The 61,974-nt window shown below is 42.2% G+C and overlaps 1 protein-coding gene across 1 annotated transcript; it reads left to right on the plus strand.

Moving 5' to 3' along the window:
• Window positions 1–1,516: 1,516 nt before the first annotated feature.
• Window positions 1,517–30,319, plus strand: Nop60B (dyskerin pseudouridine synthase 1 Nop60B). Its single transcript, XM_076196775.1, has 11 exons — window positions 1,517–1,672; window positions 8,767–8,924; window positions 12,328–12,544; window positions 13,650–13,774; window positions 17,407–17,533; window positions 19,748–19,861; window positions 20,183–20,464; window positions 20,576–20,694; window positions 21,367–21,570; window positions 22,152–22,319; window positions 28,915–30,319. The coding sequence occupies exons 1-11, from the start codon at window positions 1,660–1,662 to the stop codon at window positions 28,978–28,980; spliced, it is 1,593 nt and encodes a 530-aa protein (XP_076052890.1). The 5' UTR covers window positions 1,517–1,659; the 3' UTR covers window positions 28,981–30,319.
• Window positions 30,320–61,974: the final 31,655 nt, after the last annotated feature.

A 61,974-nucleotide genomic window follows, 5' to 3' on the forward strand; every position in this document is an offset into this window, starting at 1 on the left:
TCCTAAACATTGCATTTGCTATCATCAACTCTCTTTCAAGACACATCTACACCATCAATTCTCCACTACGATTTTTACCTGGAACTCCATACTTTCCAATCACTCCGTCTATTGGTTCCTTTCCTACCCTAGCATTAAGGTCTCCAAATACAACTACATTGACATTTCTCCCAAATCTCTCTATGCATTCCTTTATATCTAAAAAAAAAAAAAAAAAAAAAACTCCCTTTCTTCTACGCTCTTCTCACTACCAGTTCCATACGCACTTACAAAAACCCACATCTCCTTTCCCAGCTTCACCTTCATCCACATCAACCTTGATGAAACCTCCTTCCACTCCACTACCCACTTACTTATCTCTTCACTTACTAGTATAGCCACCCCTTCTCTCCCTCGTCCCCTCTTCACTCCTGAGTACCTCCCAACTACACTCCCAAACACACAGTTGCCCTTTCCTTTCATTTTAGTTTCACCCAAAGCCAGCACATCCACCTTTCTTCTCACAAACATACTACCTATCTCTTCCGTTTTACTCTCATCTGTACCACGTCCACGCGCATTAAAAGACCCAAACCTTAGAGTACTTGTTGGAAAACTCCCAGACCCTCTTATGCCTTTACTTTTTTTTTTAGGAATGTCCCCTTTTGGGGCCACAGGTAGTAGGACTCCTAATCCCACACCCCGTCCCGTTTTTTTTGTCGCCTTTTACGACTCAAGTGGAAAGACTTGGTGGTAGCATTTTCTTCCCCCACCACAGGGTCGGGGAAAAAAGGAAATGAATAATCAGAGAAATGGTACAGGACAGTAACAAGGGGTTGGGGGACAGCATAACGGAGGGACAGTCGTAGTATAAAAGTGTCATAATTTCTCTATGAACAGAGTTTTCCTCTATCATAGACAAAATGATGTGTGGCTCTGGTCCGTAGGGGCGCCCCATATAGACCCTAAAGTATCAACTGCATGCTACTTTGCCACAATAACATGCAGCCAATGCCCCAGACGGGGTTATTATTATCAATTATTATAATAATTATTATTATAAGCCGTTTCGCGTGCCGAACACAATTTTTGGCGTGCCACAAGTACCACATGTGCAAAATGATGCTCACACATGTTGTAGGCTAACGGTTTCTTTTATCTTCTCTGTGATCTCTGCATTCACATGCGCTGGGACAAGTACACAGAGGTGATTCAATCATGATATTTCTAAATAGACCATTGTGTTAATTGATGTTGGAATATTAGTGTCGCAAACAAGTACGCACTTCTGAATTTTGTAAAGAAATATGAGCACCTGTTCCTGAAGAAAAGTTGCTGTGCATTATTTCATGTTCTGCCTAGGTCAACCATAATTGGTGAAATAGTACAGATTAGACAGCCTCTTCTACATATATTTTTCTTGAATGAAATAATGATGAATATAAAATAAAAAATAAAGATGAATAGCAATCAAAGTAAATCACGATCGATGACAGAAACATAATTCATAAATTTGTATTATCACAATGCACACAAATATCGTAATATTATAGTATTGTTTCTAGGATAAAAAATAACAGAAAAAATATTTGCTCTATTGTATCAAGTTTGAAAATAAAATTATTGGAAAATATTTACCAGTATGTTCCTAGCTTCAGTTGCACGTGTTTAACAATAAACATGGCTGAGAACGGTGAGGATTGGCGGTTATTTATTACTATGTTTTAGACGAGACTAAGAATTTTGTTTTATTTTTACAATGCTATTGTATTTGATATAACATATTCTTAATAGTTAGAAGTGATTTTATTCAATTTACAATGTAAATTTTGAAAGTGCTTCAAAATCGTAAGCGTCGTTTGTATTTTCCAGTTGTGTGTGATTACAGTATTTTACATGTATACTTCGTTAAGGATTAATTTTGTGATGATATTTTTATTATATGCTGAATCTATATACATTATATAGTATTGCTCGTATTACACCAGAAGGAGGCATGTCTGAATATAGGAGAGCTTTTCAGATGTTAGCTGAGGATCCCAGTCGTATAGGTAACCTGTCTCGAATGCATTGCTGAAGTGGCATTAAGATTAAAAACGTCTTTTTATTGCACAGGTTATTTGCTTGAACTATTATTGTCGCACTATTTAATCAGGAAATTGACAATAAATGATAATTGTTAGGCATATTATTGTTGGAAGAAATCGTGTTCAGGTACCGGTAGGGGGTAAGGTCTAAGCCTAAGGACAGAGATGTTTTGATGAATTTATCCAAAGCCCGTGTGTCTTGTTGCTATTATTTTTATCATAATTATTTATTTTTTATTGCATTTCACATATCGTTTTAAAAAGTTGAAATCTATAAATTGTTTTCTAAACTAAGTGATAATAGTGATATAACTTAGTAGTAGGTAGGTTTTTACTTATAACATGAAGGACATATATATGATATTGATATTCCATGATTACCTCAAAGTCAAACAAATGAAACCTCTACATATGACTGTGTAGGGATACTGTGTGTCAGGAAGGTGTGGATGCCATGGTTGTCGTCCATGGAGTATGCATGCATTAGTTAGTGGTTCTTTCTGTTCACTAATGAAATGTGATCCCAAGTACTTTTCATGCTAAATAGAGGAAAAGAAAGATTTGATTTACCTTGGGTTGAATACATTAGGGATTGTAGGTAATGATTTTGTTGTGTTTAACATGGGAGGATTGGTGGAGCTGTCCAGCAATGTGATTTGCTCCTTCCCATGCCAAACAACGGTAGATAAACACAAGTATACCCATCATCCTTTGGGGGGAAGTTTGTTTTCCCACAGGTTTTTTGAGATGATTTGGAATGAAACCAATACACATTCGTATTGGAAATTGTTCTTTTTCATATTTGCACCCTTCATACTGTACTCTAGGAATTGGGTGAAATATTTGGAAATTAAGGTGTAGGTTGAGTGATAATGGCAAAAATGAGTGATTTCTGATATGAACAAACAATAGATTCTTGTTAATGATCCAACCTAACTAAGCCCAACCAGACTGGTATGTTCTTTTACCATCCTCAACTGCTGATCAATGATGAATTTGTTATCACTTAGGTTCCTGATCCTTTCATCATATGTTTACTCTCAACAAACCTCATATATTATTGTCAATTCTGTATTTATATATTGTCACTGACATTCCTGATCAAATTACTGGACAACATCCCAGATGAGCCTCCAATCCCACATGGCCCAACCTTATGAGAAGTAGCAATAAACTCGATTGCAGACCAGTTCAAATACTTGAGGCTTGGGCAGAGATGTGGGAGCGGTGTGTCCCTAAACTGGCCATGGTGTTAACATCAAAATCTACCTACAAGCCCATATATTTATCACTGAGACATCACATATATACTTACATATACCAAAGGCTTTTTCCCCCTTACAAGGGAGGTAGCCAAACAACAAAGGCATAGAAACCATTCCCACCCATTCCATCCCCTACATACTCCACTCCCCTCTTCCCTCCCATCTTGGCACCTCCTGGATGATGGGTCATCCCTGCATCTTGTCTACTACCCTGGGTCAGAACCAGTGCTGCAAGACACAGCACATCCAAGGCAAGGCCGCTTCATTAAATCGGCGACCCCCCCCTCTCCATCCCCTTATGTAGTAAAGGAGAAGACGGGGAGAAATCCCTTTGGTTGCATCAATTTATTTCTCATACATACTACCTCACCCTCCATCCCCTACCCACTCCCCCTCATGCATCACAGCATCATCTATAACAACCATTCTCCATTCACCCCTATCTTCTGTCCTCTCCTGTCCTTCCTAAACAGACATTCCCCTCTTTCCCAATACCCCTTTTACCCCATCCATTCATCTCATCCTAGGTCAACCCCTCATGTTCACTCCTTCCACCTCTACCTTCCACACCTTTTACTAATCTTTCTTCACTTATTCTTTCCATGTGTCCAAACCATCCCAATACTTTTTCATTCACCCTATCTCCATATCTCCCCTATCTCCCAAAACCCTTTCCACCTGTTCTCCTCCTCACCTCATTTCTCACTCAATGCAGCCTAGTAACCCCTATCATACTTCTCCCTAAAATAATCTGCCTACCTTCCTCTCACTGCCCTTCCATTATCATTTATTCATTTGCACCTTTTATCTTTTCTCCTGTACTTGATTCACCTCTTTCTTTCATAATTTCTTTCCAATTTTTTTTTTTTTATTTCAATATTTTCTGTCATACTCTTACCCCATTTCACATCTGTTCTCCTCGTTGCCTCCTTTATCTTATGTTTTACTTCTCTTTACTTTGTACCTCTCATAAGATTCCCTCATCCTAATTTGTAACCAATCTATGAAAGCCTGCTTCTTCTCTTCTACACCCTTCTTTGCTTCCTCATTCCACCTCTCACTACCCTTCCTTCTATATCCTCCTTGTTCCGCACACCATCTTAGTACACCTTATGGCTCCCTCCTTGAACCATCCCCATTCCTCCTCCACCCCTATTTCTACTCTATCCTTCACTCCCTCCCACTCTTCTCTCAGCTTCTTCTATTCCTTTACAAATGATTACAAAGGCGGAGCATGCCGACAGGAGACCTTTTGGTCCATATCTAGGTTGGATGAAAAAAAAATCATAATGATAAATAAATTAATAAATTAATAAAAACTTTAATAATGTAAATAATAAATAAATGCATAGGTATAGTTCAATGATAAACAAACAGGTAAATAGTACATACATATATCAAAGGCTTTTTCCCCCTTACAAAGGAGGTAGCCAAAAAACAAAGGCATAAAAACCATCCCCACTCATTCCATCCCTAATACACTCCACTCCCCACCTCCCTCATATCTTTGCACCTCCTGGATGACGGGTCATCCCTGCATCTTGTCCACTGCGCTGTGTCAGAAGCAGTGTTGCAAGACACAGCACATCCATAGCAAGGCCACTTCATTAAATTGGAGATGACTGGGAGAGATCCCTTCGGGCTGTCAAATTTTTCTCACACATACTACCTCACCCCCCATCCCCCCATCCATTCCATCTCATGCATCACAACATCATCCATATACTACCATTTTCCATTCACCCCTGTCTTCTGCCCTCTTCCATCCTTCCTCAACAGACATTCCCCTCTCCTCCAAAGCCCCTTTCACCCCATCCATCCATCTCATCCTAGGTCGCTCCCTCATGTTCACTCCCTCCACATCTGCCTTCCATACCTCTTTTACTAGTCTTTCTTCACTCATTCTTTCCATGATGATGTTAAATGATAAACAAACAAGTAAATACTAAATAACAATAAATGGACATAACTAATAATAAATGAGAATAAAACAAATTATAATAGGCAAAGGGACAAATGATAACAAAAATAAAAAAATTATATAGAATAAATGATAGTCATTACAGCATCTTGCTTAGGTGCTTATCTAAATGATTCTTAAAGCTTTGCACTGAATTACATTGCACTTCCTCTACGGGAAGTTTATTCCATTCTTTAACTACATGGTTGGCAAAGTTGTCTCTACCCACTTCCAAATAAAATCCATTTCCAGACAGTTTGAGACCATTGTTTCTTGTCTGATTCTCGTGTGAAAATTTTTGTCACTTTTGATGTCAATTCCCTTTAGAATCTTAAAGACCTGTATCAAGGCTCCTTGAGTCTACGCTTTTTTAGGGAAAACAGATACATTTGTTTTAGTCGATTTTCATATGATTTATTTTTGGTATTTGGAATCAGTTTTGTGGCTCACTGTTGGACTTTTTCCAATGTGTCAATGTCTTTAATGAGATTTGATGAACATAGAGAAACACCATATTCCTTCTCCTTTTTCTCCTTTAAGCAGTGTGTATGAGCTTGGTAGTGAGAAGAGCGTAGAGGAAAGGGAGGCTTTTTGGGTAGATACAAATGAGTGCATAGAGGGATTAGGGAGAAATGTCAATGTAGTTGTATTGGGAGACCTTAATGCTAGGGTAGGAAAGGAACCAATAGACGGAGTGATTGGGAAGTATGGAGTTCCAGGTAAAAATTGTAGTGGAGAATTGATGGTGGAGATGTGTCCTGAAAGAGAGTTGATGATAGCAAATACAGTGTTTAGGAAGAAAGTCAAACATAAGTACACATGGGAGAGGGTGGTGGATGGAAGGGTGGCAGATAGAGCATTAATGGACTATAAAGTGGTGACCAGGAGAGAGTGGGGGAATATCAGATCATTATCTGATGGAAGGTAAGTTGAGAGTGGAGAAAGAGGAAAAGGGCAGAAGGTAGGGAAGTACTTATAGTGAACTGCGTAAATGAGAAAAAAAGGAGAATGAGTATAAGAAGCTGAGAGAGGAGTGGGAGGGAGTGAAGGTTAGAGTAGAACTAGGAGTGGAGGAATGGGGATGGTTCAAGGAGGGAGTCACAAGGTGTGCAAAGATGGTGTGTGGAACAAGGAGGGCGGGAGGAAATAGAAAGGAAGGGTAGTGAGTGGTGGGATGAGGAAGCAAAGATTGGTGTAGAAGGGAAGAAACAGGCATTCATAGATTGGCTACAAATTAGGACAAGGGAATCTTATGAGAGGTACAAAGTAAAGAGAAGGGAAGTTAAGTATAAGATAAAGGAAGCAAAGAGGAGAGTAGATGTGAAATGGGGTAAGAGTATGACAAAATTTTTAAAGTAATAAAAAGATGTTTTGGAAAGAAATTAAAAGAGGAAGAGGAGACGAATCAAGTAGAGAAGAAAAGGTAATAGGTGCAGATGAGAGATGATAATGGAAGAGAAGGCAGTGAGAGGAAGGTGGGCAGATTATTTTAGGGAGTTGCTAAATGTGAAGGAGGAAAGGGAGGGAAAGGTAGTTGCAGTGGGAAGCACTAAGAAAATGAGTGAGGAAAATGGAGGAGAAATAGGGAAAGATGAAGTGAAAGCAGCTGTTAAGATGAGGAGAGCAGGTAAGGCACCTGGTCTGGATGGATGCCATACAGAATGTCTGAAGAAAGGAGGTACAGTTATGGTGGACTGGCTGGTGAGGTTATTTAATGTTTGTTTAAGAGAGGGTAGAGTGCTGGAGGACTGGAGAAGTGCCTGTATAGTTCCGCTTTAAAAGGGAAAGAGGTACAAGTGAGTGTAGTTTCAGAGGGATCAGCTTGTTGAGTGTAGTTGGGAAGGCTTATGGGAGGATCTTGATTGATAGGATTAGGAGAGGAATAGAGGGAGTAATCGATGAGGAACAGTGTGGTTTTAGGACAGGTAGGGGATATGTAGATCAGATTTTTGTGGTAAGACAGATATGTGAGAAAGCTATAGGAAAAGGTAAGTGTTTTTTGGGCTTTCATGGAACAGGAAAAGGCTTACGACAGGGTAGACAGGAAGGCACTGTGGGAGGTATTGCAGATATACGGGATAGGAGGAAAGCTGTTAAGAGCAGTCAAGAGTTTTTATGAAAGTAGAGCTTGTGTTAGGATTAGAAATGGAGAGAGTGAATGGTTTGAAGTAAAGGTGGGACTTCATCAGGGATGTGTTATGTCGCCCTGGCTGTTCAATTTATACATGGATGGGGTGGTACGAGAGGTGAATGCAAGGGTAGTGAGGAGAACGGGTGGAAAGGGAGCTGGGAGATAGGGTTGATGAAAGAGTATTAGGATGGTTTGGACACATGGAAAGAATAAGTGAAGAGAGACTAGTAAAAGAGGTGTGGAAGGAGTGAATATGAGGGGGGTGTCCTAGGATGAGATGGATGGATGGAGTGAAAGGGACATTACAAAAGAGAGGAATGTCTGTTGAGGAAGGACGGGAGAGGACAGAAGATAGGGGTGAATGGAGAGGGTTTGTGTATAGATGATGCTGTGATGCATGAGGGGGTGTGGGTGGGGGGGGGTGAGGAAGTATGCATGAGAAAAAATTTGATGCAGCCCGAAGGGATTTCTCCCTGTCTTCTCCTTTTCTGCATGAGGGGACGGACGGAGGGGTGGGTTGCCGAATTTATGAAGCGGCCTTGCTGTGTCTTGTGACACTGCTTCTGACCCAGGGCAGTGGACAGGATGCAGGGATGACCTGTCATCCAGGTGCCAAGAAAAGAGGGAAGGTGGATGGGAGTGGTTTCTATGCCTTTTTCTTTTTGGCTACCCCCTGTGTAAGGGGGAAAAGGCCTTTGGTATATGTATGTATGTTCTAAGACATTTGGGAACATACACCTGGATATACGTATATAACTCCATACATATTCTCATACATTCTATAATTATAATGTGAATAGAAGTGTTTTACATTGTACAGTCTCATAGAGAAAATGATAATTTTTTATATACAATATAAATAAGTTTATGATATTCACACTAGGGCATTATGGGGGCTGTGGGTTTTCTGCTGTTAAATTCAAGGCAGCAATTGATTCATCAACCCAGCCAAAAAAAATTCTATTATGAAAACCACATATTTGTGGAAGGATTTTATTTAAAAATGTGTGTAATTAGTGAGGTGAATTGATCTAGAATAATAAAAATGATGAAGCATGTGGTAAACTTCTGCTGAAATACTACTTTCACACTACTGATGTATAGTAGTAATTTAAAATGTTTGTAAATGGATATGTACCATCATATCTGCATAGAGCCCCAGAAACTAGTGGTTTATGTAGGAGTGTCATATTGGACAATGTGTTGGAAAAAAGTGACATACAACTATTATATGTTTGTCCAGTTTACCATGTGGTACCATTTGAGGTGATTGTAAGTGATGTAAAGATCTGTGTGTACCACAAGAGTAGAGGAAGCCATCATCACAAAATACTTTATTTACAGGAGGGGAAGTAGACACCATGGAGGTGAAGAAGTTGAAGAAGAAATCCAAAAAGGAAAAAAGCTTGGGAGAGATTCACATGGAGACCAGTTTCTCAATTGAACCAAGCTCAGCACCAGCAAAACCCATTGATACCTCACAGTGGCCTTTACTACTGAAGGTGAGTTAATATAATGCATAGAAGGCAAAATATAGAGGGTGAATGCAGCCTGAATGGATATTCATATTATCTCTTCTATAGATTTAAGAAGGAAATAGGTAAGAACTGGTTTACCAATATCATGGTGAACAAATGGAATAGACTTAGTAACCATGTAGTTAGCGCTGAAACTATTGATTGTTTTAAGAGAAGATTAGATAACTATGGATGGGGATGATAGGTGGTAATGGACACAGAACTGCTTAGTGTAGGCCTTGGTCTCTTGCAGTCACCTTCATTTTTATGTTCTGATAAAGAAAAGAGAAGTAAAGCACAAGGTTAAGGAGGCAAAGAGGAGAGCAGATGTGAAATGGGGTAAGAGTATGATGGAAAATTGTGAAAGTAATAAAAAGATGTTTTGGAAAGAAATTAAGAGGAAGAGGAGGCGAATCAAGTAGAGAAGAAAAGGTAAAATGTACAGATGGAGAGATGATAATGGAAGAGAAGGCAATAAGGGGAAGATGGGCAGAATATTTTAGGGAGTTGCTAAATGTGAAGGAGGATAGGGAGGGAAAGATAGTTGCAGTGGGAAATGCTAAGAAAATGAGAGTGATAAGTGAGGGAAATGGAGGACAAATAAGGAAGGATGAAGTGAAGGCAGTTGTTAACCCCTTCCATACGGTGCCGCACACGTAGGCGTCATGGGGAGCGAGTGTATTCGCGAGGCTGCCATATCGGCGTCTTGATTATATTTATTGTAGTCGCCCCTCCATAATGACATTCTTTCTAATTCTTTTGTAATCGCATTTTCTATGGTTATCAAAATTCATGGGTGAAGAGAGAACGATCGATATAAGCGGTGACTATATTTTATGATGCGAGTATTATTACGACACGTCGTACGGCTGGCATTGGCTGCTGCCACCGAGATCCAAGTCCATGACGCCTACGTGTGCGGCACCGTATGGAAGGGGTTAAGATGATGAGAGCAGGTAAGGCACCTGGTCTGGATGGATGCCATGCAGAATGTCTAAAAAAAAAATGAGGTACAGTGAGGGTGGACTGGTTGGTGAGGTTATTTAATGTTTGTTTAAGAGAGGGTAGAGTGCTAGAGGACTGGAGGAGTGCCTGTATAGTTCCACTGTACAAGGGAAAGGGGGACAAGTGTGAGTATAGTAGTTTCAGAGGGATTATCTTGTTAAGTGTAGTTGGGAAGGCTTATGGGAGGATCTTGATTGAGAGGATTAGGAGAGGAATAGAGGGAGTAATTGGTGATGAACAGTGTGGATTCAGGATGGGTAGATGTTGTGTAGATCGGATTTTTGTGGAAAGACAGATATGTGAGAAAGCTATAGGAAAAGGTAAGGATGTTTTTTTGGGCTTTTATGGATCTGGAAAAGGCTAACGACATGGTAGACAGGAAGGCACTGTGGGAGGTTTTGCGGATGTATGGGATAGAAGGAAAGCTTCTAGGAGCTGTCAAGAGTTTTTACAAGAGTAGTAGAGTATGTGTCAGGATTAGAAATGGAGAGAGTGAGTGGTTCGAGGTAAAGGTGGGACTTCGTCAGGGATGCGTTATGTCGCCCTGGCTGTTCAACTTATACATGGATGGGGTGGTGCAAGAGGTAAATGCAAGGGTGGTGGGTCAGGGATTGGAGATGGTTAAAGAAAATGGAGAAAAGTGGGAGGTGAGCCAGCTGTTGTTTGCTGATGACACTGCGCTTGTGGCAGGATCGGAGGAGGGATTGAGGAAGTTGGTGACAGAGTTTGGGAGAGTGTGTGAAAGAAGAAAGCTGAAGATAAATGTGGGTAAAAGTAAGGTGATGAGATGTCCAAGGGGTGAAAGTGGCAGCAGACTGGAAGTGAGCGTTAAGGGAGATCGACTGGAGGAAGTGGATAGTTTCAGATACTTGGGTGCAAATGTGGCAGGAAAAGGTGGAGTGAAGGTGGAGGTAGAATGTAGATTGAGAGAAGCAAGTAAATGCCTTGGTGGATTAAAAAGTGTAATGAGGAATAGACATTTGGGAATGGATGCTAAGAGGAGATTGAATGGAGTGATTGTGCCATCAGCACTGTATGGGGCAGAAACATGGAACATAAGAGAGGAAGAGAGGAGTTTGAATGTGTTTGAGATGAGGTGTGTGAGAAGTATGATGGGGATTACTAGGCTAGATAGAGTGAGAAATGAGGAGGTAAGAAGAACATGGGTGGAAAGGGAGTTGGGAGATAGGGTGGTTGAAAGAGTATTAGGATGGTTTGGACACGTGGAAAGAATGAGTGAAGAAAGACTAGTAAAAGGTATGGAAGGTAGATGTGGAGGGAGTGAACATGTGGGGCCGTCCTAGGACGAGATGGATGGATGGGGTGAAGGGGGCTTTGGGGAAGAGGGGAATGTCTGTTGAGGAAGGACGGGAGAGGACAGAAGATAGGGGTGAATGGAGAATGGTTGTATATGGATGATGTGATGCATGAGGGGAATGGGGGGTGAGGTAGTATGTGTGAGCAAAATTTGATGCAGCCCGAGGGGATTTCTCCCAGTCTTCTCCTTTTATGCATGGGGGGATGGAGAGGGGGTGTCGCTGATTTAATGAAGCGTCCTTGCTGTGGATGTGCTGTGCCTAGCGACACTGCCACTGACCCAGGGCAGTCGACAAGGTGCAGGGATGACCCGTCATCCAGGAGGTGCAGATAAGAGGGAGTGGAATGTAAGGGAGGGCTGATGGGGGAGGTTCCAAAAATGAAATTGGGCTTGTGGCAACACGCTTCCACTGCTGTAGTCTCTCCTGAATGCATATAGCTTTATTGTAAATAAAATTTGTAATCTTGGTAAAATCATTATTGTACGTCTATAATCAAATCATATATTGTAAATATTGTACCACATTCAAGGATGGCTATTGTATTGTGGAATCTATTTGTACATAACATTATTTGCATACTTTATACAGAACTTTAATGTATTCATCGTGTATTATTTATGTCATGGGGGACAGGCAAACCATAAAACAAGTCCTGAAGAAAATTAAGCTTTCATTAATACTTCTCTTGGGACGATACCCTTCCACCATAATGTGGTAACAGACCATATTAGGCTAAACCACCTGTGGTTGTTAAGCCTTGTTGTGGAAGTATTGTCTTGTTTCATTGCCTTTGACCTTAGCTGTGTGGGAGTGGACAGCTATATAGTGGAGATGGGCAATTTTTTTCTTTTTTTTTTTTCTTTTTTATATATATAGATGTGTGGGGGTGTTCTTTGACTTAGCCAGCATCCTTATAACAGGGAGAAGACTTTTGGTATATATGTAAATTATCTTTTTTCTTTCATTCCATAACCTTACCAGGATATAATTATTGAAGTTGTAGAGATACTGTTGAATAGTGAGTCATTTTGGTTTGATAAAACTTGTTAATTTTTTTCCCACAGAACTTCGATAAACTAAATGTTCGCACAAACCACTACACTCCCCTCCCCTTCGGCTGTTCACCACTGAAGCGAACAATGGATGAGTATGTTAAATGTGGATTTATTAACCTTGACAAACCAGCTAACCCATCATCCCATGAGGTTGTGGCTTGGATTAAGCGTATTCTCAAGGTACAGAAGACTGGACATTCCGGCACACTTGATCCTAAAGTTACTGGTAAGTTATGTTATTGTGCATTTGTATGTCTCATTGTAATGAGAAAGTTATGAATGAGTCTTATTTTTCTGGGAATTATATATGATGGTTGTGATGGTGGTACAGTTGCACTTGCGATGAATGAATGGGGATTTCAGTATAACCTAAGAATGGTTGATCTTTTTTATTTATTTTTTTATTTATTTTCTCCCATTTTTTCCTTGTGAAAAGAATCAAGTTCACCAGTGTAGTGTATCTACAGAAAATTTACATAAGTATATTTGTATTGAGGAAATGTGGGGTAACATAATTTATCTGTACAATAGGATTTCACAAGTACAGTTTAACTAAATGGAAATTTTTGAGTACCGAAATTAGGATAGATAAAAGAGTAACATTTTGGGGGGGAGGTGGAAGTACACACATTGACAAAAAGAAACAATTAGGAAATGATGAAAAAGTGCACATTTAACACAATTTCAGAAATTGGCCTGAATAAACTGTTCAGCAGTATCAGAAGATTTGTACCAAGTTGCTGTGAATGGAATTTACAGTTTACACACCTGTGAGAGGATAACTTCCTTAGATTACTGATCTCTTGGTTGGACTTTTTGGAGGTGAGGTGGCTTGGAGGACTTGATCTCCAAGGGGGTGGAGTTGAGGCTCTAGTTTCCTCCCACCTGGAGAGCAGTGTCACCACCAGCAGGCAACCCCTACTGACACTTGAATTGTAATAATAATGATGATGACATTTTTTAAATTGCCTTTTAACTAAAGGTAGTGGCTTCGGTACAAGAAGCCAAATGTGAAACCAAGGAACCATAGAGGCAAAGAAAAGCGGATTACTTGAGGGTGACAGGTTTTTAACCTGTGTATACCTGACAGAAGATGTCCCCACAGTTGTGTACTGTGATTATACAATGGTGGGAAGCAAAATTAATGAAGTACCACTGATGAATAAAGGGTTGTGGTTAGATAGACTTAGCAGTGTCACTGATGAGGGAATAACCTTGCAATCGAATAAAGTTGTCGAATGATAGCAAGGGTTGGAAATACTGCCACTATTCAATAATGGTGTGATTAATGCAAAAGAAACTAGTTTGAGAGTCTTGCATCTTGTTTGCAGGTTGTTTAATTGTCTGCATAGAGCGAGCAACAAGGCTGGTAAAGTCCCAGCAAGGCGCTGGCAAGGAATATGTATGTATTTTCCGGTTACATGAGCAAGTGGACAATGTGCTAAAGATCACACAGGTAGGATTGTGAATATACTTGGCAAGGTTGAAGTCATTTATTTGAATACTTTAAAGTGAACAAGTCTTTAAATATGGTATAGATTTCATCTAGAAATATGTGGAAATAGCTTGCTAAATGATGCATGGACAAATATGTGACACAGTTCAGCTTTAGTATTTGATATGATAGTACTTTAGCAGTATGCATTTATGCCTCTTAATTAATTGATTTACTTTTTATATTGTAAAAGGTCTTGCCAAAGGGTCTCATCTCCAACACAAGGGGAAAGCCCTTTCCTATATGTGTCTCTATATGCATGTTATTCTACAGTTCTTGACATAGGATTGGTCCGCCTCATAGAAAAATATAGAAAGTACACCAACATTGTCAAATAAATGTATCTATACCAATAGTTTCTCCCCCTCATAAGGGAGGTAGCCAAGTCGCTAGTTCCTACTCCCATCTATTCCACTTCCCTCCTACCCTTTCCTCTCTCATCTTAGCTCCTCATGATGATGGGTCATCCTTATATCTTGCCCACTGTCCTGGGTCAGAAGCAGTGTAGCAAGACCGTATATCCACAGCAAAGCCACTTCACTTAATTGGTGCCTCTCCTCATGCAGAAAAAGAGAAGACTGGGAGAAATACCTTTGGGCTGCATCAAAATATTGACACATTGCATAACATTATCATCTATACATAATCACTCCTCTCATCCCTATCTCTTGCCTTCTTCCATGTTCAAAACATTGCCCTCTTGCTCAATGCCCCTTTCACCCCATCCATCCATCCATCTCATCCATGGTTTTCCCATCAAATACACTCCACCTCTGCCTTCCACCCCTCTTTTACTAATCTTTCTTCACTCATTCTTTCTGTGTTCAAACCATCCCAGTACTCTTTCATCAGCCCCGTCATCTTTTCCACTTCTGCTCTCCTCCTCACCTTGTTTCTTCCATCCAACCCCTACCATACTTCAGACATTTCATCTCGAACACTCAAATTTTTCCCCTGCTCTCTTAAATTTTAAGTCTGCCCCATACAAAGCGGTCATAACAATCACCCCCTTCATACAATCTCCTATTTGCATCCATTCCCAGATGCCTATTTCTAATGATACTTTTTAATCCCCTAAGGTATTTACTTCTCTCACTACAATTTACCTCTACCTATACTCCTCCCTTTCCTGCCACATGTGACCTCAAATACCTAAAACTATCTACTTCCTCTAGCCTCTCCTTTAAGATTTACTTCCAACTCACTGCCCTTGTCTTGTAGATCTCATCACCTTGCTTTTACCCACATTTACCTTCAAGTTTCTATTGCATACCTTCCCAAACTCCATTAATCCTCTTCTGACCCTACCATAAGAGCAGTGTTGTCAGCAAACAGCAACTGGCTCACCTCTTTTCTCTATTTACTTTAATACCCATTACCCTTGTATTTATCTCCTGCACCACCCTATCCATGTACATGTTGAACAGCCATGGTGACATGACATCCCTGATGCAGTCCAAACCTTTACCTCAAACCACTTGCTCTCTCCATTTTCAATTCTAACACAAACTCTAGAACGCTTGTAAAAACTTGACTACCCTTAACAGCTTTCCCCCAATCCCATGTATCTGCAAAACCTCTTGCAGTGCCTTCCTGTTTACCCTGTCATAAACCTTTTCCAAATTTATAAAGGCCCAGAAAATATCTTCACCTTTTGCTAAAGCTTTCTCACATATCTGCCTTACCATAAAAATCTGATCCATGCAACCCCTACTTTTCTTAAACCTACACTGTTCTACACCAATTACTCCTGTTTCTCTCTTAATCCTCTCAATTAAAACCCTCCCATAAACCTCCCCAACTATATTCAACTAACTGATCCCTCTGAAACTACTACACTCACACATATCCTCTTTTCACTTGTAAAGCAGAACAATACAGGCACTCTACCTGTAGACACACATTAACCACTTCACTCCGGGCCAAAATCTCGCGGGCAGCTTTAGCTGCCAGACGTACGATGTTGCGTCATAATACTCGCATTATGAAAAATATAGTCACGGCTGTATTGATCGTTTTCTCTTTCACCCGTGAATTTTGATAATAATAGAAAATATGATGAAGCCAGTTTACAGAGTATGGGGGTCACGCAGGTTCGACTACAATAAATATAATCAAGACTCCGACATCAGTATCCTCGCGTACCCACTTGCTCCTTACGACGCCTACGTAGGCGTCACCGTATGGAAGGGGTTAAAGAACTTCACTATCCAGTCCACAATTACTGTACCTTCCTTCTTCAGACACTCCACATGACACCCATCTAATCCAGGTGCTTTATCTGCTTTCATCATTTTAATTAACACTTCCACCTCATCTTTTCTTATTTCTCCTCCATTTTCCTCACCCATCGCTGTTGGATAAATGTTAATAGAAAATATAATGACTTTAGTTATTACACCCACCATTAATATTTAGTGGGACACCCTTTCTTCTTGATAACCTGCAGGCATTTTGGGACAGAAAAGGCAAGATTACAAATTATCTTTGCCAAAGATTCTGCATCTCCTCCAGCTTGGGTACAATTGAGATGTCTTTCATTTGTGAGTCATGTTTCACAATCTCCCATGAGTTTGCAATTGGATTTATGTCTGGGCTATTACCAGGTCAGTCTCTGATATACTCAATCTCACAATCATCCAGTCATTCACTCACTAATTTGGCCTTGTGTGCGGGGGTCCCTTCTTGCTGAAAGATGCTGCCTGTGCATCGTTAACTGCATCAGGAAGATGGTCACAGCACATTTTTAAATATACTGATTCACTATTTGGTATTTAGGAAGCACTTGAAGTTTAGAGAAATGTCTGTTAGGAAGGACGGGAGAGGACAGAAGATAGGGGTAAATGGAGAAGGGTTGTGTATGGATGATGCTGTGATGCATAAGGGAGAGTGGGTGGGGGATGGGGGGTGAAGAAGTATGAGAAGTAATTTGATGCAGCCCGAGGGGATTTCTCCCCGTCTTCTTCTTTTCTGCATGAGGGGACGGAGAGGGGGGATTGCTGAATTAATGAAGCGGCCTTACTGTGGATGTGCTGTGTCTTGTGACACTGCTTCTGACCCAGGCAGTGGATAGGATGCAGGGATGACCCATCATCCAGGAAGTGCCAAGATGAGAGGGAGGGAGGAGGGTGGAGGGGAGTGGAATATGTAGGGGATGGAATGGGTGGGAGTGGTTTCTATGCCTTTTTCTTTTTGGCTACCCCCCATGTAAGGGGGAAAAAAGCCTTTGGAATATGTATGTATGTATGTATTGAGCCCCTGTTTAACCTCTTCAACGTTAATCTAATTTTTGTGCACAGCATCGGCTCTCCCCTCACATTGGCAGGACAATCTCTTGAGCATTTTGGTTTCTGGTAGGATGATTAGCTCTGCCTACAACCCTACAGTGGTGGCGGCACATTTAAATGGCATGAAAATTCATCATCCTAAAATTCAACACCCTGAAGGGTGTTTCCTTTTTCAACATTGCATCGGTCCATTGTGGCCCTGGTGGACCAATCCTATGTCATGCACTGTACATCCAACCGCATTATAGACCAACATGTCTCTTGTAATCCATTGTTGCCTTTTACATAATCTTTTTCTTATTGCAGACCCTTGAAAAGTTAAAAGGAGCACAGTTTCAGCGCCCACCTCTAATTTCAGCAGTCAAACGGCAGCTGAGAGTCAGGACAGTCTTTGAAAACAAACTTATTGAATATGATCCAGAGCAAAATATGGGTAAGGCATTTAAAAAGCTGAGGAACACTGCATTAGTACATCAATATCTGTGTATCTGTATACCATAGGCTACTTCTCCCCTTATAAGGGAGGTAGTCAAGTCAAGGCACGCACCCACTGCGATCCATTTCACTCCCATCCACACCCATGTTTCCCTTTTATCTTGGCTCCTGCCCACTGCCCAGGCCAAATGCAATGTAGCAGGACACATCCACAACAAGGACGCTTCATATATGTGGTGACCCACATCTCCATATGCAGAAAATAGAGAAGACTGGGAGAAATTCCTTTAGGCTGCATCAAAATATCATCTACACACAATCATCCTCCACTTATCCTTATCCCCCCCCCCCTGCCTCTCTCTTCTTGCTCAACAGACATTCCCCACTTGCTCAAAACCCCATTCACCCCATCCACCCCATCCATTCATCTCATCCTTGGTTGTCCCCTCAAGTTCACTATTCACCTCTACTTGTATTAAAGGTCTTTAACCCCTGGCTGACCAAGTTCAAATATACACCCTTTCTCTGCCTATCCCATCTCATTCCTATCCTCAACTCACTTGTTGTCCCTACCATCTTAGAAACTCATGGTTGGAGAGGACATCCCTATCCTGTGCCAGATCTTACCACAAGTGTGATGTCATCCACAATGTGCAAACTCCATTTTCTTTTACTCACCAACTCCAAACCTTTGCCTAACACTCATATTTACCTCCACTCCATCCGTCCCATCTTTCTTTTTGAATATTTTATTTGGCATCATTAGTTTTCCTTCAGTCAAAAGAAAAATATTGCAGAATTATATCTTGGTACTGGAGGAGTGCCTGTATAGTTCCACTCTATAAGGGGAAAGGAGATAAGTGTGAGTGTAGTAGTTTCAGAGGGATTAGCTTATTAAGTGTAGTTGGGAAGGCTTATGGGAGGATCTTGATTGAGAGGAACAGAGGGAGTAGTTGGTGAGGAACAGTGTGGATTTAGGACAGGTAGAGGTTGCATAGACCAGATTTTTGTAGTAAGATAGATATGTGAGAAAGCTATAGGAAAAGGTAAGGATGTTTTTTGGGCTTTTATGGATCTGGAAAAAGCTTATGACAGGGTAGACAGGAAGGCACTGTTGGAGGTTTTGTAGATATAAGGGATAGGTGGAAAGCTTTTAGGAGCTGTCAGGAGTTTTTATGAGAGTAGTAGAGCATGTGCCAGGATTAGAAATGGAGAGAGTGAGTGTTCGAGGTAAAGGTGGGACTTCGTCAGGGACGTGTTATGTTGCCCTGGCTGTTCAACTTACATGGATGGGTTGGTGCAAGAGGTAAATGGAAGGGTAGTGGGTCAGGAATTAGAGATGGTTAAAGAAAATGGAGAAAAGTGGGAGGTGAGCCAGCTGTTGTTTGCGGATGACAGATGTGGAGGGAGTGAACATGAGGGGCAACCTAGGATGAGATGGATGGATGGAGTGAAAGGGGTTTTGGGGAAGAGGGAAATGTCTGTTGAGGAAGGATGTGTGAGGACAGAAGACAGGGGTGAATGGAAAATGGTAGTATATGATTGATGTTGTGATGCATGAGGTGGAATGGATAGGGGGTGAGGTAGTATGTATGAGAAAAATTTGATGCAGGCCGAAGGGATTTCTCCTCATTTCTCCTTTTCTGCATGAGGGGATGGAGAGGGGGGTTGCCAATTTAATGAAGCAGCCTTGCTGTGGATGTGCTGTGTCTTGCGACACTGCTTCTGACCCAGGGCAGTGGACAAGATGCAGGGATGACCCATCATCCAGGAGGTGCCAAGATAAGAGGGAGGGTGGAGAGGAGTGGAGTGTATTAGGAATGGAATGGGAGGTAGCCAAAAAACAAAGGCATAAAAACTATTCCCACCCATTCCATTCCTAATACACACCACTCCTCTCCACCCTCCCTCTTATCTTGGCACCTCCTGGATGATGGGTCATCCCTGCATCTTGTCCACTGCCCTGGGTCAGAAGCAGTGTCGCAAGACACAGCACATCCACAGCAAGGGTTTAGGCCCCAAAAATTACATATAAACCAAATTTCAGCAAAATTGAAGAGATGAAGGTGTTAATTTGAATTTTTTGTTAATCTCATAGAGAATGCTCCTATAGAAATATAGATGTACATCCTGACAATATGAATGAAATTGATTTTTGTGAGTGTATAGTTCCATTTGTACATTAATTCTAATGTAATTCTGTCTTTTAAAGGTATCTTCTGGGTCAGCTGTGAAGCGGGAACATATATTCGAACAATGTGTGTTCACCTTGGCTTGTATTTAGGAACAGGTGGTCAGATGCAGGAGTTGCGCAGAGTAAGATCTGGTGAGTACCAGCAGAATCCTTGAGGCTGCACTTCTTGGTGAAAGTGAGGGGTTGGTGGGTTCTGAAAACTAGCAGGTTTGTTGTCCATCTTGGAGGTACACATAATTTTCCTTATTTTCCTCTCCTCCTCCTCCTCCATCTCTATCTCCTTCTTATACATGACATGGAGCACCTCATTCTGGAAGAGGGATCTTGGGTATTAGAGTGATTGTTCGCTTAATCATATAGCAGTTTGCAGCTCACATTCAAAATAATGTATATAGTGCTATAACTTGCATTTGCTGATTTATTATTATTATTATTATTATTTTTGTACTTCAGGTATTCAGGGAGAAAAGGATAGTCTAGTTACTATGCATGATGTATTGGATGCCCAGTGGTTGTATGAAAATCATAAAGATGAGACTTTATTGCGACGAGTCATCAAACCTTTGGAAGCAATGTTGGTGGGGCACAAACGAATAATCATGAAGGACTCTGCTGTGAATGCAGTGTGTTATGGAGCTAAGATAATGTTGCCAGGGATGCTAAGATACGAGAATGGTATTGAAATCAATGAGGAAATTGTTGTGTGCACTAGTAAGGGAGAAGCCGTTTGCCTTGGTGAGTTTGAGTTTAAGTAGATTTTTTGTTTTTAAAAATTGTGAATTTTGATTATGTTCTTTTTGATGTCACTTTCAGTATGATTATGGTAGGGATAAATTTCTTTTGCAGCAATTGCATTAATGACAACATCAACCATGTCTACATGTGACCATGGTGTAGTGGCCAAAATCAAACGTGTCATCATGGAGCGGGATACCTACCCACGGAAATGGGGGTTGGGACCAAAGGTAAATACTGGTGCATAAGTTGGATATAAACTCAGTTGAACAGCCTGTAGCATTAGTACTTCCTTGCAGAAGACCTGGGGCAAAACTGGTGGCTAGCTTGTGTTTTGAAGATACCAGGCCTCTTGGGCTAATAGATTGATTGATCAGGCATTTTCATGGTCAAAATATATTTTTGCATTCATAGACTTTCCCTCTCTCCTCTCCCTCTATCCCTTGCTCCTTTCCCTCAATCCCTCTTTCTCCTGCTCTGCCTCTATCCTTCTTTCTCCTTATCTTCCTCTGTCCTTTTTTCTCCTCTCTCTCTCCATCTCTCCCGTTCTTTCTTCTCTCCCTCTCTTTCTCCTTCTCTTCCTTCCTTCCCACTCTCCTTCTCTCCCCTCCCTCTTTCTTCTCTTCCCTCCATCCCTGAATGAGATTCTTTCCCTCTCTCACTTTCTCCTTCTTTCCCCTCCCTCTCTTTCTTCTTTCATCTCCCTCGCACTCTTCTTCCTTCTCACCCCTACTTTTCCTCCTCTCCCCTCCTTGTCTTTCTTTCTTCTCTTATCTCCTCCTCCTCCTCATCCCACCCCCTTCCCATCCCTTTCCCCTCCTTTCAGCATTCAAAGAACTGATACAAGTTTCTGATGTGGTGTTTTTTATCCCTTAATTTTGTTCTCTTTTTCATTTTGATAGGCTACTATGAAGAAGGGATTGATTAAGCAAGGTTTACTTGACAAGTATGGTAAGCCCAATGAGAACACACCCAAAGATTGGTTGAACCAGTATGTTGACTACAGATCTGTCAAGAAGGAAGGGAAGTCTTTCCAGGAGGAAAGTGTTGCGGTAGCACCAGTATCGGCACCAGAGACTTCAGCGCACGTGGATGGAAGCCGAAAAGTTAGTCATAGCATGTTGTAACTCCTTCATTTAGTTTAACTGGTGTAAGCCATTATAATAATTGTATGTTACATTATGGTGACTAGAGTATGATTTGGACATCTGCTAATGAACTGGTATTTTCTGTTTCCCATATATATATGCTATAGTACAAAGGCTTTTTAAGACCACTCTTTGAGGTGGAGGAGGGCAAGCCTCCTGCCAAAGAGACCTGGACAACTAGATTGATTGACCAAGTTCCTTTCTCCCACACAAGCAGTAGCCAAGTTAAAGCACACATGCAAACCAAGCTGTAGGAGTGTAAAACTACATGTGAGGAGGTTTAATTGGGCTTAATCAAAGTCCAATGTACAGTACTAGTCCGTTGTACATTTGTACAATAAATGAGCTTTGAGATCTCATCCAAGAGGATAGTAAGTGTAGATCTCAAGACCAGCACATGATCCAAAGCCATGGTCAGTCACACACTTGTGCACACTCAATCAACCAAACAGCCAAACACAAAAGGCCCTTTCCAGTAAGGGAGGTGGTCAAATGAAAGCACAAACACACATCATAAGAAATTTATTTTTATATTGCAGCGCAAGTTAAGTGGAGCATCAGAGGCATCGGGTAGTGCAGAAACAGATTCTGCGGAAGTCAAAAAGGAAAAGAAGAAGAAAAAGAAAAAGAAGAAGGGTGATGATGAAGCTGGTGTAGTAATTAAATCTGAAGTTAAGGTTGAACCCGAAGAGGTTGTGAGTGAAGAGGTAAGATTTTCTTTGACATTTTATTTTATTTTATTTATTTATTTATTTATTTTTTGTTAGCTTTCATTATGTGTATCATGCTTTGTTACCATCATTATGAGTGCATGTTGGCTTCCAAGGTTAGAGTTGTTTGTTCCAATTGATCTGGTAAGAGTACAAGAAACCTGTCAGCTTAACCATAGCATACTAGGTTGCCACTTTGATACATAGGCATCATGAGGCATGAGTGAGTACATGAGGATGCCGGTGTTGGCGTCTTGATTATATATATATATACATACATACACTTACATATACCAAGGGCTTTTTTCCCCCTTATAAGGGAGGTAGCCAAAAAAACAAAGGCATAAAAATCACTCCCACCCATTCCATCCCCAATACACTCCACTCCCCTCCACCCTCTACCCTCCCACTTATCTTGGCACCTCCTGGATGACGGGTCGTCCCTGTATCTTGTCCACTGCCCTGGGTCAGAAGCAGTCACAAGACACAGCACATCCACAGCAAGGCCGCTTCATTAAATCGGCGACCCCAGCCTGTTACTTCATGCAGAAAAGGAGAAGATGTGGAGAAATCCCTTCGGGCTGCATCTAATTTTTCTCACACATACTACCTCACCTCCCATCCCTCCACCCATTCCACCTCGTGCATTACAACATCATCCATATACAACCATTTTTCCATTCACCCCTGTCTTCTGTCCTCTCCTGTCCTTCCTCAACAGACATACCCCTCTTTCCCAAAGCCCCTTCCTCCCATCCATCCATCTCATCCTAAGTCGCCCCTCATGTTCACTCTCTCCACATCTGCCTTCCATACCTCTTTTACTAGTCTTTCTTCACTCATTCTTTCCATATGTCCAAACCATCCTAATACTCTTTCATCCATCCTATCTCCCAACTCCCTTACCACCCCCATTCTCGTCCTCATCTCATTTCTCACTCTATCTAGCCTAGTAACCCCTATCATACTTCTCAGACACCTCATCTCAAACACATTCAAGTTCCTTCTCTCTTCCTCTCTTATGTTCCATGTTTCTGCCCCATACAGTGCTGTTGGCACAATCACTCCTTCATACAGTCTCCTCTTAGCATCCATTCCCAAATGTCTATTCCTCATTACACTTTTTAATCCACCAAGGCATTTACTCTCTTCTCTCAATCTACATTCTACCTCCACCTCCACTCCACCTTTTCCTGCCACATTTGCACCCAAGTATCTAAAACTATCCACTTCCTCCAGTCGCTCTCACTTAATGCTCACTTCCAGTCTACTGCCACTTTCACCCCTTGTACAACTCATCACCATACTTTTACCCACATTTATCTTCAACTTTCTTCTTTCACACACACTCCCAAACTCTGTCACCAATTTCCTCAATCCCTCCTCCGATCCTGCCACAAGTGTAGTGTCGTCTACAAATAACAGCTGGCTCACCTCCCACTTTTCTCCATTTTCTTTAACCATCTCCATCCCTGACCCACCACCTTTGCATTTACCTCTCGCACCACCCCATCCATGTACAAATTGAACAGCCAGGGCGACATAACGCATCCCTGACCAAGTCCCACCTTTACCTTGAACCACTCATTCTCTCCATTTCTAATCCTGACACATGCTCTACTGATGATGATGATGATGGTTTAATGTCACAAACTCCCCCCTATCGGAAGGCTAGGACGGTGCCCCTCACAGAGGGCTTTGTAGCGTGGAATTTAATGAACCATGCCCTTGGTTCAACTTCGCTGGTGGCAGGATTCGAACCGCCATCCCCTCGACCTTTGCCGCAAGTAATGACGCCCTAACCCACTCAGCCAGCATGCTCTACTATCGTAAAAACTCTTGACAACTCCTAGAAGCTTTCCTCCTATCCTGTATCCTATCCACCCCATCCATGTATAAATTGAACAGCCAGGGCGACATAACACATCCCATACGAAGTCCCACCCTTACCTCGAACCACTCACCCTCTCCATTTCTAATCCTGACACGTGCAAATGTGGCAGGAAAGGGTGGAGTGAAGGTGGAGATAGAATGTAGATTGAGAGAAGCGAGTAAATGCCTTGGTGGTTTAAAAAGTGTAATGAGGAATAGGAATCTGGGAATGGATGCTAAGAGGAGACTGTATGAAGGAGTGATTGTGCCAACAGCACTGTATGGAGCAGAAACATGGAACATGAGAGAGGAAGAGAGAAGGAACTTGAATGTGTTTGAGATGAAGTGTCTGAGAAGTATGATGGGGGTTACTAGGCTAGATAGAGTGAGAAATGAGGAAGTGAGGAGGAGAACAGGGGTGGAAAGGGAGTTGGGAGATAGGGTGGATGAAAGAGTATTAGGATGGTTTGGACACATGGAAAGAATGAGTGAAGAAAGACTAGTAAAGGAGGTATGGAAGGCAGATGTGGAGGGAGTGAACATGAGGGGACGTCCTAGGATGAGATGGATGGATGGGAGGAAGGGGGCTTTGGGGAAGAGGGGAATGTCGGTTGAGGAAGGACAGGTGAGGACAGAAGACAGGGGTGAATGGAGAACGGTTGTATATGGAAAATGTTGTGATGCATGAGGTGGATTGGACGGGGGAATGGGGGTGAGGTAGTGTGTGTGAGCAAAAATTTTGACGCAGCCCGAAGGGATTTCTCCCCGTCCTCTCCTTTATATGGGGGGACGGAGAGGGGGGGTTGCCGATTTAATGAAGCGGCCTTGCTGTGGATGTGCTGTGTCCTGCGTCACTGCTTCTGACCCAGGGCAGTGGACAGGGTGCAGGGATGACCCGTCATCTAGGAGGTGCTAAGATGGGAGGGAGGGTGGAGGGGTGTGGAATGTTTTCGGGGATGAAATGGGTGGGAATGTTTTTGTGCCTTGTCCTTTTTGGCTACCCCCCTGGTAAGGGGGAAAAAAGCCTTGGTATATGTATGTATGTAAAAAACTCCTGACAGCTAAAAGCTTTCCTCCTATCCCGTATATCTGCAAAACCTCCAAGAGTGCCTTCCTTTCTACTCTGTCGTAAGCCTTTTCCAAATCCATAAAAGCCCAAAAAACATCCTATCCCCTTTTGTATAGCTTTCTCACAAATCAGTCTTACCACAAAAATCTGATCTACACAACCTCTACCTGTCCTAAATCCACACTGTTCCTCACCAATTACTCCCTCTGTACCTCTCCTAATCCTCTCAATCAAGATCCTCCCAAAAGCCTTCCCAACTACACTTAACAAGCTAATCTTAACATCTTTTTATTACTTTCAAAATTTTCTGTCATACTCTTACCCCATTTCACATCTACTCTCCTCTTTACCTCCTTTACCATGTGCTTAACCACTTCACTACAGGACTTAAATCTCGCGGGCAGCAGCCAATGCCAGCCGTACGACGTGTCGTAATAATACTCGCATCATAAAATATAGTCACGGCTTATATCGATCGTTCTCTCTTTCACCCGTGAATTTTGAAAACCACAGAGAATGGGATTTAGAGCAGATTAGGGAGAATGTAAAAACACGGGCTACTACAATAAATATAATCAAGACGCCGATATGGCAGCGTCGCGAATCCACTTGCTCCTCATGGCGCCTACGTGTGCGGCACCATATGGAAGGGGTTAACTTCTCTTTTCTTTGTTCCTCTCATATGACTCCCTCGTCCTATTTTGTAACCAATCTGTGAAAGCTCGCTTCTTCTCTTGTACAACCTTCTTTGTTTCCTCATCCCACCACTCACTACCCTTCCTTCTATTTCTTCCCATCTTTCTTGTTCCGCACACCATCTTTGCACACTGTGACTCCCTCCTTGAACTATCCCCATTCCTCCTCCACTCCTAATTCTACTCCTCTCAGCTTCTTATACTCCTCCTTTTCCTTCTCATTCAAAGAGTTCACTCTGAGCACCTCCCTACCATTTGTCCTTTTCCTCTTTCTCCATATATCCTCCACTCTCAACTTAACTTCCAAAAAATGATCTGATATTCCCCTACTCTCTCCCCTTAGAACATGTACATTGTTAACTCTTCCTATTATACTCCTATCTACCACTATTTAGTCCATTAATGCTCTACCACCCTTCCATCCACCACCCTCTCCCATGTGTACTCATGCTTGACTTTCTTCCTAAACACTGTATTTGCTATCATCAACTCTCTTTCTAGAACATCTCCACCATCAACTCTCCACTACAATTCTTTCCTGGAACTCCACATTTCCCAACCACTCCATCAATTGGTTCATTTCCTACCCTAGCATTAAGGTCTCCCAATACTACCACATTGACGTTCCTCCCTAATCCCTATATGCACTCTTTTAAATCTATCCAAAAAGCCTCCCTTTCCTCTACACTCTTCTCACTACCAGGCCCATATGCACTTACAAAAAACCACATCTCCTTTCCTAGTTTCACCTTCATCCACATTAACCTTGAAGAAACCTCCTTCCACTCCATTACACGTTTACCTATCTGTTCACTTACTAGTATAGCCACCCCTTCTCTCCCTCGCCCTCTCTTCACTCCTGAGAACCTCCCAACTACACTCTCAAACTCACACTCACCCTTCCCTCTTAACTTAGTTTCACTCAAAGCTAACACATCCATCTTTCTTCTCACAAACATACTACCTATCTCTTCCCTTTTACTCTCATCTGTACCACATCCATGCACATTAAAAGACCCAAACCTTAGGGTGCTGGTTGGAAAAGTCCAAGACCCTCTTATGCCTTTACTTGTTTTAGGATTGCCCCCTGTGGGCTACAGGGAGAAGGATGCCTGGTTCCAATCCCCGTCCCGTTTTTCTCGCCTATTCTTTCGATCCAAGTTGGAATACTTGAGTTACCCCTGGGTTCTGTGAACTGGATTGATCACATTTTCTGTGTTTATTATTACTACTGAATTAAAGAGAACGAGTAATACAGCAGTGACTTTATATTTTATAATGTGAGTAGTGAGATGCAAATTACATATGGCAGCTGATACTGGGTGCGAGAATTTGAGTCATACTGAAGTGGTTAAAGTGATATGAGGTGTAACTCGTGGTAAAATTCAATCTTGAGAACCACCCTTTTTGATGTTCTGAAGAGCATGGAGTAAATGAGGGAAGCAGTGAGAAAGATTAGTGGTGTACTGCCAAAGAAAAGTACATTGTGATAAACTTGGATGTTGTGGTAGGCAAATGATGTGTGTTGGACTGAAGGGGTACCAGTATAAGATCTTGACATCCATCACACAGCACAATGGCTAGCAACCCAGCTTGGAAGCCTGTGGCAGTTCAGGAAGCATTACTTCATGATGAATGGAGCCATCATTGGGAAGCTGGGTCTGCGAGAGAAAGCGAGTTAAAGTTTGGTGCTGAGTAACCAAAAGAATCCTGAGAGAATGTGCAGATTTTGTGAGTTTAGGTGGGGTTTAGTGGGGCCAAGGTAGTACATATGTATTTAAGATGTCACAGTCATTCTGGATTTTCGGATATTTTGGACAGTGGTTCTCCCATTAGTCTGAAGTAGAGAGGGTTTTCTGTATATCACTTTGACACTATTACAATGAATTACATGGGAAAAGAATGCAAACTGGAGACTGCAAAGCATAGTGAAACATTCAAATTTGATTTCTTTCTACGTGCATACATATACCAAAGGGCTTTTTCCCCCCTTACAAGGGAGGTAGCCAAAAATAAAGGCATAAATCCACTTCCACCCATTTCATCCTCACATACTCCACTCCCATTCACCACCCCTCCCTCCCTCCCTCTTTTCTTGGCTCCTGGACAACATTATTGTTGCATCTCGCCCACTGCCAGGGTCGAAAGCAATACAGCAAGACACAGTACATCCACAGCAAGCCTGTTTCATTTAATTGGGGAGGGGGGACTTGCAGAAAAAGAGAAGATGGGGAGAAATTCCTTCAGGCTGCATCAAAATATAACCCACGTCCTTCCATGCATCACATCATCATCCATACACAACCATTCTCCACTCACCACAATCTTCTGTCTTATTTCATCCTTCCTGAACAGACATTTCCCTCTTCCCCAATGTCCTTTTACCCCGTCCATCCATCTCACTCTTGGTCACCACCTCATTGTCACTTCCTCCACATCTGCCTTCCACACCTCTTTTACTAATCTTTCTTTACTCATTCTTTCCATGTATTCAAACCACCCCAATAATTTAATCAACCCTATCTCCCAACTCCCTTTCCACCATAGATATATATTTCAGAAAGGGTAAAATGGATGTGTATTAGAATTTTCTTTTAATGTCAGAGGAGTTGCACATTGTATGTATGGCACAATAAGTTATTGGTTTCTGGGAATTAAATTGGGGGCCAGCCACTGCTCAGTGGAAGTGCATGCAACTGGCAGCCACTGACGACATCTAATGTGTTGGTTTGAATCTGGGTCATGGCACAGAGGTTAGTAAAGGCATCCACTCTGTGCAGTGGCCCCCAACTGCCAAAACCAAAGTACCAAGACGCCTTAGGCTTACTGCCGAGTATGGTGAGCAGGAAGTTTATTATTTGTGGATGACTGGCTAAATCTGGTGGGTGAGTGAGGTATGTAGTGTACAAGTTTCATTCTTCATGTATGATTTATTCATTCATTTGTTATTTTACAGGCAATGGAGAAGAAGAAGAAGAAAAAGAAAAAGAAGAAAGAGGAGAAGGAGCAAGAGGCCTTGTGAACATAGATTATTTTATTCCTGTTTCTTTTGTACTTGTTTGGATATTTCAGTCATATCAGGTGCATAAATTTAGCTCTGTATTGAGTAAATTTGAGGGGTGCCAGATTTGTTGAACTCTGCCAAAACTGATTGTTTTCTTATCAGGATTGGCTTAGCAATTTTAAGCTGCTTGTAGGATCAACATGTGGACAAGACCAACTTTTAAATTGACCAAATTGCAGTTGTAGAAATTCAGCCCTTTTAATTGAAGTTATTGGTAAGGACTCTTAATGCAGCTATTTTATAAAGGCTGTTGACTTGCTACAGAGGTTGTAGTGAGTTCCCTGCTGCCTGTAAGCCAGGAAATTCTGTTGTGATGTTTATAGGAGGAATCCATTGTTTGGGTAGGCATGTTGCTTGTTGAACCTATGCAGCAATTCTTGTTGCTGTATGTAAGATTTTTTATTTTAGGAATTGATGTCATTCCTCTTTCCATTTATTTTGGTCTTATTGTTTTTATTTTTTTTTTATTTGTACAGATATAGTGTACAGAAGATTGTAAAGCAGTAGCTTAGGCTTTTGTGATGACTTGTTTCAAGGCATTTCCAAGTGTGCATAGCTGGATTGCTCCATATTACGAAAAGATGTATGAAGTTTAGTCGAGTACACACTGGTAGGATAATAAATCTTGCCTCCTGGATGCTGCCATGGTGGAAGGCAGAGGGATGTGCAGTGATATAAGATGTGCCAGACTTCTTGAACTAATGGGAATGTCTCCCCCATTCTTGTTCACCAGCAGGAGTTCAATCACAAGTTACTTTAGGGTATTGGTTCATCCTCAGCATTTGTCAATTTGTTCTATTTGGATTGGATATAAAGATGTTGGAGTGTAATGGAATGGTAGAAGTGAAAGAGATAATTACCATATGCACATAAATAGAACTCAAAGTATACATTTGTGTCCTTCTCAGTCTTTATTATTTTCTTATTTCTCCTGTTTCTCATTTTTCACTTATTCTTTGACTGATGTATCAAGAAATACTACAAATGTTCATGCCTGCAACTCCATATTATTGGGGTGCTCACCTGTCCATACTTTTGCCAATTGTTCAAAAGGGTGAGCAGGAAGACCAAAGGTTTTTGTTAATTTCAATAAAAATGTATGAATTTATATGAAAAATTGGTGAGGAAAATTATGTTGTGTGTACTGTATGTGTGTGTGTGATTAGAATTGAATTAGCATATGTTAATTTGGTTAATGACTAAGTGGAGGCCACAAGACTATCATTGTTATGACTGAGGAAGTGTCAATTCAAATTCGCTCAAGATGACTGTGTTTTTAAATAAAGACAGAAATCTATATTTTACTTAGACACTTGAAAATACCCTACATGACTAGAATAGTTATTTATATTTCATTACAACAGGTTCTCCTAATAAGGGTTTGGTTTAATATTGGTTTTACTGGTCTTGCTGCATTGCTTCTGACTCAGGGCAGTGAGTGAGGTGCAGGGGTGATCCATCACCCAGGAGGAGCCAAGAAAAGAGGGAGGGAATGGTGAATGGGAGTGGAATATGTGATAATGAAATGGGTGGGAGTGGATTTATGCCTTTGACTTTGGCTACCTCCCTTGTAAGGGGGAAAAAATCTCTTGGTGTGTGCATGTTTACTTTAAAAGAATTAATCTTGCCCACACCCACCAGACACCAGCCCAACAGAATAATTCCTCTCAAGAGAAGTAACCACACTGGTATGCTTGCATTCTGGACACCATTGAGCCTTAAGACTGTATCAGTACATAATAGGCTTGACTAGAGAATCAAAGTGCAAGCACTACACAAAAGACATTGAACACCTCGTACAAATCCTAAGATGACAACATATTGCTAACCTAAGTGATCTATGGGCCTATCTGGTGGCTGTTGCCAGATGTCCTAGTGCCATGGATCTCCTGTAAAAAACTTGTGGCAACAGGTTGACTGTTAAATAAGATAAATTTGCATTGTATGCTTATCATAGAGGGCAACTAAATGGGATAGAGTACCCCACAACTTTTCCACTGAATAGTTAAAGCTTGAGAGAGTCTGGGATGAGGACTCCAATAAGAACTCTAGTAGTTTTTTTGGATGCGTTGAAGGAAAGTGGGCAAGTACAGATTAGAGTACAAGGAAAGATTTTTAGGTTTGCAGTATAGAAACTGTATTGAAATGTTAATTTTAGTGGTATACAGTAAAAAGTGTACTGGATAACATGAGAAAATTGAGGATAGGTGAACAGCAAATTAGAAGACACTACTGTGTGTGTGTGTATATATATATATATAATTATATATATATATATATATTTGAATATATGGCCTGCATGGTGCAGTGGATAATGTTCCTGCCTCAGAATGTGGAAGGCCCAGATTTACGAGTAATCACTGGTAAGTGCAACAAAGTACTTAATGGCTTTTCAGCCCTTCACAATGGCTGACATCAGGAATGTGGTAGATTAGTGTTGCATATATGTGCTAGCACCTAATCAGTGAATGAGCTGATTACACTGATTTTAGACTTGATTCACAACCACAGCCATTTCAACACCACACAACCTTACCAAACAGGATTAAGCAACTGTGGTGAGGTACAAAGTGTGCACATTCATTGGGGCCTCAGTGGAAATCTATCTCAACTGTGTAAATAATGACAGAATAACTTGCTGTGGATGTATGGTGTCTTGCTGCATTGCTTTTGACCCAGGGCAGTAGGCTGGTACAGGGATGACCTGTCATCCATAAGGAGCTGAGATAGGAAGGGTGGAGGGGAGTGAAATGGGTGGTAATAGGTGCATGCCTCTATAAGGGTGAAAAAGCTCTTGGTGTGTGTGTGTATATATATATATAATATATATATATACACTCTCTTTTTCCAGGGTGACAGGTCATCCCTGCATGTCGCTCATTGCCTTGGTTGGAAGCAATGCAGCAAGACACAGCAAGGCAGCTTTATTTAATGGGTGATCTCCCCTCTCTGTCCCCTCATGCAGAAGAAGAGAAGATGGGAATAAATCCCTTTGGGCTGCGTCAAAATATTCACACACAACCACTCCCTTACTTCCCCCATCCCCAACCCACTCCTTAACCTCCCCCATCTCCCACCCACTCCCATACATCACAGCATCATCCATACACATTCTTCACTCACCCCTATCTTCTGTCTTTCCTCAACAGACATCCCCCTTTTTTCAACACCTCTTTTACCCCATCTATCCATCTCATCCATGGTCATCCCCTCAAGTTCACTACATCCACTTCTGCCTTCCACATTTGTTTCTTCACACATTCTTTTTATGTATCTAAACCATCCCAATACTCTTTCATTAATTCTTATTTCCCAACTGCTTTTCCACCCTCACTCTCCTCACCTCGTTTCTCACTCTATCCACCCTAGTAACCCCTACCATACTTCTCAGACATTTCATCTCTAACACATTTAAACCCCTCTTATGTTTCATGATTTTACCCCATATAGTGCTGTCGGCACAATCATCCCTTCATATAATCTTGTAACATTCATTCCAAAATGTCAATTTCTCATTACACTTTTGAATCCCCCCAAGGTATTTAGTTGCTTCTCTCAATCTACTTTTGATGCTTGGGGACGCATGTTGCGGGAAAGGGAGGAGAGGAGGTGGAGGTAGAATGTAGAAGAGTATATATATACGTATGCTAAATCTCCAGAAGTGCACACTTAAGCGATATATCAATAGAAGTTTGGTTTTATAAATTAAGATATAACGTAGTATACGATTTTATTGGCGAAAAAATGCTAAAAATACACTAGCGTCAACTCTGACGTCGGCGAGTTTCGAGGTGCAATGTTAATTTTTATTTTCGAAGACGAACTAACGGAAGTATAATAAATTGGTCTAGTGTAACTTAACCTCCTGTTGGGTATGCATTTTGCATTCCTAGAGGTCGTCAGATTAGGCCAATTTTTAAAAACCGCTTGGATTGCCACTGGAGAGACTTCAAACTTAGATTTGACCCGTCAGCCACTCCGCCAGAGCCACGAGTTATTGTTTAAGTTTACCCTGTGAGCGCAGCGAAGAGTCGTCTCCTCGACTGGTCTGCGTAATATGCTTATATTTATATTTATTTGAGTTTCGTTAGTTCATCTTCCACAACAAACATGGCGTCTTGAAGCGTGCCGACGTCCGAACTGTCACTAGTATATCGCATTAGCAAGATTTGTTAAATAATTTTCACCAAGCAAAACAGGTATTACTGTGATGTATTTCAATTTATAAAATATATATTTTTATTAATCATGTAGGTGTGCATTTCTGGAGTAATATATATATATATATATATATATATATATATATATATATATATATATATATATATATATATATATATATATATATATATATATAATATAATATATATTTCACAGGGTACCCTGAAGATGTCTGTTGAAACTGTAAAGTACATTCATAGAGAACCATGTGTATAACGTATTTAAGAGAGAATTTATTCCTCTAGTTATACGGGGGTGACCATACCAGCGGTTATACTTTCCTAATGACTGAATGCGTGGCTGATTTATCATAAAGGCTACATAAAAAAGTAGTTGGTGATTGTCTTTTCAATTTTTCAAAAGTGGAAGGGAGGGAGGCTTTTATTTATTTATTTATTTTATGATAATATATTATATAGAGTTCATGATTTGATAACACTCCTCAGCATTCACATAAAAAATAACCTTGCAATAGAAAATGAAAATGGAAATGAGTTGCCTAAATAATTGTGCATGGAATTACAAGGATCAAGGGCTAAAATAAAGGTTTAAAACATAATATTATTTCGAGCTTACATGCGAATTACTAGTGAAGTGATATAGAGAAATTAGGAACAACACGAATTTCAAAGTTGCTTTGATCCATGGAGTTCCAGCAGACAGTTTCTGCAGTGACACTTTAAGACCGCAAAAATATTAAGGTTAGGTGGCAAATATATATATTTCGAATAGAAATAATTTTGTCGGGCGTATTTATATAGGCGGTCGGGGACGATCACCAACTATTTTTCTATGGTCTAATGGTTATTCATTATCATTATCGATATGGTTATCATTATCATTACTATTGGTATTATCATCATTGTTATTATTTTTTCCATAATTTTCATCATTCTTATTTCCATTATTAGCCTACTATCATAACTGTATACTGTTATTACTACTGCTGTTACTATTATTGGTGTATTGGCTGCATGCTTTTGTGGCAAAGTAGCATGCAGTTGATACTTTAGGGTCTATATGGGGCGCCCCTACGGAGCAGAGCCACACATCATTTTGTCTGTGATAGAGGAAGACTGTTCATAGAGAAATGGTGACACTTTTATTATACTACGACTGTCCCTCCGTTATGCTGTCCCCCAACCTCTTGAAATTACTGTCTTGTACTATTTTTCTGAATATTCATTTACTTTTTTCGCCTACCCTGTGGTGGGGGAAAAGAATGCTGCAATGAAATCTTCCCAGTTGAGTCGTAAAAGGCGACTAAAAACGGGACGGGTGATGGGACTAGGAGTCCTGCTACCTGTAGCCCTACAGGGGACATTCCTAAAAAAAAAAAAAAAAAAAAAAAAAAAAAAAAAATAAAGGCATAAGAGGGTCTGGGAGTTTTTCAACCGGTACCCTAAGGTTTGGGTCTTTTAATGTGCGTGGATGTGGTACAGACGAGAGTAAAACGGAAGAGATAGGCAGTATGTTTGTGAGAATAAAGATGGATGTGAAAGGAAAGTTGAAAGGGAAGGGCGAGTGTGAGTTTGGGAGCAAGGTCTAAATATACAGGTCAGACCGTTTGAATTCTTGTGCGCAGCTTCTGACGTCATTTGGCTGAGTCCATTTTCTCTTTGTGAAACACTGAAGAAAACTGTGAAACGCCAAGGAAGACAGGAACTATAATATTATATATATATATATATTATATATTCATATATATAGACAGGAACTATAATATTTTATATATATTTATATATATATTTTATATAATATTTGTCGGAATATAACTAATTGCGTGGAGCTGTGCGAGCGAAGGCAACGTCTTTCCTATACGCTGCACCAGCTTCAACTGACAGCTATAGGACCCGCCAACCCCACTTTGAACAGCCAGGTGACGTTCACGGGCCCGCTGCGCCAACTCCCTCGAAATTCGGTCGGAAGTGGTTAGACCTTATATTCTTAGATCTTGGTTGGGAGCAAGATCTAAGGAATAACACGTCTAACCACTTCCGACCGAATTTCGAGGGAGTTGGCGCAGCGGGCCCGTGAACGTCACCTGGCTGTTCAAAGTGGGGTTCGCGGGTCTTATAGCTGTCAGTTGAAGCTGGTGCGTCGTTCGGGTATGTTGTTGCCTTCGCTCGCACCGCTCTACGCAGTTATATTCTGACAAATATTATATAAAAAATATATAAATATATATAAAATATTATAGTTCCTGTCTATATATATGAATATATAATATATATGATATATATATATGATATATATATATATATATATATATAGTTAAACTTAATGGCAAGATTATTATTGCAGAGTTTTTTATCTGCCTTTTCTCTTTCTCTGAGAATCTTTTTCCCTTCCACGGGAAGTTGTCTTATAATGTCACCATATGACATTGTTTTGTCAGTTACTTTGGGCATGGCTTTACCAAAGTGAAAAACTGGCCAGAACGCGTTTTCACACTACTTAGTGCTTCATCAGTGGCTAGACTGTGAATATCTGATTGAATTATTGTGTCTTCTTTCAGTGGGCTTAGATCTCCTTACGCTAGGGAGGGCTTCTAAATCCCTAGTTTGTATATTAAGATTGGGAGATGTTTCTTTAATAAAGAGAGCTTCGAGGATAGGTAGCCTTCTATGGTCTTGATTTGTTGCCAGCACTTCTGTGTTTTCTATTAGAGTTTCTTTATCTAAATTTCTTTTGTGAGCAGAGTGATGGTGGTTTCTGGGAGCTCCTGAAGAGAGGTGGTATGATAACCGGCGTGAGAGCTTCATTGTTGTCATGCCAATATAGTTTGAAGGTTGGGATGCACAGTTCCCAAGTTTACACGTGTACCTATATATGACGTGAGTTCTCTGAAGGTCACTTTTACTTTCTCTTATATTATTCTTTAGTAGCAGTTGAGATGTCTTTTTATTTTGATAATATATAATCAGTTGTACTTTAGAGTTTTCTTCTTTAGGTTTAATATTTCTTTTAATAATTTGTTGCATAACCCTTTCATCTTCTTTGTAGGCTGTGGAGAAGAAGGACTTATAGTAAATTTTAATCAGGTTTTTGGTGTTAATGTCCTTATTGGCGAATCCATTATTCATAAGGGTCTGAGAAGCTCTTTCTAACTCATTATGTACTGTTTCCCAATTATTACAGTGACTAAGAGATCTTCTAATATAAGCGCTGATGGTAGAATCTTTGTATCTTTGGGGACATTCGCTAGTCCCATTTAGGCAATGTCCTGAATTAGATGCTTTTATGTACACAGAGCTCTTAGTCACTGTAATAATTGGGAAACAGTACATAATGAGTTAGAAAGAGCTTCTCAGACCCTTATGAATAATGGATTCGCCAATAAGGATATAGAGCGAATCACAAAAAGAACTTTAGACAAATGGTACCAGGACAAAAGCCACCCAGACAAAATCCCACAGGACAAAAGCCACCCAGACAAAGTCCCACAGGACATTAACGCCAAAAACCTGATTAAAATTTACTATAAGTCCTTCTTCTCCACAGCCTACAAAGAAGATGAAAGGGTTATGCAACAAATTATTAAAAGAAATATTAAACCTAAAGAAGAAAACTCTAAAGTACAACTGATTATATATTATCAAAATAAAAAGACATCTCAACTGCTACTAAAGAATAATATAAGAGAAAGTAAAAGTGACCTTCAGAGAACTCACGTCATATATAGGTACACGTGTAAACTTGGGAACTGTGCATCCCAACCTTCAAACTATATTGGCATGACAACAATGAAGCTCTCACGCCGGTTATCATACCACCTCTCTTCAGGAGCTCCCAGAAACCACCATCACTCTGCTCACAAAAGAAATTTAGTTAAAGAAACTCTAATAGAAAACACAGAAGTGCTGGCAACAAATCAAGACCATAGAAGGCTACCTATCCTCGAAGCTCTTTTTATTAAAGAAACATCTCCCAATCTTAATATACAAACTAGGGATTTAGAAGCCCTCCCTAGCGTAAGGAGATCTAAGCCCACTGAAAGAAGACACAATAATTCAATCAGATATTCACAGTCTAGCCACTGATGAAGCACTAAGTAGTGTGAAAACGCGTTCTGGCCAGTTTTTCACTTTGGTAAAGCCATGCCCAAAGTAACTGACAAAACAATGTCATATGGTGACATTATAAGACAACTTCCCGTGGAAGGGAAAAAGATTCTCAGAGAAAGAGAAAAGGCAGATAAAAAACTCTGCAATAATAATCTTGCCATTAAGTTTAACCATACATGCTTGAGAGAAAATCTCCTGCCCATATATACAATGAATATATATATATATATATATATATATATGATATATATATATATATATATATATATATATAATAAAATAATATAGTTCCTGTCTTGGCGTTTCACAGTTTTCTTCAGTGTTTCACAGAGAGAAAACGGACCCAGCCTAATGACGTCAGAAGCTGCGCACAATAATTCAAACGGTCTGACCTGTTTATTTAGACCTTGGTTGGGAGGTTCTCAGGAGTGAAGAGATAGGTAAGCGTGTAGTGGAGTGGAAGGAGGTTTATTCAAGGTTGATGTGGATAAAGAAGCTGGGAAGGGAGATGTGGGGTTTTGTAAGTGCATATGGGTCTAGTAGTGAGAAGAGCGTAGAAGAAAGGGAGGCTTTTTGGATATATTTAAATGAGTGCATAAAGGGATTAGGGAGAAATATCAACGTAGTTGTATTGGGACACCTTAATGCTAGGGTAGAAAATGGACCAATAGACGGAGTGATTGGGAAGTATGGAGTTCCAGGTAAAAATCGTAGTGGAGAGTTGATGGTGGAGATGTGTCTCGAAAGAGAGTTGATGATTGATAAATACAGTGTTTAGGAAGAAATTCAAGCATAAGTACACATGGGAGAGGGTGGTGGATGGAAGGGTGGCAGATAGAGTGTTAATGGACTATATAGTGGTAACCAGGAGTATGGTAGGAAGAGTTAAGGATGTACATGTTCTAAGGGGAGATAGAGGGGTAATATCAGACCATTTTCTGGTGGAAGGTAAGTTGAGAGGAGAATAGGTGAAGAAAGAGGAAAAGGGAGAAGGTAGGGAGGTACTTAGAATGAACCGCTTAAATGAGAAGGAAAAGGAGAAGGGGCATAAGAAGAAGCTGAGAGAGGAGTGGGAGGGAGTGAAGAACAGAATAAAACTAGGAGTGGAGGAGGAATGGGGATGGCTCAAAGAGGAAGTCATAAGGTGTGCAAAGATGGTGTGTGGAACAAGGAGGATGGGAGGAAATAGAAGGAAGAGTAGTGAGAGGTGGGATGATGAAGCAAAGAAGGGTGTAGAAGAAGAAGCAGGCATTCATAGATTGGCTACAAATTAGGACAAGGGAATCGTATGAGAGGTACAAAGTAAAGAGAAGAGAAGTAAAGTATAAGATAAAGGAAGCAAAGAGGAGAGCAGATGTGAAATGGGGTAAGAGTATGGCAGAAAATTTTGAAAGTAATAAAAAGATGTTTTGGAAAGAAATTAAGAGAGGAAGAGGAGGTGAATCAAGTAGAGAAGAAAAGGTAAAAGGTGCAGATGGAGAGTTGATAATGGAAGAGAAGGCAGTGAGAGGAAGGTGGGCAGAGTATTTTAGGAAGTTGCTAGATGTGAAGGAGGATAGGGAGGGAAAGGTAGTTGCTAGATGTGAAGGAGGATGGGAGAGAAAGGTAGTTGCAGTGGGAAGCGCTAAGAAAATGAGAGTGATGAGTGAGGAGAAATAGGGAAAGATGATGAGAGCAGGTAAGGCACCTGGGTTGGATGGATGCCATGCAGAATGTCTGAGGAAATGAGGTACAGTTATGGTGGACTGGCTGGTGAGGTTATTTAATGTTGAAGAGAGGGTAGAGTGCCGGAGGACTGGAGGAATGTTTGTATACGAGGGGTGATCAAAAAGTAATGACAGTGATACCATATATTTTCACGGTACAGAGGTAAATCCAAATAGTGGCATACATTCCTTCAAAGTACTCCCCTCCTTCCTCTATGCAACGTTCCATCCTCTTTCGCCACTTCATGAAGCACTCACGGTACTCAGAAGCCGATATACCTCGTAGCTCTGAATTGACTGCTCGCGCCAGATCTTGGATGCGATGAAACAGCTTCCCTGCGATCGCACCCTTGATCTTTGGAAACAACCAAAAATCACAGGGAGCAAGGTCAGGCGAGTAGGGTGGGTGGGGGAGAAGTGTGATCTCCTGCTGCTCCAGGAACTGCACAGTGAGGCGAGCTTTGTGGGGGGCAGCATTGTCATGGTGCAGCAAAAGGCGCGATCGGCGACGGGTCGGTGCAATCTTGGCCTGATATTCCAGGACTCGAGGAAGGACGTGATCAGTGTAGTACTGGGCTGTGATAGTACACTGTTGAGGCATTACATCCACACACATTGGTCCTTGTGAATTGAAGAAGATGGTGAAAAGGCGCTTCCTGCTGCGAAATCCTTCCTTCAGAATCTGAGGTCGAGGTTCTTCATCACTCAACCACACCATGTTAGACTGCTTGTCTCTGGTGGTGAAGAAAGAAATCCAACACTCATCTCCGGTAGCTACATCTGAGAACCGTTTCGGACCATTTGGCTCGAATTCAGCCAGCCATAGACGACAAATCCTCACCCGTTCGCTCTTCTGCTCTTCCGTAAGCAAATGAGGTATCCATCGAGCACACTTCTTCCTCAGCCCTAAGTGTTCATGCACGATGTCATGTGCGCTCCCATAACTGACACCGAGCTCCAAGGATAAGAATCGAAGAGTAACAGTTGGATCTTCGTCAATGATGGCCCGCGCACGGACCGTCGTTGCTTCGGTCACGGATGTCCGAGGGCGGCCAGGACGATGATCATCTAGCTGCAATTTTCCGGCTGCGAAAGCTCGAATCCAGCGGGAAACAGTTTCCAGTGATGGAGTAGACTCGGGAAAAACTTGCAACAATTCCTCTCTGATCTCCGTTGCTTTTTTCCCGAGTTTCCACCTTGTGAAGGTGTAGAATCTGCAGCCTTCTTTCGAAAAATCCATGTTTCCGGTTAGAGAGGCAAACCAACAATGACGCAATCGCACAGCGCAACGATAGAATGTAAGCTAGACAAACAGCGACAAGCTCAAACATGTAACAACAGGCAACACTTGCTGCCCCTTGCTCCCCGCCCCCCCAACACTTATAGTCTCTCAGCTACGAGTCCGACTGTCATTACTTTCTGATCACCCCTGGTAGTTCCACTTTACAAGGGAAAGGGGGACAAGTGTGAGTGTAGTAGTTTCAGAGGGATCAGCTTGTTAAGTGTATTTGGGAAGGCTTAAGGGAGAGCCTTGATTGAGAGGATTAGGAGAGGAACAGAGTAATTGGTGAGGAACAGTGTGGTTTTAGGACAGGAAGGCACTGTGGGAGGTATTGAGGTTATTTAATGTTGAAGAGAGGGTAGAGTGCCGGAGGACTGGAGGAGTTTTTGTATAGTTCCACTTTACAAGGGAAAGGGGGACAAGTGTGAGTGTAGTAGTTTCAGAGGGATCAGCTTGTTAAGTGTATTTGGGAAGGCTTAAGGGAGAGCCTTGATTGAGAGGATTTGGAGAGGAACAGAGTAATTGGTGAGGAACAGTGTGGTTTTTGGACAGGAAGGCACTATGGGAGGTATTGCAGATATATGGGATAGGAGGAAAGCTGTTCAGAGCAGTCAAGAGTTTTTACAAGAGTAGTAGAGCTTGTGTTAGGATTAGAAATGGAGAGAGTGAATGGTTTGAGGTAAGGGTGGGACTTGGTCAGGGATGTGTTATGTCGCCCTGGCTGTTCAATCTATACATGGATGGGGTGGTGCGAGAGGTGAATGCAAGGGTAGTGGGTGAGGGGTTGGAGATGGTTAAAGAAAATGGAGAAAAGTGGGAGATAAGCCAGCTGTTGTTTGCTGACGACACTGCGCTTGTAGCAGGATCAGAGGAGGGATTGAGGAAGTTAGTGACAGTGTTTAAAAAGGTGTGTGAAAGAAAGAAGCTGAAGATAAATGTGGGAAAAGTAAGGTGATGAGATGTACAAGGGGAGAGAGTGGCAGCAAACTGGAAGTGAGTGTTAGTGGAGAGAGACTGGAAGAAGTGGATAGTTTTAGATACTTGGGTGCGAATGTGGCAGGAAAGGGAGGAGTGGGGGCGGAGGTAGAATGTAGATTGAGAGAAGCGAGTAAATGCCTTGGTGGATTAAAAAGTGTAATGAGAAATAGACATCTGGAATGGATGCTAAGAGGAGATTGTATGAATGAGTGATTGTGCCAACAGCACTGTACGGGGCAGAAACATGGAACATAAGAGAGAAGGAGTTTGAATGTATTTGAGGTGAAATGCCTAAGAATTATGATAGGGGTGACTAGGTTAGATAAAGTGAGAAATGAGGAGGTGAGGAGGAGAATAGGGGTGGGAAGAGAGTTGGGAGATAGGGTTGATGAAAGGGTATTAGGATGGTTTGGACACATGGAAAGAATGAGTGAAGAAAGATGTAAAAGAGGTGTGGAAGACAGAGGTGGAAGGAGTGAATATGAGGGAGCGTCCTAGGATGAGATGGATGGATGGGGTAAAAGGGGCATTGAAAAAGAGGGAAGGACGGGAGAGGGCAGAAGATTGGGGTGAATGGAGAATGGTTGTGTATGGATGATGCTGTGATGCATGAAGGGTAGTGGGTGGGGGATGGGGGTTAAGGGAGTATGTATGAGAAATAAATTGACGCAGCCCAAAGGGATTTCTCCCCATCTTCTCCTTTTCTGTATGAGGGGATGGAGAGGGGGGGGGTCGCTGAATTAATGAAGCGGCCTTGCTGTGGATGTGCTGTGTCTTGTGACACTTCTTCTGACCTAGGGCAGTGGACAAGATGCAGGGATGACCTGTCATCCAAGAGGTGCCAAGATAAGAGGGAGGGAAGAGGGTAGAGGGGAGTGGATTATGTAGGGGATGAAGTGGGTGGGAGTGGTTTTCTATGCCTTTTTCTTTTGGCTACCTTCCGTGTAAGGGGGAAAAATCTTTGGTATATATATATGTATGTGTGTATTTTTATAATTGTTACAATCATCTATTATTATTATTATTTTTATATAATTATCATTGTTACCTCTTGCGTAACAAAAAATGACTACTCAACAGAACATCGATTCTGTCTTCTTCCACCGTAGATTCCTAAGCGCGTACTTCTCTTCTTGATGATTACGCCTGCTTAACCTAACCACTCCTAACTAGCCTATCACCCTCGTCACCTTAATCCAAAATTCACTCGACCACTCCTTTTGCACCTGTCACATAGTTACGCCCATTCCGCACTGGGTCTCTGCCCCGCGCTGTTTTGGGGGGTGCCCTCCCCCGCATTCTTCCCCGTCTCTCACTTGATAGTCTTTCCACCATTGCGTGGGACGTATATTTCATTGTGGACATTGCAGCGTCACTCTGCCTCCGCGTCGCCATCCTTTTCGTTGCCCGCTACCCGACGAAGGTCTAAGATATGTCGTGGCATTCTATTGACGGAAATGTCACAACATCTCTCACCCACTGAGAGGTACACTTACTATCTCAAGGTTTCATCCAGACTTCTTTTCTCACCTCTACCGAAGCGGTTCTTTCTTCAACAGTTGGAGGTAGTGGCGCGTTACCCTCGGATGACACCATGCGTACCTGAATACGGCCATCTGTGGGACCATTTCTTTATCTTGGCTGGACCTAGGGGACATGTACCATAAAACTTCCCCCGTAGGCAACATTAATGCCTTTTCGACAATGGAGATGATGGTGTGATGATGTCCTTCCACTATTCATTTTCCGCTCGGCCGGTAAGCAACTTTAAAGAAGCATATCGTGTTGCACTTGTCCAACGTCCCTTTCAGTACATGTGACCTGTGTAACGGGACGGGTGTAACGGTATCGTTACATCATCTCCATCCAACGTTACTTGTAGACACAAAATGTAACGGGGTCGTTACATCATCAGCAGAAAGGGGTCACTTGGTCACACACCTTTAAGTTTTTGTTCTTTATTTGTCACACCTTAAGCAACTTAGTTTACACACTATTACACAGTCTTATCACTAGGGCACGTCACTAGAACCGACCGCTCCTCGGGTGTGTGAGCCAGTTTTCATGCCCGGAAGTGTCGAGTAGACAAATTCTAGAGTTGCCCTTAATCGTGATCTTTACAATAATGTCTTGTTAGTCTGTTGTCCCACATGGGTGGGGCAACTGCATTAATTACGTATTGATGTCTACTATCATACATGTTAATTATATATCCAGGGGAGGACCGTCAGTATACGTAATATCGTATGTCAGTACTGGGTGGCTACTAGATTGATCGCGTGTGTTCGTCTGTGTGTGTGTGTCGTTGTCTGTTGTCGCGAAGCCAAAGGATTGATGTGTCAGGGACTTGTGCATCCCACTGGGCCTCGTGATGCTGAGTTGGCGTTTGATGCTTGTGGTGGACAGTGAGTGAGGAAGTGGGTCATATGACTGGGGTTATATTACTCGTCTTTTATAAGTGGTGTATAAACCTGAACGTGGTTCCATTATCCATCAAGACTTCGTCAATTGGGCCCCTTTCCAGGAATATCTCATTTAGCACACGTGCAATTTCCTCTCCCGTCTCCGTCTTCAGCTCCCGCCAGATGGTGAATCGCCCGGGGTCACAATCAACCATCAACAGGTACAAACACCATCGTTAATGAGTTACGTCAATTGCCACTCTTCTCCATTTTTTTTTCCCACGCCGATTTCCCCCGTTGCATGCGACCTCAGAGCGGGATATATTGATTGACATTGGATGCATTTTCTCACTGATTGTTGTACTTCTCCCCTTGTGATATTCGGGTTAACCTTCCTGGTTAGGAAGAACATCCTATCGACGCCTAGGTGATGTGCCCCGTTCAACTACTCCACACCTATGGACCCTGCCGCACACACTTCCATGTCTTCTCCCTCCTCTTCCGGCACTCTAACCCAACCTTTCCTCACTTTGGTTAGCGCGTCTGTTTTGTCCTCACTTGATGGCACTCAGACTGCATTTGCTTTCACGCTGAATTTGTCTATTAACTCCTTCAAGATTCCAAGGCACCGTTTTACAATGACCTCTGCTGCCAACTTCGCACGCACCCTCTTCTCGGTGTTTAGCATTAAATTCCTCCATCCCGCTTCCGTGGCCGAATCACTCCTGATTACTACCTCTCGCAATTCCCATTTCAGTGCCAAATTGACCCCTTTTACAACAGTATCCAACTCCGACACATTAATGTGAAGACAGTCATCTTTCTTTCGCTGCCACGCTCTATCTTCAACCAACACGCCTCCTATTTCTAGGACCACCCCGGTTGCTATGTTGCTCGCGTCACATCATACCACGCCTCTGCCCAGATGCGGTACACGCCATTGTGTTTTTACCGGATCGTCGTAACTCGCTATACGACGTCGCGTATCATGATGAACGTGCCCTCGTCGACCTTGTCTCCCCAGTCTTTTCCTCCTGACCATCTTTTAATATAGCTGCACGTTACACGGAGCCATCCTGCAATTGAGCAGTGGCCGACTATCTTGCTATATAACGAGGAGATATCTCTCCTGCTCATCTCGTCTGTCACGTCTGGGACGCTGTCGCCCCTTCTGAATATCAAGTTTCCACTTCCGTCCTGTCCCAGTCGCAATCCCAACACCACCCCTACTTCCATTGGCTTTGGTTCCTTTGAGACCAGTCCAAACCATGCTAAGAGTTTTACTACTTCTGACGCTGGTACAACGGTGTCGTCCACCGCTATGTCGTCGATGTATGAATCCGTCCCTTTCTCTATCACCTCATTCTTCTTCAGCACCGTCTTCAGGATCTTCGTCATTGTCCGTGGGACTGAACGCAATCCGAATTCCAGCCTAGTTAAACAGTAGGTATTTCCACGGTTTCTCCGCTACGTGAATTTGCAAGTACGACGCCTGTAAATCCACAGTCACGGATGTTCCATTTATCTGTCGCCACTTGTGTAGAGTTTCGCAACATGCGTCTACGAAATCGTTGCCATGTGACACCTTATACTGTTCAGCTCCCTGAAGTCCAACACGGGACGTACTTTGTTCTTGGCCGGCTGCAATATTGCCATTGGTGGCAAGACTCCGTCCTCCACCGCAAGTCTTCCGTCACTCCTTTTTTGAGAGTACGCTTGTAGCAACCAACAGTGTTATCCAATACAGGCAATCCACCCTTTAGATACCACTCTACCAACCATTTCTGGCCATCGAATTTTGCGAAGAAATCTACGTCCTCGATTAAACACGGCTGGGATTCGTTCACCATAGTCGCTGTGGGACACATACGCGGCGGGCTCCCGCCAAGGTCGCGTTCCAGTGAGAAATGGAGGTGAAATGGAGGTGAAAGTAAACTGTAGACTGTAGACTGAGAGAAGCAAGTAAACTGTAGACTGTAGACTGAGAGAAGCAAGTAAATGCTTTGAGGGATTACTATGGGTCATGAGAAATAGGCATCAGGGAATGTATACTAAGAGGAGATTACATGAAGGGGTGATTGGACCAACGACACTTTTATGGAGCAGGGACTTGGAACTTAAAATACGCACAGAGGAAAAAATTAAATGGGTTTGAAATGAAATGTCTGAGAAGTATGGTATGGGTTACAAGGTTGGATAGAGTGAGAAACGAGGAGGTGAGGAGGAGAGAGGGGGTGGAGAATAAGATGGCAGATAGGGTTGATGAAAGAGTATTGGGATGGTTTGGACACATGGAAAAATTGACTGAAGATGGATTAGCAAAAGAGATGTGAAAGTCAGAGGTGGATTGAGTGAACTTGAGGGGACGATAGATGGGGTGAAAGGGATTTTGAGCAAGAGGGGAATATCTGTTGAGCAAGGAAGAGAAAAGCAGGAGATAGGGGTGAGTATAGAATGGCTGTGTATAGATGATACTGTGATGTAAGGAAGGGAGGGGCAGGGTTGGGGGAGGGGGAGTATATTTTTAATGAAATGTCACTCACACGGGCTTTGTTTGAGCCCGTGCGGTGGTGTTTATGGAAGACACATCTTGCAGAGAGAAAGTGGGATGGTATAGCTTGTCAGAGGATCATGGAGGGGGGCAGTGGAAAAGAGAGACTACAGCTGTTAGAGCGGCGGCGGACACTAGTAGATAACGGAGCTCATAGGAGCTTTGAAGGCGGCAGAGGCGATTCACAAGACCTTCAGGGGGCGCTGGTGGTCCCCGTCTGAGGAAAGAGGTGGCGGGGCAGTCACTCAGGTAATGCAGGAGGTCGGCATTTTCGGCACGGTAGTGGTTGCACCGGCGGTCCTCCGTGGTGCACCGGGGATTCAGTTGCCAGAAGTAACAGTCCTCGAGACGCAGCCTGAAAATCAGCTTTTCTACCCGTCTGGGAGTGGAGCGGGGGTGTACTATGGGTTCATATGCTGTCACCCTCTTGTACCACCTCGTCCGTTGGGAGATCTCTGCCTCCAGACTGTGTTGGAGGTGCCACTGCGTGCATGCTAATGCCCTGGTTCAGAGTTTCAGCTGGCTCCTGCTGGGAGGGACCTCAACGTCGACCATGGGGCGCTGGGGAGCAGCCGCGGCTGTCGCATCAGCGAGGTCGCTGCCATGGACACCGACATGACTTGACACCCACTTGATAATGACGTTCCGTCCATCGCGGTGTAATTTGTGCAGGAGCACAATGATATTGGTGAATAGGTGGACAATGTCTTCGGGCTCTGGATGTTGCAAGCAGCTCATCAGGTTCAGAGAGTTGGTGTGGATAACCAAGGAATTGGAGTGGTATACGAGGGTGTGTTCTAGGGCCCCCTGCATCGCTACGGCCTCTGCTTGGAGAGAGGATGCAGAGTCTCTGACTCTTCTGCCGAAGATACACCCACCAATGACGAAAGCAACTCCGGCCGCGTGTGGGCTGTTTGGTTCTACCGATCCGTCAGTGTAACAGACCGCGCGACCTGGTCGCGTCAGTGCTCGGATGCCGTTGTCTGCCGACACTCGTGCACTGTCTGGGTGGCATGCGCCCTTCTTCCCCGGGAGTGATGTAATTTTGAAGGTCACGGGAGTCGGTGCCCACGGCGGCAGGCATTCGTAGTCCGGGTGGGATTTCGGTATGCTCTTCTCGAGGAAAGGTTATCGTAGTTGGAAGGAGTCCAGTAGCTTGGCCGCTTGAGAAAGCCAAGTGTTGGGACGAAGCGGTGTGTCTACACGTTCTAGGGAGGTGTAAATGGCCTGTCTCGCCGGGGGCGGGGTGGGGGGGTGGGGGTGGGGTGGAGTGCGCGGGCAACAAATTCCGCTCCGAGGATTCTAGTCCTGAGTTGGAGAGGTGGAAGTGAGGCTTCCCGCTGGAGGTTGAGAACTTTGTACCACCGTTATGCTCTCAGGATGACCCTACCGGTCTACCCGCTTCATTCTGGCATGGTTCAAGCCGCTGGAGTTTTTCCGCGGCCACTGTAAGGAGACCCGGGGCTGCGTAGTCGGCGATAGAGCGCACAGCTTGTACATAGTACGTGCTTAGGACTTGATGTGTGGCACCAAGTGCCCTTCCACACATGGCCCTCATCCCTGTGGTTCTGGCTGTTATTCTATCCTTAAGGTGGGATATTTCCCTGTTGAATGTGAGTCCCTTGTTGATCCATGCGCTCAGGTACTGGAAATGTGAGACCCAGTTCAACACGAATCCCTGAGTAACGAGGGGTCCCTTTCCCCGCCCGAGGCCGAATGCTATGGCTTTGGACTTCTGTGGGGGAGGTTTTGAGTCTGATCCTGACACATTCCACTGCAACGGCGTCGAGGCAGCGCTGTGCTCTGTCGTAGCACCGCTGCTTCCCAGCAATGATGAGTGCCAGATCATCTGCGTAGGAAATGATTTTGCACCCGGGGGGGGGGAGGGGGAGCTTCAGCACATTGGAGATCAGCACGTTGAAGAGAGTCGGGCTGAGGACCCCTCCCTGTGGTGTACCATTCTCCAGCACCCTGGGCTCCGACTTGTGACCTTAGGAGCGCACGGGCACAGATTTACGGGACAGGTAGTCACCTATCCAGATGAGCAATTTGCCTCTCACACCCTTGCGGGCGAGTGTCTCGAATAGCCAGAGGACTGGCTAACTCGAAGGCCTTTTCCAGGTCGAGGAATATCGTGATGGAGGGCTCACTGCTCACTGCAGCGAGAAGGGCGGCAATGCTGTGGGCGGTACCAAAGGATTACAAAGGCGGAGCATGCCGACAGGAGACCTTTTGGTTCATATCTAGGTCGGATGCGAAAAAATCAAAATAATGATAAATAGATAAATGAATAAATAAAAACTATGGTAATGTAAATAATAAATAAAATACATAAATAAATGCATAGGTATAGTTAAATAATAAACAAACAGGTAAATAGTGAATGATAATAAATTGACATAATACTAGTAATAAATGAGAGTCAAGCAATTAATAATAAACAAACGGACAAATAACAAAACAAATAAACAAATAATGTAAATAAATGATTGTCATTACAGCATCTTGCTTAGGTGTTTATCTAAATGATTCTTAAAGCTTCGAACTGAATTACATTGCACTGCATCTGCAGGAAGTTTATTCCATTCATTAACTACACGGTTGGCGATTTTTTTTCTACCCACTTCCAAATCAAACCTATTTCCGGACAGTTTGAGACCATTATTTCTTGTTTGATTCTCATTCAGTGTGAACATTTTGTCACTTTTGATGTTGTCAATTCCCTGACCTGTATCAAGTCACCTCTGAGTCTACGCTTTTTTAGGGAAAACAGATTCATATGTTTTAGTCGATTTTCCTATGATTTATTTTTGACATTTGGAATCAGTTTTGTGGCTCGCCGTTGTACTTTTTCCAATGTGTCAATGTCTTTAATGAGATTCGGTGACCATACGGAAACAGCATATTCCAAATGTGGACGAACTAACGATTTATATAGCTTGTTAATTAGAGATGAACTTTTGAAGTCAAAAGATTCCGTAATCAGTCCTAAGATCTTTGCTTTCTCAGAGGCTGAAATACACTGCTTGGATGATTTGAGATCGTTACTGATAATTAAGCCGAGATCCTTTTCACTATCCACTTTTGTTAACCAATTTCTAAATAACTTGTAATCGTACGTACTGTTATTTTTACCTATGCGCATTACCTTGCATTTACTTGTGTTAAATTTCATTAGCCACTTTTCAGACCATTGCTGTAATTTATCTAATTCTTCTTGATAAGCCTAGATATGCTCATGCAATGGACCTAGTTCCCATGGTAACCTGCTGAATATCATTCTCTCTGCTGTTTTCCCCATCCAACTGACCAAGCTGATGTGGCGGTAGGCACCGGGTTCTTTGGGTTTAGGAATCAGCACTATTGTGGCCGTCTTCCAGGCTGTGGACAGTCTGCCAGTCCTCCAGGATGCATTGACTACGCGGAGAAAGGCCTCGTCTCCTGCAGGTCCGAGGTGTGCCAGCAAGGAGTAGGTGACTCGGTCTTCACCGGGAGCAGTGTCCTTGTCAGGTCTGCGGGCGGCCGTGAGCTCTCCGAGAGTGAATTCAGTGTCAGTCTTGTCTGGCAGGGCCATCATGTCCCCGACATGGTGGATCCTTCCCTCCCGCAGCTGCTGTTGCGTCTCCTGGGTGCGCTGCGGCAGGAAGGCGCTGCAGGTTCGAGAGGCGAATTCCTCTACCAACCGCTGACCTCTTCGACTGGGGCATGATGGGTTAGACGTGGGCGAGACCTGTTAGTGGCTAAATGAAGTTTTCGCCAGAGCTCTGAGGGGGAGTAAGGAGTGATTATGTGTGAATGATATTTTGACGCACCCCGAAGGGATTTCTCCCCTACTTTTCTACATGAGGGGAGGGGGGTCGCCGATTAAGTGAAGCGTCCTTGCTGTAGATACACTATATTGTGTCTTGCTACATTGCTTCTGATCCAGGGCAGTGGACGGGGTACAGATATGACCCGTAATTCACGAGGAGCTAAGATGAGAGGGAGGAAAGGGTGGTGGAGGGGAGTGGGATGGGTGGGAGTAAGTACGTGCCTTTTCACTTGGCTACCTCTCTTAAAAGGGGTGAAAAGCCCTTGGTATATAGATATATTGTCGTCATAATCATTATAATAATAATAATTATAATAGTAATAATAATAATAACAATAATAACAATAATAACAATAATAATAATAATAATAATAATAATAATAATAATAATAATAATAATAATGATAATAATGATAATAATGATAATAATGATAATAATGATGATAATAATAATAATAATAATAATAATAATAATAATAATAATAATAATGATAATAATAATAATAATAATAATAATAATAATAATAATAATAATGATAATAATAATAATGATAATTATAATAATAGTAATAATAGTAATAATGATAATGATAATAACAATAATGATAATAATGATAATAATAATAATAATGATAATAATGATAATAATAATGATAATAATAATAATAATAATAATAATAATAATAATAATAATAATGATAATAATAACAATAATAAAGATGGTGTGTGGAACAAGAAGGACGGGAGGAAATAGAAGGAAGGGTAGTGAATGGTGGGATGAGGAAACAAAGAAGGTTGTAGAAGAGAAGAAGCGAGCTTTCACAGATTGGTTACAAAATAGGACGAGGGAGTCATATGAGAGGTACAAAGAAAAGAAAAGAGAAGTAAAACACAAGGTAAAAGAGGCAAAGTTGAGAGCAGATGTGAAATGGGGTAAGAGTATGACAGAAAATTTAGAAAGTAATAAAAAGATGTTTTGGAAAGAAATTAAGAGAGGAAGAGGAGGCGAATCAAGTAGAGAAGAAAAGGTAAAAGGTGCAGATGGAGAGATGATAATGGAAGAGAAGGCAGTAAGGGGAAGATGGGCAGAATATTTTAGGGAGTTGCTAATTGTGAAGGAGGATAGGGAGGGAAAGATAGTTGCAGTGGGAAATGCTAAGAAAATGACTGTGATGAGTGAGGAAAATGGAGGAGAAATAAGGAAAGATGAAGTGAAGGCAGTTGTTAGGAAGATGAGAACAGGTAAGGCACCTGGTCTGGATGGATGCCATGCAGAATGTCTAAAAAAAGGAGGTACAGTGATGGTGGACTGGCTGGTGAGGTTATTTAATGTTTGTTGGAGAGAGGGTAGAGTGCCGGAGGACTGGAGGAGTGCCTGTATAGTTCCACTTTACAAGGAAATGGGGACCAGTGTGAGTGTAGTAGTTTCAGAGGGATTAGCTTGTTAAGTGTAGTTCGGAAGGCTTATGGGAGGATCTTGATTGAGAGGATTAGGAGAGGAACAGAGGGAGTAATTGGCGAGGAGCAGTGTGGATGTAGGACAGGTAGAGGTTGCGTAGACAGATTTTTGTGGTAAGACAGATATATGAGAAAGCTATAGGGAAAGGTACGGATGTTTTTTGGGCTTTTATGGATCTGGAAAAGGCTTATGATAAGGTAGACAGAAAGGCACTGTGGGAGGTTTTGCGGATATACGGGATAGGAGGAAAGCTGTCAAGAGTTTTTACGAGAGTAGTAGAGCATGTGTCAGGATTAGAAATGGAAAGAGTGAGTGGTTGGAGGTAAAGGTGGGACTTGGTCAGGGATGCGTTATGTCTCCCTGGCTGTTCAACTTATACATGGATGGGGTGGTGCGAGAGGTAAATGCAAGGGTGATGGGTCAGGGATTGGAGATGTTTAAGGAAAATGGAGAAAAGTGGGAGGTGAGCCAGCTGTTGTTTGCAGACGACACTGCACTTGTAGCAGGATCGGAGGAGGGATTGAGGAAGTTGGTGACAGAGTTTGGGAGAGTGTGTGAAAGAAGAAAGCTGAAGATAAATGTGGGTAAAAGTAAGGTGATGAGATATACAAGGGGTGAAAGTGGCAGCAGACTGGAAGTGAGCATTAAGGGAGAGCGACTGGAGGAAGTGGATAGTTTCAGATACTTGGGTGCGAATGCGGTAGGAAAGGATGGAGTGGAGGTGGAGTTCGAATGTAGATTGAGAGAAGCGAGTAAATGCCTTGGTGGTTTAAAAAGTGTAATGAGGAATAGACATTTGGGAATGGATGCTAAGAGGAGACTGTATGAAGGAGTGATTGTACGAACAGCACTGTATGGGGCAGAAACATGGAACATAAGAGAGGAAAAGAGGAGTTTGAATGTGTTTGAGATGAGGTGTCTGAGAAGTATGATATGGGTTACTAGGCCGGATAGAGTGAGAAATGAGGAGGTGAGGAGGAGAACAGGGGTGGTAAGGGAGTTGCGAGATAGAGTATTGGGATGGTTTGGACACATGGAAAGAATGAGTGAAGAAAGACTAGTAAAAGAGGTATGGAAGGCAGATGTGAACATGAGGGGGCGACCTAGGATGAGATGGATGGATGGGGTGAAAGGGGCCTTGGGGAAGAGGGGAATGTCTGTTGAGGAAGGACAAGAGAGGACAGAAGACAGGGGTGAATGGAGAATGGTTGTATATGGATGATGCTGTGATGCATGAGGTGGAATGGGTGGGGGATGGGGGGTGAGGTAGTATGTGTGAGAAAAATTTGACGCAGCCCGAAGGGATTTCTCCCCGTCTTCTCCTTTTCTGCATGAGGGGACGGAGAGGGGAGGTCGCCGATTTAATGAAGCGGCCTTGCTGACCCAGGGCAGTGGACAGGATGCAGGGATGACCCGTCATCCAGGAGGTGCCAAGATAAGAGGGAGGGTGGAAGGTGGAGGGGAGTGGAGTGTATTAGGGATGGAGTGGGTGGAAATGGTTTTTATGCCTTTTTCTTTTTGGCTACCTCCCTTGCAAGGGGAAAAAAGCCTTTGGTATATGTATGTATGTAATAATAATAATAATAATAATAATAATAATAATAATAATAATAATAATAATAATAATAATAATAATAATAATAATAATAATAATAATAATAATAATAATAATAATAATAATAATAATGATGATGATGGTGATGATGATGATGATGATGATGATGATGATGATGATGATGATGATGATGATGATGATGATGATGATGATGATGATGATGACGATGATAATAATGATAATAATAGTACATACATATACATGTACCAAGGCTTTTTTCCCCTTTCCAAGGGAGGTAGCCAAAAAGGGAAAGGCATAAAAACACTCCCACCCATTTCATCCCTAAATACACTCCACACCCCTCCCACCCTTCCTCTCATCTGAGCACCTCCTGGATGACGGGTCATCCCTGCACCCTGCCCACCGCCCTGGGTCAGAAGCAGTGTCGCAAGACACAGTACATCCACAGCAAGGCCGCTTCATTTAATCGGCGACCCCCCCTCTCCGTCCCCCTTTGCATATAAGGCGAGGACGGGGAGAAATCCCTTCGGGCTGCGTCAAAATTTACTCACACATACTACCCCCCCCCCCCATTCCTCCTCATGCAGTCACAACAATCATCCATATACAACCATTCTCCACTCACCTCTGTCTTCCGTCCTCTCCCTTCCTTCCTCAACAGACATTCCCCTCTTCCCCAAAGCCCCCTTCACCCCATCCATCCACCTCATCCTAGGACGTCCCCTCATGTTCACTCCCTCCACATCTGCCTTCCATACCTCTTTTACTAGTCTTTCTTCACTCATTCTTTCCATGTGTCCAAACCATCCTAATATTCTTTCATCAACCCTATCTCCCAAATCCTTTTTCACCCCTGTTCTCCTCCTCACCTCCTCATTTCTCACTCTATCTAGCCTAGTAACCCCCACCATACTTCTCAGACACCTCATCTCAAACACATTCAAACTCCTTCTCTCTTCTTCTCTTATGTTCCACGTTTCTGCCCCATACAGTGCTGTTGGCACAATCACTCCTTCATACAGTCTCCTCTTCGCATCCATTCCCAAATGTCTATTCCTCATTACACTCTTTAAACCACCAAGGCATTTACTCGCTTCTCTCAATCTACATTCTACCTCCACCTTCACTCCACCTTTTCCTGCTACACTTGCACCCAAGTATCTAAAACTATCCACTTCCTCCAGTCGCTCTCCCTTAATGTTCACTTCCAGTCTACTGCCACTTTCACCCCTTGTACATCTCATCACCTTACTTTTACCCACATTTATCTTTAGCTTTCTTCTATCACATACTCTCCCAAACTCTGCCACCAGCTTCCTCAATCCCTCCTCTGACCCTGCCACAAGCGCAGTGTCGTCCGCAAACAACAGCTGGCTCACCTCCCACTTTTCTCCATTTTCTTTAACCATCTCCAATCCCTGACTCACTACCCTAGCATTCACCTCTCGCACCACCCCATCCATGTATAAGTTGAACAGCCAGGGCGACATAACGCATCCTTGACGAAGTCCCACCTTTACTTCAAACCACTCACTCTCTCCATTTCTAATCCTAACACATGCTCTACTACTCTCATAGAAACTCTTGACAGCTCCCAAAAGCTTTCCTCCTATCCCATAAATCTGCATAACCTCCCACAGTGCCTTTCTGTCTACCCTATCATAAGCCTTTTCCAGATCCATAAAAGCCCAAAAAACATCCTTCCCCTTTCCTATAGCTTTCTCACATATCTGTCTTACCACAAAGATCTGATCTACACAACCTCTACCCGTCCTAAATCCACACTGTTCCTCACCAATTACTCCTTCTGTTCCTCTCCTAATCCTCTCAATTAAGATCCTCCCATAAGCCTTCCCTACTACACTCAACAGGCTAATCCCTCTGAAATTACTACATTCACACTTGTCCCCTTTTCCCTTGTAAAGAGGAACTATACAGGCACTACTCCAGTCCTCCGGTACTCTACCCTCTCTCCAGCAAACATTAAATAACCTCACCAACCAGTCCACCATCACTGAACCTCCCTTTTTCAGACATTCTGCATGGCATCCATCCAGACCAGGTGCCTTACCTGCTTTCATCATCTTTACAACTGCCTTCACCTCATCCTTCCTTATTTCTCCTCACTCATCACTCTCATTTTCTTCGCATTTCCCACTGCAGCTATCTTTCCTTCCCTATCCTCCTTCACATTCAGCAACTCCCTAAAATATTCTGCCCATCTTCCCCTCACTGCCATCTCTTCCATTATCATCTCTCCATCTGTACCTTTTACCTTTTCTTCCCTACTTGATTCGCCTCCTCTTCCTCTCTTAATTTCTTTCCAAAACATCTTTTTATTACTTTCAAAATTTTCTGTCATACTCCTACCCCATTTTACATCTGCTCTCCTCTTTGCCTCCTTTACCTTTTGCTTTACTTCTCTTTTCTTTTCTTTGTACGTCTCATATGACTCCCCTGTCCTCTTTTGTAACCAATCTGTGAATGCTCGCTTCTTCTCTTCTACAACCTTCTTTGTTTCCTCATCCCACCATTCACTACCCTTTCTTCTATTTCCCCCTGTCCTTCTTGTTCCACACACCATCCTTGCACACTTTAAGACTCCCTCCTTGAACCATCCCTATTCCTCCTCCACACCCATCTCTGCTCTATCCTTTACTCCCTCCCACTCCTCCTTCAGCTTCTTTTCGTACTCCTTCTCCTTTTCCTTTTCATTCAAGGAGCTCACTCTAAGAACCTCCCTACCTTTTGTCCCTTTCCTCCTTCTCCATCTATCCTCCACTCTCAGCTTACCTTCCACCAGAAAATGATCTGATATTCCCCCACCCTCTCCCCTTAGCACATGTACATCCTTAACTCTTCCTATCATAATCCTATTTACCACTACATAATCCATTAGCGCTCTATCTACCACCCTTCCCTCCACCACCCTCTCCCATGTGTACTTATGCTTGACTTTCTTCCAAAACACTGTATTTGCTATCATCAACTCTCTTTCTAGACACATTTCCACCATCAACTCTCCACTACGATTCTTTCCTGGAACTCCACACTTCCCAACCACTCCATCGATTGGACCATTTCCCACCCTAGCATTAAGGTCTCCCAGTACTATTACATTGACATTTCTTCCTAAACCCTCTATGCACTCATTTAAATCTATCCAAAAGGCCTCCCTTTCTTCCATGCTCTTCTCACTGCCAGGCCCATATGCACTTACAAAGACCCACATCTCCTTTCCCAGTTTCACCTTCATCCACATTATCCTTGAGGAAACCTCCTTCCACTCCACTACACGTTTACCTATCTCCTCACTTACTAGAATAGCCACCCCTTCCCTCCCTCGCCCTCTCTTCACTCCTGATAACCTCCCACTTACACTCCCAAACTTACACTCACCCTTCCCTTTCAACTTAGTTTCACTCAAAGCCAACACATCCATCTTTCTTCTCACAAACATACTACCTATCTCTTCCCTTTTACTCTCATCTGTACCACATCCACGCACATTAAAAGACCCAAACCTTAGGGTGCTGGCCCGAGGCCCTCCAGCACCCCTTATGACTTTCCTTTTCTTTTTAGGAATCTGCCCCTTGGGGCTACAGGGAGAAGGATGCCTAGTCCCTCTCCCCGTCCCTTTCTTCTCGCCTCTTACGATCCAAGTGGGAAACTTGGTGGCAGTATTCTTTTCCCCCACCACAGGGAATTCCCCCATCACAGAAAGAGAATACTCAGAGAAATGGTACAGGACAGCAACAAGGGGTTGGGGGACAGCATAACGGAGGGACAGTCGTAGTATAAAAGTGTCATCATTTCTCTATGAACAGAATTTCTTCTATCATAGACAAAATGATGTGTGACTCTGGTCCGTAGGGGCGCCCCATATAGACCCTAAAGTATCGACTGCATGCTATTTTGCCACAATAACAAGCAGCCAATACCCCAGACGGGGTAATAGTAAGAAGAAGAAGATGGGAGGGAGGGAGGAGGGTGGAGGGGAGTGGAATATATAGAAAATGGAATGGGTGGGAGTGGTTTCTATGCCTTTTTCCTTTTGGCTACCCCCGTGTAGGGGGAAAGAGCCTTTGGTGTATGTATGCATGTATATATCATTGTTACTATTTTCGGTGTGCCTTTCAGGATACTCCCAAGACCACATTTCAATAACGATCTGACCGTGGTTCCGTCTCCTCCCACTTCTCCTGCCAATAAAATCAATTAGCAACAATCTATTTTATCTCTAGATATTCAAATTACCTTAGTTTTAATATACAAGTGATTGCTGGTATGGGAAAAGGGGGGAATTACTACTCTTGCTGAGATAAAAGTTTAATAAAGCTTAAGCTTAACAGGATCCTATGATTTCTACACTTGCATTCTAAACCGTTATTATTATGTGCATTTAATCTCATCCGGAATACAAGCTAACTTACCTTGCTAACATCATAATAGAGAATTCATTCTCTTATATGTTTCTATATCCATTTTTACATATTCGGCTGGTGCTAAATAAATATCCTGAATTATCTAAACGTATTTATTGTTGATAAATATTTTTCTAAAGTCCGTTAGCTTTTCAGACTTTGAATACAGGTTGTCTCCCAATTTCATCACCATCTCTCGTAGCAAACAGACGGTTGCAAATGTTTTGAAACTCGTTATAACGTTCAACCCTGTGCAAATACGACTACTGTTACTCAACGCATTATATATTCTTCTACACAAAAATACCTCTCACCATAAGTCAAATGTTGTGCAAAAAATATGAAATACTCACCTGCAACGGTATGTTTCCATTATATATGCGCTCCTATTGACTCAGAAACCAGTTGGCATGGAGGTGAGATTACTGCCAAGTGCCAACCCCCCTTCATAGCCTATTGACTATACTAAAGAAGCTTATGCGTAGCCCCAATACTCTGTACCAAACGGATCTATACAGCTGAAACCTAACATAATCCTAAGCATCAAAGTCCCATATACTTTCATACAATATTGACCCTTATGATCCTGTTTTCTTTCATAGCCAGGAGTATGACATCTAATTTATATTTACTATATATTTCCCATTATTTGACTGATCTATTCAACATCTTAGCGTATCTTTCAGATATTTACTGGATGCTTGTTCCCTATGTAAGTGTTTTTTCTTACGTTGTTTGTTGTTTCATATGTTCTTTTCATATGTTTTCATATGTGTTTTGTATATTTTGATATATGTACTGGTATGAAAATTTGGCAATGTCGTCGATGGGAAAGTGTTTCAGCTCGTGATTTCACACTATTTTCGATTTTTTTTTTCAATATATTTTGTTGTAAGAAATGGCACTTACATACATATTCTATAATTTTTTTTTATATTCATATACTTGGTACAAATGGAGATGTTGACCGATCGTTTATTTTGATCTAAGTCTCCGCTAGATCAAAATAAACGATCGGTCAGCAATCAACGATCAACGGTCAACGATCGGAAAAATTGCCATTGCGCTGATGTGAAGTCCTGTCGAAAATCAAACGAGGCAAAAAAAAAAAAAAAATACGAACAAAACTCAGCAACATTAGGGAAGAAACTCTTCGCCAGATTAATATAAACTTAATACAAATATGACCAATACTGACCCATGATAGTCACGAGCAATGATTTTGACCCACGCCACAGTTCTCCCGACGTCAATATGTTTTTCTTTTCGAGTACGTGATATATTTTCTAATCGAAAAAATGACCTAGCTGTAAGGTCAATACTACATAGGAAAATATATTACTCACTTGAAAAAAAATCTTATTGACGTTGTGAGAACTATAGCGTAGGTCAAAACTTTTGATCGTGACTGTACCTATCCTTTACATACCTAAGATATAGTACATTTTCTTAGGCAAAACACTTACAAATTTCTTTCTCATACGAGAACGTTTTTCGTCAGTGTTCTTAAACCAGGACCCAGAAGTCTCCCAAAGTCCATTGACATTTTCAAAAGGACCTGTGCATTATATCGCCCGTAAACGGCCCTCTTCGGGGTTAAAAGAAGAAGAAGAAGAAGAAGAAGATGAAGAAGAATATATATACTGTATATATATATATATATATATATATATATATATATATATATATGCAATAAGAACACTAGGAACGTGTGTTTTATAAATGCAAGGTAACCACTTAAGAAAATAAACAAACGGATCAGAGCGCTTTCGTGTATTACATCTTCAGTGTAAATTACAAAGAAAGAGGGTACAGCAAACATAATATAGTAGGACAATAGTATAAGGAACTCACTAGGAAAGGTTGTGGACGAATTGTCCGGGCGTGGGTCACACGTCCAGCATTCTTACATTTTGTAATTATTGGCTATTTCTTTGCAAATATAATTATCAATTTTGTACAATTGATAATTATATTTGCAAAGAAATAGCCAATAATTACAAAATGTAAGAATGCTGGACGTGTGACCCACGCCCGGACAATTCGTCCACAACCTTTCCTAGTGAGTTCCTTATACTATTGTCCTACTATATTATGTTTGCTGTACCCTCTTTCTTTGTAATTTACACTGAAGATGTAATATACGAAAGCGCTCTGATCCGTTTGTTTATTTTCTTAAGTGGTTACCTTGCATACATATACATACATATATATATATATATATATATATATATATATATATATATACATGTATATATACATTATATATATATACATATATGTATATATACACATGTATATATATATATATGCAAAACTATTCTTTTCAGTTTGAAACCCAACCTAGAAGGTGTAGGAAAGAACAATGGGAAACATATACGTGCAAACAAGTTCAGAACTTGCGTCGAATTCAGCTGATCCTTGATTGAGAGTTTCTTACACCCAACAAGCACATCCCCTCGATAAACCTGCACATCGCGTCGTGCGTCTCTACTTTACGAGTAATTACATACAACAGACGCACTCTTTTCGGGGCCCCTCGTTCTCTCCTCGCCCCATTAACTATTCCCTAGCACAAACAATGGCAACATAAACATCCAGGATCCCTATCCTCGTCTCTGAAGCTTTCAAACCCTACTCTTATCACTGGTCTCATCTCTAGCACACCCTCTCCCTTACGGCGATGTCCTCTTTAGTTTTTTTTTTCTTTTTCTTTTTCTGGCTAGTTCCAAACGATTTTATTGGGTGGAACGGGAATTTAGAGAGCACATTACCGCAAGGAAAGGGAGAATATGGTACTTGTTATACGAGTACCTTGTTATTCTTTATCCTTATGCTATACAATAATAATCTACAATTTTTATCCGTACAACTATGCTATTGACGGTCTTTAAAAAAAAAAAAAATATTGGTGAAGAAATATATCTTCAGAAAAAAAGTCTTTAATACGATGACGTACTTCAAATATTTTATTCTTGCGAAGGATAATCGATTGAAACCAACTGCGGCTTGAAGATGGTATCCATCGATTAAGACCCTCCCTCCTCCTCCATCAACTCCCGATCACCCTCCCTTCAGGTCTTTCCTGAGACAGATCAAAACCCAAAGAATACGTCGATGGAGCTAACATTTCCGCTGCTCTGGCGCATTGTATATAATGCAGGTAGCAGGCGTCAGATAATTTAAATTAGATGGGGAATGAGCATCGATCAGATTGGAGTCAGAATCTATTCACATTTCGTTCAAGATCCGGGCCCGGATGTGATCCACCATGGTCTTGGATTACATGTTGGACTCGTGATCGACAGTTTTTCCCTCCCGGATGAGAGCTCAGAGCTCATATATGGCTCGATCTATGGGTAATGTTGTGACCTTACACCCACCCACCCACACCCACCCACCCACACACACACACACACACACACACACACACACACACACACACACACACACACACACACACACACACACACACACACACACCTCCTTGCCCACCAGTGTTAGAGTGCCGGCTCGCAGTGTAACGATGCCGGGATTTTCAGCCCTGGTCGAGACTCGAACACGGATCACTGAATTAGCTGTCGAGCACTGCACCACTACACAACCTAGCCATGTAAAATAGAAATATATATATATATATATATATATATATATATATATATATATATATATATATATATGTGTGTGTGTGTGTGTGTATAAATATATAAAGTGTTTTGCAATGAGAATGGTTATAAAAGTTCTTTGTTGCAGTTAATGGGTTCTTGCCCACATAGACGCCTCTCTCCTTGAAACTAAGCACAACAACATGTGATGCACCTCACACAGTCATGTTGTCCTCCTCCTGACCCTCAAACGCACGCCATGATAATCACTTTAGACCGCCCTCTGTCCTCTGCCGGCCGTTCCTTTGCTTCCTCTTTTCGTTCTCCTCTTGCCTGCTGCAGCAGTTCAACTCGCATTTTTACTTGTCACCTGGTGAGTTAAGCTTGGACTCGATGACGTCACGCATTCAGAAATTGGAAAGAAGCCTTCACCAACCTTAACTCGTGTACATTTTTCCTAACCGCTCCCCCCCCCCACCACCACACACACACACACTTCCCACTTTCCGACGCATGCGCAGTGGACGATGCGCAGCCCCCAGGAAGTTGTGGACATCTGTATGCGAGTTTTATTATATCCAAGGTATTGTTATTGTCGCGGCGCGCTTGGCCGGGTGCGCGCGCAGTTGCTGGTGCACTTGTGTTTAGGCAGTACGAGATCGAGATGACGCGACGCGTCTCAGTGTCCGCTGTCGAGCAGAATTCTTCAGAATCCGCTCCGTATAGGGGTACTGATTGCATGTTTTATGCTATCAATACTTTAAGGAGGTTAATGACGTCCCTACGGACCAGTCACACAGTATTTTTAATATGACCAGATACGAATACCCTAAAAATGGAATGCTGCTAATCTTTAATTTTTTGCTCTTT

The sequence above is a fragment of the Oratosquilla oratoria genome, chromosome 13 (assembly GCF_046742065.1).
Source record: "Oratosquilla oratoria isolate Oo_2021 chromosome 13, ASM4674206v1, whole genome shotgun sequence".
NCBI lineage: Eukaryota > Metazoa > Arthropoda > Malacostraca > Stomatopoda > Squillidae > Oratosquilla > Oratosquilla oratoria.

Excerpts from the sequence above, each read along its gene's own strand:
- Nop60B (XM_076196775.1), top strand. Across the intron at positions 12,545-13,649 it reads ACTTGATCCTAAAGTTACTG|GTTGTTTAATTGTCTGCATA; the intron begins GTAAGTTATGTT and ends TCTTGTTTGCAG. Across the intron at positions 19,862-20,182 it reads GTTGCGCAGAGTAAGATCTG|GTATTCAGGGAGAAAAGGAT; the intron begins GTGAGTACCAGC and ends TTTGTACTTCAG.